At 35.8% G+C, this 72089-nt stretch overlaps 1 long non-coding RNA gene across 1 annotated transcript in view; it reads left to right on the top strand.

The window, feature by feature from the left end:
• The window catches only part of LOC120883273, a 3797-nt gene extending 3144 nt beyond the window's left edge, over nucleotides 1-653 (top strand). Inside the window, exons 2-3 of the long non-coding RNA XR_005725722.1 lie at nucleotides 314-318; nucleotides 642-653. This is a non-coding gene — a long non-coding RNA (uncharacterized LOC120883273). The remainder of the gene's footprint in view (nucleotides 1-313; nucleotides 319-641) is intronic.
• The last annotated feature ends 71436 nt before the right edge of the window (nucleotides 654-72089 follow it).

Here is a 72089-nt window from a genome sequence, read left to right on the forward strand (position 1 = left end):
GTGTATTTAATTGAATCCTTTAAAATTATGTGAATTAAATACTTACCTGGAGCTTCAGGAAATTTAACCATTTTAAAATACCATGTTTTCAAGAAATAAGCTATTGTTTTCTCAAAATATTTATCATCAGTGAATCAGTGAATCAGACTAAATCAAATACCTCACTTATGGGGTAGGTGGCTTCAGCAATAAGATTTGTTGTAGCATTAATATTTGAAAATTCGGCTCTTATACGAGTTGATCAGTAATTTCTATGAAGATGATTCATTTGCAACTTTGTGCAGATATTACTCAAAAAAGTAACAAATCTCAGGTAATGTAAACTCAGACTCATACAACTAATGAACCACGAAGATGATTCATAGCAAACATTTATCAGAAAGTCAAGGATGATAAGAAAAGGACAATTACAGTACAGACCTCGTCTTTCATGTCAATCTATGCCAAAACCAATACAGAATTGTAAAGTAAAAATTAAAAATAAATAAATAAATAAATTAAAAAAATAAAAAATAACATATCTAATAAACAATATGAATATATTTCTAATAAACAATATGAAGAAACACTACCATATATAAAACAGACAAACAACAAGGACCTACCATATAGCATAGGAATTATAGTCAATATCTTGTAAGAACCTATAATGGAAAAGAATCTTAAAAACATATATGCATATATATGCAATGGTAACCCACTCCAGTACTCTTGCCTGGAGAATCCCATGGATGGAGGAGCCTGGTAGGCTGCAGTTCATGGGGTCACTAGGAGTCGGACATGACTGAGCGACTTCACTTTCACTTTTCACTTTGATGCATTGGAGAAGGAAATGGCAACACACTCCAGTGTTCTTGCCTGGAGAATCCCAGGGATGGGGGAGCCTGGTGGGTTGCTGTCTCTGGGGTCACACAGAGTTGGACACGATTGAAGCTACTTAGCAGCAGCAGCATATATGCATGTGTATAACAGTCATATTGTTGTACATCTAACACCACCTTGCAAATCAACTATACTTTAATTTTAAAGATGCAAAAGAGAACCCAACAGAGAAAATATTTCAGAAGTAAGACATTCTGACCTCTGATATCTCCAGTGTGCATGTGGAAATAAAAGAATGCCATTTCATAACTTCCTCACTTGGGATCTCAGAAATATACTGGCTTTATCCCAGAGTGTCACTTGACAGACAGCTGGGCAGTCATCTGTCAAGGGACTGTCAATTCTGGCTTTCTGTGTTTTCTTTTTTGGCTTTTCAAGTTAGAGAATTGGCAACCAAGGCCAACAGCGGTTTGGACTTCAGTTATACACACTGACTGATGTGCAGTCGCCTCTTGGAATTTACTGCAAAAGGTCAACAGACCAGAAGCCAAGAAGCAATTCAAGCTTGAGATCAAATATATCAGTCAGACAATTGCCAGGTGATGAACTCATGGGAAGACTTCATGCATCTGTGAGCTGTCAGATCTCCCATGACTGGCACCAGGACTGAGTCCAAGCTGTCAAGAGAGATGGTAGGTATACTCAAGGGTCAAGGTGCCAGCATGCCAGAGGTGACATTATCAAGTCTGATCAAGTTACTGTCAAGTAATTTAGAGCCATCTGACACCCTTTGGAAGACCTAGCAGGGAAAAAAAATCCCTAGGTCACCTGGAAATAATTCTGCAAAGTCATGTGATGGCTAGAATGGACATAAAATTTTAGATAACATATAATAAAAAGAGTTCCTTGGACTGCAAAGAGATCAAACCTGTTAATCTTAAAGGGAATCAATCCTGAACATTCACTGGAAGGACTGATACTGAAGCCAAAACTCCAATACTTTGGCCACCTAATGCGAAGAGCTGACACACTGGAGAAGACTGATGATGGGAAAGATTGAGAGTAAGAGAAGGGAATGACGGAGAAAGAGATGATTGGATGGTATCTCTGACTCAATGGGCATGAGCTTGAGCAAGCTCCAGGAGATACTGAAGGACAGGGAAGGCTGGCATGCTGCAGTTCATGGGGTTGCAAAGAGTCAGACAGGACTGAGGGACTGACCAACAATACAGAAAGATGTTATTAAGCTTTAAAAATGCCAGCATTAAGCTGAATCAATTGAGAAAACAGTGCTGGAATATCTTTAGAAATTTTATAAATTTAAAATAAATGAAATTTCTATACTTTGGAAGATCCAGCTCACAGCCAGACTCCTTCATTCAGACAAACTTATAAATGTTGGGAGGCCTTCATAGAACAGAGAACCAAAGTCTACAGTGAGTAAGCTGTCACCTTTCACACTGACATCTTGAAAAATATAAAGGAAATTTTAAAGTCCCAGAAGAATGATTTAAATATTAAACTTAAAAAATTAGATTATAATACCACCACATAGTACCTGTTTGCATTTTTGATTTTATTTTTAGTAATATGAATCTAAGAGGATGTGATCATAAAGTAACTTGGACATTCCTTGTAGTTTTATTTTTCTACAATCAAATATGGATCAAAGATGACTAAATTCTTCCTGGTTTTAATGTCAAATGTGACTAAATTCATCCTGGTTTTAATGGCCATTTATTTTTCCAAAGGAGACAGGCTCCTCAATATTCAAGTTCACAAACAACAAAACTGAACAAAGACCAGATATTCATTGTATTTCAATTGTTCCTGGCATTCCAGGAATGGGCTTCTGAGGTGGTGCTTGTGATAAAGAACCTGTCTGCCAAAGCATGAGATGGAGGAGACACTGGTCCTATCCCTGGGTTGGGAAGATTCCCTGGAGGAGAGCACAGCAACCCACTCCAATAATTTTGCCTGGAGAATCCCATGGGCAGAGGAGCCTGGTGGGCTATAGTCCACAGTTCTGCAAAAAGTTGGACACACCTGAAGCGACTTAGCATGCATGCATACATTACAGGGACAGCAAAGTAACTCTTCACATATCAGACTCCCCCATATTTCTTCTATGCCGCTGCTGCTGCTGCTGCTGCGTCACTTCAGTCGTGTCCGACTCTGTATGACCCCATAGATGGCAGCCCACCAGGCTCCCCCGTCCCTGGGATTCTCCAGGCAAGAACAGTGGAGTGGGTTGCCATTTCGCTAGTATTGCTTAAAAAGCAAATGGAAATATAATAGGAAAAACAATGAAATCTGATCAACACAATCTAAGATTATCATCATTCCTAAGCAATTAATTATTTGATTCAATTGCCATTCCTCTGAAAACATTATAATCTAATTGACTTATCCAACAGTATATTGACAAAACAATTAAAAATTCTTAAAAAAAATCTTACATGCTGTATTAAAAAGAGCTCATGTGCTCTTCTTGGTCACATTTATGGGGATAGATCCATAAAGACGATTAGCAATGAAATTGTTCCTCTTCCTTAGTCTTGAATTTTCATTTACTTGTTCTTCAATTTAACAAATATTATTTGAATAACTTATTTCAGGGGACAGAGTAGTGAATAAAACAGACTAAACCACCATGGCCTTTATAACGTTTACATTCTACTGGGAAGGAGACAGACAACAGTAACTATTATACCATAAGCTGAAGTAAAATACAGCAGCTAAGATGGTGATCAGTGCTTAGGGAAAGGTAAAGAAGGTAGAGGAGAATCAAGAATACTAAGGGTGGGGCTTGCAGTCTGAAATAAAACTTCAGAGACTGTGCTGTTTTGAGCCTACAGAAGGTAAGGTATATTAGAAAAGGACAATCTAGACAAAAGCAACAAGCCTACAGGCAAGATGGCAACAGGTGAATTTAAGAAAGAGTAAACTAGTCAGGGTGGAAAGGCAACAGAAGGAAAGGAAGCAAGAGTAAAAGAAGATGACGGCAGATTAGTGGAAGAGGAAGTGAAGTGTGCCCGGTACACTTTGACTCTGTTCTGAGTGATGCTGAAAGTCATTTGAACTCTTTAACTGTAGACAGTCTGATTTCATTTAGCTTCTTAGAAGTTAAATTTAAGAGATTATTGCCTATATCTTTTATATGGATACATGGGTAGATAAATATTAGATATTCCTTAATATCTGAATAATGTTATATGATATGCATAATACATATAATTTAGTACATATTGATATATATTTTAATATGATATTCATATGTAAGAGACTAATTCTATTTTAGTTTCTAAAAAGTTATCTTCATAACAATGCTCTTACACACACACACACACAAAGTTTCCTTAGACCTATCCCTCTTAAAAAGTAACATAATTTTCACTCAAATTTTTTGTAAAAATATAATAATTTTATAATAATTTTAACAGTTTATATAATATTCATCTGTACAATCATATTAGAATAATACACTAAAAATTAAAGTTGTATAATGTATTTATCTAACTAGCCTTTACAAAATGAAGCTATTTCATGTATATATGAAATAGACTTGAAGAGAAGCTACACAATAATTTTTCTTGAACTACATTTATCTTAGAAATAAAACATTGTGACTGATTTTAAAGCTCTTTTCAGCCATCTTTATAGTGAGTGCTGAATTTCCCGGATGCTTTTCTTTGCAAAGGCTATAATATATAAATATTTCCATAATGACCTGTGATCACGTCTCGTTTTCTCAGAAAATAAATGCTGTTATTGATAATATAGCTTAAACTTATATATGCTTGAGCATGTAAACTATTAAATACATCATCTGCTTTTTACTTAGGAAAAATGTATATAAGAAGTGCATTTTTAAAAATAATTGTGTGCTTTACTGGATGTGAAATTTAACATTGATACGTTACAACGAGTTTGTGTTTAAAATATAAGCAGTAAATATAAAGTAAATATAAGCTTAAAATCTGTCTAGATTTCATTCATTAAAGGATTTCAGTTTGAAATGAAAATGAGATGACAAATATTTATAACATATCAAAACTATAAAGGCTATGGGCTAGTAATATTAAAAAAATTATGACTAGTCTTTTCTTGTTTTAAGACATGAAAGTTTATAGAAATATAAGATAGTATCAGAGTTGTCTAGAGTCCCCTTTCAAAGATTATGAGGTACAATGTTATCAGATACATGTGGCTATCTGGCTACCTGTACATAATGGGAAAATCATTAAGGTCCAGGTTTATATACCTCAGTGTGGAAATATTCTTATGCAAAAGGAGTGCCAGTATATTTCTTCCATCTGTCAAGGGGGCATAATAGTGTTTTCAGTCTTTTCAAGAATGCCAGATGCTTCTACCCAACTTTACTGCATCCTAAGATAGCAAAGAGGTGCTCCAACAAAACAAGAACTACATTCATCTGTCTTGAGGAGCTGAGAGCTGAGGAAGGGAATATGTGACTTTTCATGGCAGGTAAGCCAACTTATTGAACTATGCTGGAGAAGACTCTTCAGAGTCCCTTGGACAGCAAGGAGATGAAACCAGTTTATCCTAAAGAAATTCAACCCTGAATATTGATTAGAAGGACTGATGCTGAAGTTCTAATACTTTGGCCACCTGATGCAAAGAGTTGACTTATTGGAAAAGACCCTGAGGCTGGGGAAAATTAAAGGCAAGAGAACGGGGCACCAACAGAGGATGAGATGGTTGGATGGCATCACTGACTCAATGGAAAAGAATTTGAGCAAACTCAGGGAGATAGTGATGGACAGAGAAGCCTGGCATGCTGCAATCCATGGGATCACAAAGAGTCAGACACGACTTAGCAACTGAACAACAAGCCAATCTTTGGGGACTAACTATCACTATGAATCAGGGAAGAGTTGTCAATAAAATTCTGAGTGTAAGTTATCTTTATCTCTAAAAAAATTCTTCTGTTTCTGTTTTTCTTTCAATCAGTTAAAATTTGTTAATATTTTATTTTCATCATCTATCTTTAGAGGTGAATTTTCCTTATTACAAATACCAAACTTAAGAGGCATAAAGTTAAAAGTCAAATCAGTTTTTAAAAATTTAAGTTCAAAGTAACTCAGTCATCAGGTCTATAATGGTTAAGCTGCAAAGAATATGCCTGCAGTGCAGGAGACATGAGTTCAATCCCTGGGTCTAGAAGATCCCCTGGAGAAAGAAATGGCAACTCACTATAGTAAACTTGCCTGAGAAATCCCATGGACAGAGGAGCACACACTAATATACTCATAATAAGTGACATATATATCACAATCAATTCAGTTCAGTCACTCAGTCATGTCCAACTCTTTGCGACCCCATGGACTGCAGCCCGCCAGGCTTCCCTGTCCATCACCAACTCCTGGAGCCTCCGCAAACTCATATCCATTAAGTCGGTAATGCCATCCAACCATCTCATCCTCTGTTGTCCCCTTCTCTTCCCGCCTCCAATCTTTCCAGCATCAGAGTCTTTTCCAATGGGTTGGTTCTTCGCATCAGGTGGCCAAAGTATTGAAGTTTCAGCTTCAGCATTAGTCCTTCCAATTAATATTCAGGACTGATTTCATTTAGAATGGACTGGTTGGATCTCCTTGCAGTCCAAGGGACTCTCAAGAGTCTTCTCTAACACCACAGTTCAAAGGCATCATTTCTTTGGTACTCAGCTTTCTTTATAGTCCAATTCTCACATCCATACATGACTATTGGAAAAACCAGAGTTTTGACTAGATAGACCTTTGTTGGTAAAGTAATGTCTCTGCTTTTTAATATGCTGTCTAGGTTGGTAATAGCTTTTCTTCCAAAAATATGTCATAATATATTAATATAAATATTAAATAATATATGTATGACATAATATATGACAATCATACATATGCTAATAGTCTCATTATTTTAGTGCTATTGCTTTTTGTCTAAAAGCATTCTAAAAGACTACTTACAAGTGAGAAAAGTGAACAACTGATTCCAGGATTGAGGAAACCTTTTACATATATATTTATGTCTCCCTTTATTATTGGTTCCAATATGACTTCAGAAGAACTATTAAAGCATTTGATAGGGGGAAAAAAAGGAAAAGCAAAAAATCCTCTTCTAATTTTTATCCCCTGTGATTAATTAGGTGTGACCGACATTCACTCTTTATCCACTACTGAGTTATCCTGATAATAACTCAGGCCAACACAATAGCATGTGGAAAGGCAGTTCCTGTCTAAATTTCTCTTTAATCTCTGGAACTATAATCTCTGTTACTGCCTACCCAATTCTACCCACAAACTGCACTTATTCAGCAACAACTAGTCATATTAATGTACTTTCCTATATTTGAAAGTTACCATCGCTGTGGAGTAATACTGAAGGTTTTGCCTGATTTAACACTAAATATTATAAAGGTTGCTAATTCACTTGAAGAAAGAGATAACACCAGGCATTAACAAAAAAATCACGTTTTCCTAATATAACAACATGAGAATTTGTATATAGGATCCAAATAGGAGAGAGGAAACTAGAGAAAACATGCAATTAATCAACTTGTTGATTTCACAATTAAGTTTTTATTGTAGCCAGCATGAGGGCCTTTCAAGCACAAATTGAAAACCTGGCTTAAATAACTATATAAGATCAAATAAATTTTGATTGTAGGTTAGCTGTTCAAGAAGGACAGTAAGTTTTATTAAATCAAAATATTTGTATCTTAATTGCTCAGGAAAAGTGTACTGAAATCAGTGTAAGCAAAATCATACATAGTTTAAATTCTGAATGTTAAATAAAGCTGTCAATTCCAAGCCTGGGTCATAGACTTATATACTGATATCAGAACAACAAAGGAGTTAACAATGTTTCTTGTGTTGATCTATGTTATGCTTGCTGATTTTAATTGTAAAGTGTCACCCTACGATATAAGTGCTCCCAGGGACAGTAAAATAAACCTGAACAAAGCAAGATGCTCTTCAGATATAATGTAAATTAGAGAATGTTAAGAGGGTACTGTTTACACCATGAATATCCAGATGAAAATTAAAAAGTCATTGACTTTTAGTACTTAAGCCTTGGGGTAGTGACTAATGGTCAAAATAAAGTGCTATCTGACATTTGCAGTAGGAAAATATGATTCTCAATACTTTCAGTAAAGGATTTGATGTGAGAGGTAAAGGAAAGAAAAAAAACGTGAATGATAATTTTCTAGATTCTAATGTAAGAGAATAAATGTATTTTCTACCAAATGAGACAGAAAGTATGAGAATATAAGCCATTAAGGAGCAAGGAATATGAATTCCCCTTTAGAGATAATGAGTTTCAGGTGCCTTTGATAATACAAGCACAGGTGTCCAGAACACATTAGGTATTTGATTCTTAAACCAAATGGAGAATTCTCAGCTGGAAGTTTATTTCTAGGAGTCCCCCATATATGGGTGGAAGTTAAAACTGGAAGTATATTACGTCATTTTAATATAGTGGAGAGAGTAAGACCAAAGTAGAAGACAGAATCTTGAGGTAAATTGACCTCTCATGGGTTAGACAAAGGATGAAAAAGAGCTTTTGCTTCCCAAATTAACCAGATGATATCAACTTGCAATGTCTAAATATTAACAATGTTAATTATAATATTAACAATGCATGATTATATTAACAACAACAATTAATAGTGATAATTGTATGTGGAACAGGGCTCTCTAAGAAGATTTTTAAAAGTGAGGCCTGATCTGCTCCCCTGGGGGTGTTCATAAAACCAGGGGGTCAGAGCCCACAGAAGTGTTTCATTCTCTGAAAATAGGATGATTTTACAGAAAATCTCAAAGCAAAAAGAGAAGGCTCAAATTCCTAAAATGATTTATAATGTTAACACACATTTTTATGTACTTAACATAAACATACTTAGTTTAACGGAACAAAAATTACATTATTTTTTTCCATTGTACTGTCTCTTTTGGGCAATTTTATTAGAGTATAGTTGATTTACAATGTGTTAGTTTTAGGTATACAGCAAAGTGATATAATTGTATGTATACATATATTCTTTTTTTTAAGATTATTTTCTCATGTAGTAGTTTCTATGATTTTTTCTGTCTCCAAAATTATATTAGTTAATATTGCATAAAGTTATTAGGCAATATTAAAAAATGGGTAAAAAAAGAAAGCTTCCAAAAATATGCACCATGTCATTTAATGTTCAGAATCACCTATTATCAATCTCCTTTTAAAACTGAGGAAACACTTACACAGAAGGAACTTCTTTGAGACATGGAGCTAGTCAGCAACAGACTAGCACCACAGTTTCATCACCACTGGTGGGTGGTAGACCCAGTTTTTTTAGACATGAGCCTGAGCTGGTAGAGACTTTGATCAGCTTCAGGAAAAAAGCCAGAAGATTCTAACTGCACTGCGGTAAATTTTTTCCCACATATCCCCAGGGAAATATGAATGAGAAAATATTAATTGTATATTTTGGAGTAACATAGGCATATAAAGAGGAATTATTTAAATAAAAGTTTGTTGTTATTGTTCACTCGCTAAGTCATGTCTATTTGCAACCTCACGGACCACAGCATACAAGGCTCCTCTGTCCACCGTCTCCCGAAGTTTGCTCAAATTCATGTCCACTGGGTCGGTGATGCTGCCTAACCATTTCATTCTCTGTTGCTCCCCTTTCTTTTTGCCTTCAATCTTTCTCAACATTGGGGTCTTTTTCCAATGAGTCAGCTCTTCCCATCATGTGGCCAAAGTACTGCAGCTTCAGCTTCAGCATCAGGCCTTACAGTGAAATATTCAGGACTGATTTCCTTTAGAATGGACTGGCTGGATCTCCTTGCAGTCCAAGGGACTCTCAAGAGTCTTCTCCAGTACTGCAATTCAAAAACATCAATTCTTTGTGGCTCAGCCTTCTTTATGGTCCAATTCTCATATCCGTAGATGACTACTGGAAAAACCACAGCTTTGACTAGAGAGACCTTTTTTGGCAAAATGATATCTCTGCTTTTTAATATGCTGTCAAGGTTTGTCATATTAACATATAAACCATGTATCTATTCTACTTATGATCATCTATGGAAATTAAATAAAAGAGGCATGGTTGAAGGTATCTTTTCATTTTTACTTAATATATAAGAATAAAAAAATATATTTGAAATAATGATTTTAGAAAATATCTTGGAAATGAATAAAAGAAGAGTCTGGAGCAGCAATTGTATCTGGTGAATGGAATGTGTGTGTATGATGTGTATGTGTGTATGTGTGTTTGTGTAAACTATAGCAGTTTTGAATATAAATCTCCTCAGGTTTCCTGTGTTGCTTTAAATGCCGTGCACACACTGTATAGGTGTTTTTTTTTTTTTTTTTTTTTTTGCAAAAATACGGATGCACATCACAGCAAGTGAACTGCTCTTTCAATGTGGTGATTATGAACCTTTTTTTTGATGTTGGTAATGATCCAGAACCGCTTATGATTTTGATAGATCTAGCATTTGTCAGCAGTCAGCAATTTTGTACCAAATTGAAGTTGAAGATTTTTCTCTTGTCTTCCAAAGGTCCTCTTATTTGATTGAGGAGACTATAAAAGTCATACGGTGTAACTGCATTGTTTCCACTGTCAATTTCTTTAGTTAAACTGCCAGCTCTCTGCATGATTGGAGACTGTAAAATGGTCAGAGGTTAGTATTTTCAGTTTGCTCAGTATGTCTACTGAAATGAGTATTATTACCATATCACTTTTTAGAAATCACAGTTCAAATAGAGAGAAGGCTCAATTGAATTTCACTTAAAATATTAACTGATGAGTGATGCTTGGTTAAATTCCCTGGACAGAATTCCAGTTCCAAGAACTTAGACTGTGAAAAAGCAGATATGTTTATTCTAACATCAAATGATGCTACCTCTTGTCACATTTTAATTTGCACTTGCAGTGAGCTTGCTTTTTTATTAATAGCTTAAAAATTATATGCATTTATTATATATTTCACTACTACAGTCTATCTCTGAAACTTCAGCATATCTCCAAGTACCAAGTAAAAAAGCCTTGGCAGTAACAACTCACATTTCAAAGATCAATCCATTGTGAGCAAGTGTGCTAGTCACAATAATGCTTATATGTAAAAGCCTACCAGATCTGTAGCCACTTTGCATTCCTCATTTATCTGAATCAATAAGCAAAGAAAAGAGCTACAGTGTTGGCTTGAGTAATCGGTTCTAAATACTGAGGGGAAACCGGACCAGTATCTCACAGTCGAGGTAAGGAAGAGTATTTCTGGAATACAGAAGATACCCAGTGTGTCTTTTAGTAACATCGCCATGTTTGTGTGATTAAGGTCAATGGAAACTACAATAACTCAATCCAAACAGGACTAGTAATGGCCAAGATCTATTTACAGGATGGCAATGGAGATGCAGACATAGTGAACAGACTTGTGGGCACAGGCCGGGAAGGAGAGGGTAGGACAAACTGAGAGTAGCAATAGCCAGTGGAAATTTCCTGTATGACACAGGGAGCTCAAATCCAGTGCTCTCCGATAACCTAGAGGGGTGAGATGGGGTGCGGGGAGAGGTTCAAGAGGGAGGGGACTTATGCACACCTATGGCTGATTCAAGTTCATATAGAGCAGAAACCAATGCAATATTATAAAGCAATTATCCTTCAATTAAAACTATTTCTTTAAAGGTTTGGGTCACCTCTGAAGATAAAGAGGCATGACCAGTTAGGGCACCTCCTGATGGCAAAGGGAATACAGGATGGGTAGTAATACAAGAAAGTAGTTGTAAATACCAGCTATGACTCTGTGACCAGTAACAGAAACATGGACAAAATTTGTCATAGTTTCTTCTTATTTTTGTATGAATAGCTGTGTGTGGTAATATCTCCCATTATTCATTTACCATGTAAGATTACTAATTTTATATCAGTATTTGAGTATTGTGACTTTTACACCATAACTTTTAAGTTATAGAGTATCAAAGAGAAAGTCAACATTGCTCCAAGAAATATCAAGAGACTGATGGTAGATTTGTGAGTATTAAGACGGGGAAGTCAGTATGAGGAGCAGGGTTTGGGGAGGTAAATTGTGAGTTTGATTTGGAATATCTATAGTCTGAAATAGTAACTAGGTATTTTGGTGGGGATATTATGTTGTCAGATTGCTTTAGCATGGAATTCATGGAAAAAGTAATATATCACTTGGAGTCATCAGTATATGGATGTTTTTAAGCAATGTGATGGGAAAGGTCACTTATTCATAAAAGCGTGCATGTAGACGAGAAGTCTAACGTCAGGTTACATTGTGGAGTAAGAAATTATTCAAGCATAACTGATAAGCTTTTAACCTTCAGAGATTCAGAATTTAATGTCAATGATATACTTCTGAGAGTTTTTTGAGGGTCATGGTGAAGAGACGGGCTTCCCAGGTGGCTCTAGTGGTAAAGAAGACGCCTGCCAATGCAGGAGATGTAAGAAAGTCAGGTTCAGTCCCTGGGTTGGGAAGATCCCCTGGAGGAGGGCATGGCAACCCACTCCAGTATTCTTGCCTAGAGAACTCTATGGACAGAGGAGCCTGGCTGGCTACAGTCCATGGGTCACAAAGGGTCGGACACAACTGAAGTGACTGCATGCACCCACATGTAGAGACACTGTGTTCAACAACAGGTTTATAAAACTTATGGCAATGTCCAATAAAGGAAGTAATTTCAGTGATGTGTTCGTAATAGGGAAGAACAAATCTGACTCCATAGTGGATCCATTTCTTTGACTTCAACTTTTGTGTTCTATTGCTTTTCCTACAAGTTAGTATCTAAAGGAGTATTTCCCATAGTTTAAAGTATACATAATGGTCTATCTCCAGGAACCTTGACTCTTATGCCTGCCTGTGTGTTGAGCTAAAGCTCACAGGAAATATCCTGACCAGGTCCACATGTGAATGACCGCAGGAAAGAAGAAATTTACACATCTCCTCCAAAATCTGGTGGGAACCAGGTAATATTTACAACAATTATCACTGTTTTCACTTCATGTTTTGATTTCCCTTTCTTCATTCTATGAAAGAAACCAGTATCCAAACTCAGTCAATATAGTTCTTTGGGACACTAGTCCACATTTTTCCATATGCTGGTTTTCTGAATAAAGTCATTAAAATATATTTCTATATTAGTTTTCAAGTTGAGCATAGGTGTAAAAGAGATGAGGAACATGAAATCATTTATTTTTTTATTTCTTTTTAAGATTTGCTTTTTTTTTTTTAAATTGTTTGTATTTATTTATTTTTTATTTTACTTTACAATTCTGTATTGGTTTTGCCATACATTGACATGAATGCACCACGGGTGTACATGTGTTCCCAAACATGAACCCCCCCTCTTTAGTTTTATTATTGTTGCTGTTATTGTAACTGTGCTAAATGTTTCTTCACAACACTATTAACTTTTCTGAAAATTGATAGCAAAACTTAATTTAGTTTTTATTTCCCATTCTTCTGTTTTGTTATTTAGTATATTATTTCAGGGGTTCCTGAAATAATATTTCAGGGGTTCCCTGGTGGCTGAGACAGTAAAGAATCTATCTGCAGTACAGGAGACACAGGTCCAATCCCTGGGTCGGGAAGATCCCCTGCAGGAGGAAATGGCAACCCTCTCCAATATTCTTGTCTGGAAAAGCCCATGGACAGAGGAGCATGGCGGCCTATAGTCCACGGGGTTACAAAAGAGTTGGATATGACTTAGCAGCAAAATAACAACAATATTATTTCTAAAGGTAATTTAATGGTAAAATCACATATACCACTTTCCTGGAAAAGCCTTTGATCTTATGTTTCCCACCTGACTTTCACCCCCAACTAATTAAGTACAGCATTTGATAGGAATATGTCCTTCAGATGTTTCTCAAAAGTAAATACAGTTTAAAAATACCAACTTTATTTACTCAACTTAAGCACTAATTTCATATATTTAAGAGTATGTCTTATTATCCATAACAAAGGCAGCAATATATATATATAAATATATGCCTATATATTTTAAGGAAATTATCAGGACTATTTTCCTGGACTTTAAATAAATTGTGAGACATGAAGGACCTACCCCAGGGTACTTAGCAGTAGGCTGCTGTGCTAAATTATGCGTAAGATTAAGAGTAGTTCTTCCATGATGTCAAGTTTCCTTGGTAAATTAATGCTCCTGCAGTGTTCATTATGTTTTCTAATGTGATTCAGTGACTAGTTGTGCAGAGCTTAGACCATGGAATAAAGACCAATGGAGAAGAACTGGGTAATGTAATTCACTATCGTAAGACACAATCAAACAATTCTTAGAATAATTCAACTTATTTCATTACTGTTTCAACTTTTAGAAATTGAGAGCATTCTGTTGCTACAGATATATAAGATCCACATGCTATTACCTGAGCCTAAGAACCAATGCAAAAGGAGTCATCTCTATTTTCCCTTAGATCACTTGATTTCTTTTCCAACAGCTAGTATTATTCCAGTGCAGAAGACATAAGGGACGTGGGTTCAATCACTGGATGGGGAACATCCCCTAGAGGAGGAAAAGGTGACCCACTCCAGTATTCTTGCACAGAGAATCTCATGGACAGAGGAGACTGGCGGGCTATAGTCCATGGGGTCACAAAGGGTCAGACACTATTGGAGAGACTTAGCATGCACACGCATGTATACACATACATTTTTAAAGGAGATATATACATACACACACACCCCTAATTTTTAAGGAAAAGAAATAAGAAGCTGTCTTTATCAAAGAGATACTTTAAATATAGAAAATTATTTTTTTAAAATCTTTAAAAAAGTAAATTGATATTAGAAGTATAAAATTCCATTTCGAAAGGGTAAAAATGACAACACTCAATTTTAGACTGGCTTTAGTCATGTCCCTCCACAAAGACCATGATGTCCCTGGAATCATTCTGTATATGCAGAGAGAATCTGCATGTTCTGTTTTTAAATGTAAATCTATAATCATATTTAGTCTATGTATAGAAAAAAGTACAACTTTTCAGATTTGAAGCCACATGTTGACTGTATGTTATTATCATCAGTTCAGTTCAGTCGCTCAGTCGTGTCTGACTCTTTGCAACCCCATGAGTTGCAGCACGCCAGGCCTCCCTGTTCATCACCAACTCCTGGAGTTCACCCAAACTCATGTCCACCGAGGCAGTGATGCCATCCAGCCATCTCATCCTCTGTTGTCCCTTTCTCCTCCTGCCCTCAATCCCTCCCAGCATCAGAGTCTTTTCCAATGAGTCAACTCTTCTCATGAGATGTCCAAGGTTCTGGAGTTTCAGCCTTAGCATCAGTCCCTCCAATGAACACCCAGGGCTAATCTCCTTCAGAATGGACTGGTTAGATCTCCTTGAAGTCCAAGGGACTCTCAAGAATCTTTTCCAACACCACAGTTCAAAAGCATCAATTCTTCGGCACTCAGCTTTCTTCACAGTCCAACTCTCACATCCATACATGACCACTGGAAAAACCATAGCCTTGACTAGATGGACCTTTGTTGGCAAAGTAATGTCTCTGCTTTTGATACGCTATCTAGGTTGGTCATAACTTTTCTTCCAAGGAGTAAGCGTCTTTTAATTTCATGGCTGCAATCACCATCTGCAGTGATTTTGGAGCCCCCAAAAATAAAGTCTGACACTCTTTCCACTGTTTCCCCATCTATTTCCCATGAAGTGATGGGGCCAGATGCCATGATCTTCGTTTTCTGAATGTTGAGCTTTAAGCCAACTTTTTCCCTCTCCTCTTTCACTTTCATCAAGAGGCTTTTTAGCTCCTCTTCACTTTCTGCCATAAGGGTGGTGTAATCTGCATACCTGAGGTTATTGATATTTCTCCCGGCAATCTTGATTCCATCTTGTGCTTCTTCCAGCCCAGCATTTCTCATGATGTACTCTGCATAGAAGTTAAATAAGCAGGGTGACAATATACACCCTTGATGTACTCCTTTTCCTATTTAAAACCAGTCTGTTGTTCCATGTCCAGTTCTAACTGTTGCTTCCTGACTTGCATACAGGTTTCTCAAGAGGCAGGTCAGGTGATCTGGTATTCCCATCTCTTGAAGAATTTTCCACAGTTTATTCCACAGTCAAAGGCTTTGGCATAGTCAATAAAGCAGAAATAGATATTTTTCTGGAACTCTCTTGCTTTTTCGATGATCTAGAGGATGTTGGCAATTTGATCTCTGGTTCCTCTGCCTTTTCTAAAACCAGCTGGAACATCTGGAAGTTCACGGTAATAAAAATGGCAAGTAGGAAGAAAGGCTCAACATTTTTATTTTACTTTATTGAGTTATAATTTAAATGAAGTAATAATCACATGTTTTAAGGGTACTAGTCACTGACTTTTTTACAAGTTTATTACAATACAATGGACAGCCTGCCCATAAAGAACAAAATTTAATATGCTTCTCTATATATGATACATGGAATATAGAATAATGTGATAGGTACATTAATTATGTGGCTATGGTTTAATATATATTAACACATCCATCATGTCCTAGTTTCCTTGTGCCTGTTTGTAATCTAAACTTTTGTGTATTATGTAATATGAATTTTTGTGGATTTTCATAATAAAAAAACAATATTTCAAACACATACATGAATTATTTATATACATGAATTATTTACTTTACCTCTGCTTTCTTCCTTTTTTTTTCAAAGGATGCTATAAAGCATTTTGCTATAGCAAAATGGCTTATTCATGAAAAAACTATTTCTGGGCTTCCCTGGTGGCTCAGTGGTAAAGAATCTGCCTGCCAGTGCAAGAGACTTGTGTTTGATCCCTGGTCCTGGAAGATCCCCTATGCCATGGAGTGACTAAACCTGTGTACCACAACTACTGAGGCCAAGCGCTGCAAATACTGAAGCCCATGTACTCTACAGACTATGCTGTGAAACATAAGAAGCCACCACAGTGAGAAGCAGGTACATCACTACTAGAGAGTAGCCCCCCTCACCAAAACTAAAGAAAATCCCATGCAGCAATGGAGAACCAGAGCAGCCAAAAGTAAACAAAATTTAAAAAAATTCCCCAGTATTTTTCAAAATTCAATTGTAAGATTCAAAAATTTGGGTAATAATGTTTAAAGAATTAAAGGTAAAGTACTGTCTTCAGCAAAGTTATGGGGAACCAATTCTTCACAAGGCATTTTCAGAGGCACTAGGAGAACACAAACACACAATGATAAAGGAAAAATATAAGAAATGTTCATAAAACCTGAATGACATATCACTGCACTTAATGTAATCTAAGGAGCATTTTTTAATTTAATTAATTTATTTTAATTGGAGAATAATTTCTTTAAAATATTGTGGTAGTTTTTGTCATACATCCACATGAATCACCCATGGGTGCACATGTGCCTCCCCATCCTGAAACCCCCTCTTACTTCCCTCCCTAACCCATCCTTCTGGGTTGTCCCAGAGCACTCACTGTGAGTCCCCTGACCGATGCATCAAACTAGCACTGGTCCTCTGTTTTACATGTGGTAATATACAAGTTTCAATGCTATTCTCTCAAATGATCCCACCCTCCCCTTTTCCCACATAGTCCAAAAGTCTGTTCTTTACATCTTTGTCTCTTTTGCTGCCTCGCATACAGGATCATTGTTGCTGTCTTTGTAAATTCCATATATATGCATTCATATACTGTATTGGTGTTTCTCCTTATGAATTACTCCACTCTGTATAATAGGATCCTGTTTCATCCACCTCATTAGAACTGACTCAAATACATTCTTTGTTACAGTTGAGTAATATTCCATGAGTAATACTACAGTTAAGTAATATTCAATTTATTGACTATGCCAAAGCCTTTGACTGTGTGGATTATAATAAACTGTGGAAAATTCTGAGAGAGATGGGAATACTAGACCACCTGAACTGCCTCTTGAGAAACCTATATGCAGGTTAGGAAGCAACAGTTAGAACTGGTCATGGAACAACAGACTGGTTCCAAATAGGAAAAGGAGTATGTCAAGGCTGTACATTGTCACCTAGCTTATTTAATTTATATGCAGAGCACATCATGAGAAACGCTGGGCTGGAAGAAGCCCAAGCTGGAATCAGGATTGCTGGGAGAAATATCAATCACCTCAGGTATGCAGATGACACCACCCTTATGGCAGAAAGTGAAGAAGAACTAAAGAACCTCTTGATGAAAGTGAAAGAGGAGAGTGAAAAAGTTGGCTTAAAACTCAACATTCAGAAAACAAAGATCATGGCATCTGGTCCCATCACTTCATGGCAAATAGCTGGAGAAACAGTGGAAACAGTGGCAGACTTTATTTTGGGGGACTCCAAAATCACTGCAGATGGTGACTGAAGCTATGAAATAAAAAGACAATTACTCCTTGGGGGAAAAAAAGTTATAACCATCCTAGACAATATATTCAAAAGCAGAGACATTACGTTACCCACAAAGGTCAGTCTAGTTAAGGCTATGGTTTTTCCAGTAGTCAGGTATGGATATGAGAGCTGAACTATAAAGAAAGCTGAGCACCGAAGAATTGATGCTTTTGAACTGTGGCGTTGGGGAAGACTCTTGAGAGTCCCTTGGACTGCAAGGAGATCCAACCAGTCCATCCTAAAGGAGATCAGTCCTGGGTGGTTCATTGGAGGGACTGATGTTGAAGCTGAACCTCCAATACTTTGGCCACCTCATGTGAAGAGTTGACTTGTTGGAAAAGACCCTGATGCTGGGAGGGATTGAGGGAAGGAGTAGAAGGGGATGACAGAGGATGAGATGGCTGGATGGCATCACCAACTCAATGGACATGAGTTTGAGTAAAGCCTGGGAGTTGGTGATGAACAGGGAGGTCTGGCATGCTGCGGTCCATGGGCTCACAAAGAGTCGGACACGACTGAACAACTGAACTGAACTGAATATTCCATGGTTTATATGTACCACAACTCTCTTATCCATTAAACTGCTGAAGGACATCTATGCCTTAACTATTTTAAGTGCTGCAGTGAACACTGGGGTACATGTATCTCTTTCAGTTCTGGTGTCCTCAGTGTGTATGCCCAGCAGTGGGATTGCTGGATCATATGGCAGTTCTATTACAAGTTTTTTAAGGAATTTCCACACTGTTCTCCATAGTGGCTGTACCAGCTTGCATTCCATCAGCAGTGTAAGAGGGTTCCCTTTTCTCCACACACTCTCTAGCATTTTTAAATGTAGAGATGTCTAGAACTTTTTAAATATGGATAAATGAATTTGAAATTTAAAATGATAAATTATTTCTACTAAGAATTAATTTATAAAATTTCTGAAAATTTTACTATATAGTAGAAAGAACACTGTGAAAAGTTCATTCTATTGTTATTATCAGATGTTATTATCATATATAATTTTATTTATCCCCATGGCTAATTCAATGGTCTGGGACTGGTAAAAAGAAATTTATAGTTTATATTGCCATAGAAATAAATGTAGCTTTGGATATATGATACCTAGTGATATCTGCGGAGAAGGCAATGGCACCCCACTCCAGTACTCTTGCCTGGCGAATCCCATGGACGGAGGACCCTGGTAGGCTGCAGTCCATAGGGTTGCTAAGAGTCTGACACGACTGAGCGACTTCCCTTTCACTTTTCACTTTCATGCATTGGAGAAGGAAATGGCAACCCACTCCAGTGTTCTTGCCTGGGGAATCCTGGGGATGGCAGAGCCTGGTGGGCTGCGGTCTATGGGGTCACACAGAGTCGGACACGACTGAAATGACTTAGCAGCAGCAGCAGCAGCAACAGTGATATCTGTGTGTCTTCCATCTGCATTCCTGACTAAGCTATCTAGGACTCAGGGGAGACCTTATTTAGAAAAATAAGCATACCAGTGTAGTTTGTTAAATAGTGTTGTAGTATACTAAATTCTACTTCAATGATCAAAAAGCTCGGAACTCCGTTATAGTCATTTCAAATATTGCTCAAGAATAATATAACTATACTAAGCAACAGTTTTATTTATGTCTGCTGAACAAAGAATGGCTTGGTTAGGAATAAGGGAATAAGCACATTAAGTGAGTGAATAGATGCATATGTGAATGAATAAATGAATAGCAGAGTGCCTCAAGGAGGGAACACATTAGCAGTGTTTCCTTTTCAGAGCTGTGTCTTCTCATCCTACATGCTCAGAAAAACTGGACTAATATATAATTTACCTCACTGGATTTCAATAATCTGAAATTTATATTATTATTAATGATAGAATAATATCAACAAAACTTCAGTAAAGATATTTTCTGCTTTGGGACTTCAATTACTTTGCTTATGATCATAATCTCATGTGCCTTTATTAACTATGCTATATGGATAAAGAAACTGGATTAGCTCACTGTCATAACACTTGAAGTGACTAGAGCATTTATAATTTCTAAAATTTCTATTGCTATATGTATGTATACATATATATATGTAATTTTAAAACATTTTATGTCTAAAATCAAATGTCTTCTCATTTATATTTTACCTTTTAATTACAGTTTATATTTTCTTTTTAACATGTTTTTCTTTCTACCATTTCTCAACATTTTAAATCATATGTATATACACCTCATTTATAAATGTATCAATTTTGCCACAATTAATTCCTTCACTCAAAAAATTTACTTTTCACTTATGAGTAAATATTATTGTTATGATTATAGTTTTAAACTAGTAGTACTGTTTTTATAATGAATATCAAATATAAATGCATTTCAATTATGTAGCATTAAATTATGGCATACTCGTTAAGCATCTACTTTATCTTTGGTTTACTCTATTTCACCTTCTAATTCAATAATTGCTTTGGTGCCACCTGTCATCAAAGCTCTGTATAAGTACAGGATAAAATGTAGCCTAAAATTAGGTTAGCTGTCAAGTAAGGTAGCTTAGAAACGAATATTCTGACAACGATGGAATTCTCTAATAGAGGAAAACGACACTAGAAGTATCATTGGACCATACCCTGTTCCAATTGCCAGAGCAACTTTATAGTCCTGTGTATTAGATGGAGGATTCTTTGTCATAATTTGCATCTGAATTGGTTTAACGTTTGAATCAGAATCTCTGTCGATTCATCCTGATTGTCTGAAGACTTGGAAGTAAACTAAATCCTGAGTTTTCAAACTATTTGGGCTTTTACAGGTTAGTAATCAAAGAAGGCAAAAGAGGCTTTTATAAAATACAATTTAAGCCTTCAATGTCATTGTGTCATGTAGAAGTTCCTAAGGAATTTCCATTACAAACACAATTTTTGAAGGCTTTAGACCTTGGTAGCTGAAATTTGAAACAAAGGTCTTCAGTCTCAAATAGCTATTGTTTCTTTAAACAAGAAAGCAAGAAGTCTGTACCATTTTTTCAGTGGCAACAACAGAAATATATGCTGTAAAGAAATGAGATTTTGAATAGAGAGCACAGAAGTCTAAAACACATTATTAAGTATGAATGCTGAAAAACACAAAATGACTGGCATTACAGTATCCGGTGAAAGCAAGTATAATACAGAATTCTCACTATCATCATTCATCTTTCTGTTTTTAGCATCTTTTATTTAATCTCTGGAGATCTCTCTGTTTATTAAAATTCCAAAATTCACTATAGTGATCATAATATGCCATGGCTTTATTTGTAATAATGTGTCTAAACCACATTAAAATCTAAGGGGATTATCTGAGATTTGAAGTCTTATGGGATCTAAATATTTTATTACAAGGCCGATTTCTATATTCATGTAGCAGTCTGATGGTCTGGAGTGAATAGATGAATAAATGATGTTTGAGCAGTATTTATGGGAGAGTTGAAATTAGACAATGATCTATAAAGCTGTGGAAAACAAACAATTTAGCAGAAAATACATGCTCCCTAGCTCCATATCTCCTCATTGGGCATCAATTTCCTGTAAATAGTGACTTCCAAAATTCCCCAGGTACTCCAAATCCTGACAAAATCCAGCTTTGCCCATGGCATCTACCAGTACCAGTTTAAAATGGGATATTCCTCTGCCCATCATCATTCTTTAAAGATGACAGACAAAAAATGGAACATATTTAGAAACACTAATATAGTTGGTGAGAGAGCTTAACAGCAGGCAAATTGTTAAAATCATTGACATGTCATGATTTTACTTTTCAAAAATTTTATAAATGGTTTTGCTTTTTCTTTACTTTTTTAAAATCAGTTTTTATTGAATTATAGTTTTACATTGTTGTGTTAGTTTCTGATATACAACAAAATGAATAGTTACATATGTGTGTGTATATTTTTATATGCATATATGTATGTGTGTGTTTATATAAACACACATATACATACAAAGAGAGTTAGAGAGAGAAGAGAGATTTCCACTCTTAGATTTCCTTCTAATTTAGATTACCACAGAGCACTGAGTAGTTTCCTCTGCTGTACAGTAGGTTCTCATTAATTATTTTATATGTAGTAGTATGTGTCAATCCCAATCTCCCAACTCATTCCACCTCCTATTTCCCCTTTTGGTAACCATAAGCTTGTTTTCTACATTTGTGATGCTATTTCTTCTTTGCAAATAAGTTCATCAGTACCATTTTTCTAGATTCCACATAGAAGTGATATTACACGATATTGGTCTTTCTCTTTCTGACTTACTTCACTCTGTATGACAGACTCTAGGTCCACTTACATCTCTACAAATGACCAATTTTGTTCCTTTTTATGGTTGAGTAATGTTCCATTGGGTATGAGTGTGTGTGTGTGTGTGTGTGTGTGTGTGTGTGTGTATCACATCTTCTTATCCATTCATCTGGTGTTGGATATTTAGATTGCTTCCATGTCTTGACTATTCTAAACAGTGCTACAGTGAACACTGGGGTACATGTGTCTTTTAGCATTATGGTCTTCTCAGGGTATATGCCCAACAGTGGGACTGCTGAGTCATATGACAGTTCTATTTTTAGTTTTTTAAGGACCCTCCATACTGTTCTCCATAGTGGCTGTATCAACTTACATTCCCATGAATAGTACACAGGGTTTCTTTATTCACACCCTCTCTAGCATTTATTGTTTGTAGATATTTTTATGATGGTCCCTTCTGACCAGTGTGAGGTGATAGGTGATTGAACAGAAATGGAGGAATCAGGCTCCCTGGCTTAAGACTATACTACAAAGCTACAGTAATCAAAACAGTATGATACTTGCACAAAAATTGAAACATACATCAATGGAACAGGATGGAAAGTTGAGAGATAAACCCCACACCTATGGTCACCTAATCTATGACAAAGGAGGCAAGAATCTATGATGGATAAAAGACAATCTCTTCAATAATTGGTGCTGGGAAAACTGGACAGCTACCTGTAAAAGGATGGAATTAAAGTGAAAGTGAAAGTCATTCAGTAGTGTCTGACTCTTTGCGACCCCTTGGACTACACAGTACATGGAATTCTCCAGGCCTGAATACTGGAGTGGATAGCCTTTCCCTTCTTCATGGGAACTTTCCAACCCAGGGCTCAAACCCAAGTCTCTTGCATTGTCTCTTTATCAGCTGAGCCACAAGGGAAGCCCAAATGGAATTAAAACACCCCATAATACCATGAAGTGAAAGTGAAAATTTTCTCAGTTGTGTCCGACTCTCTGCAACCCCGTGGACTATATAGTCCATGGAATTCTCCAGGCCAGAATACTGGAGTGGGTAGCTATTCCCTTCTCCACGGGATCTTCTCAACCCAGGGATTGAACCCAGGTCTCCCCCATTGCAGGCGATGCTTTACCAGCTGAGCCAAAAGGGAAGCCTACAAAAATAAACTCAAAATGAATCAAAAGCCTAAATGTAAGTCTGGATACTACAAAACACTTAGAGGAAAATTAGGTAGAACACTCTGTGACATATATCACAGCAAGATTTTTTTGATCCATCACCTAGAGTAATGAAAATAAAAACAAAAACAAAGGAAATTATAACTAAAAAAAAAATGAAGCAACAACCTTCAGAATGGGAGGTAATATCTGCAAATGAAGCAACTGACAAAGGACTAATCTCCAAAATATACAAACAGATCATGCATCTCAATAAAAACAATAAAAAAAATCAAAAAATGGACAGAAGACCTAAAGAAACATTTCTTCAAAGAAGACATACAGATGGAAAAAAAAATGAGAAGATGCTCAATATCACTAACAATTAGAGAAATGCAAATCAAAGGATTTTACTTTTTAAGTCTTTTCTTCTTAGTGGATTTATCTTTTCTTTTTCAATAAAGCCTTTTTCAGAGACAGCCTAAGAGATTTCTCCATTTCATATTGGTTACATTTAGATAGCTAGTGTTGTTACTAATGTAAAATAATTTTAGTAGCTAAGAAAGAAGGTTATTATTTCTTATTCACTTATATGAATATAATTTTTCAGAATCTAATTGTCTATTTCAGATACTAAACATAGAGAAATAAAGCATAGTACTTTCCTCTAAGTAGATTATAAATTCTATACTCTAGTAAGGAAGATAGGCTCATAGACAACAGTTATAGCATACAGTATTTAGTGCCTTGATACAGTTATAAAGAATGTTACAGATTCAAGAATTCAGGAAATATCTCAGGTGAAATTGATGCCTACCCTGGATCTTATAGGAATCAATAGACCCTTGACAAGTGAATGATGAGATGAAAGGGAGAATTCTAGGTGAGAATTATATATGAACTGAATTAAGCATTAGAGACATTGTAGCTAATCCAATATAGATGGTAGCCCAGTATGTTGTGAGTCAGCCAGATATGAGATGGGAGGTGTAGGTTTACTTTATGAAGGGCTTTTGATTCCATCTTTTACCTTGCATATAATGAGAATTCAGGACCACCACCCCAGGAGCTGAGCTTTTATGTGTAATAGGTTGCAAGTGATAAAGTTGGTTAACCAAGCACAATTGAATTATTTACTCTTTGAGTAAGAAATTAGATCCTGAGTTAGAAAACTAACAACATGCATCCAATCCACAGATTGGATGTCATCAAGAGTGAACCCTGGTATATACTATGGACTTGGTTATAATGATGTGTCAATTTAAGTTCATCAGTTGTAACAAACAGACTATGCTGGCCATAGAGGTCCATAGTAGTGGAGCTGTGGGGTGGGAAACAGGAGAGATATTGGAATCCTCTATACAATTTTGGGAAAATTAAGTCATTTTTGTGTTTGCATTAATTTTTTATTGAAGTTTCACTGATTACAATGTTGTGTTAATTGCAGGTGTAAAGGAAAGTGGTTCAGTTATATATATTCTTTGACAGATCCTTTTCCATTGTAGTTTATTAAGAGATATTGAATACAGTCCCCTCCCTCTGTACTTTTCACTTGATCTTTGTATGAATCTAAAACTGCTCAAAAAAGTATTTTCAAAAAAAATCCCACAGATTATCTACTATGTTTATAAATTTTTTATAAATTATATATTGACTTTTGAGCATTTATTTTTATCTATTGAAAGTTTGCTTATCCATTATTTTTTCTATCATACTCTAGGGCAGTCACAAAATGAAACGTGTGAAAGTGCTTTGACAACTGTTACATAAATATACTGTCTTTACTTTGAGATGAGTTATAGAAATTGAGTAAATATGGAAAAAAAACTCAGTGTATGCAGAGGATAATACTGAACAGAGTTACAGAATTACAGAATTGTGACATTAAATAAGCCATTTATACATTTCTACTTTTCATGTTCCATTTATCATTTCTTGATTTTGGAATTCCTGTTGAAGAAGGCATCATTTGAATCCTCGCACCTCTTATCATTACTATTATTATTATTATTAATGCCTCATGGAATTATCTTCAGAAAACATTTTTTTTACTGTGCAACTCACTAAATAATACCTTGATTCCACATTTCTTAATAAATTACAGGGAGATGCTTTCTCCTATATTGAAGACTTTCTATAAATCCTGATCTGAGGTAGGAGCCACAAAAGGGACAGTGTCTATCTTTCACCTCTTGTGCTTCCTAGGAAGCCTGTGAATTCAGTGGTAATTCTTTGGAACTTATCCCTACCATTTCCCTCTTCCCGCAAGGAGGCCTAAAAATATGCTGGCCACATACAGATCATTACTTAATGGAAAGAGGTTTTCTTCTGGAATTAATTAGATGTTGGACCCAGCAAAGAAAATTTATGTAGCAGCAACAGTTCCACTTCTTTATAACAAAGAGAAATAATTCAGAATATTAGGGTGAAAAATGAATCCTTGATACTAAAAATTTGGAAGCAGAGAACACAAAAAGAACCAATTACTTTTTAAAAGAAACTCCTGAATGGAAAATTGTCCTAACAAACGGGTGTTCAGTCTTCACTTTATCATTGCCCCAGATCAACACACAGGACACAGGCTATTTAAAAACATGGGTTTGCTCAAAGTACAACCATGTGTTGTCAAGTACTTTTTAACGCAAGATAAAAGGTGCAGCTGTGAGCAGCCTGTTAATTTCAACAGAAAATATCTTTGTCTTAGCAAGGTCAAATAAAAAATTTAAAATGCTATAGCAAGTGGTAATTTACGAATAATAGCATCAGCTATCATACATGTGATAAGAGTTGATAACAAGGGTTTGTTGGCTATATTCTTTGGTTGAATAGCTGGGGTTAAATTTATTTTTGAAAAGTGCAGAACAATACAATTCTCATCAGCCACACAGCATGATGTTCTGGGACATTTTTGTGTGATTTATGCAATTTATAGTGGGCAAAGCTCTTACAGCATCAAGCCCCTAGCGACTAGAGTATAAAACTAAATGATTGTTTCAGTGGAGAAAAGGGATAATATTTTAACATTCACTATTGCTATAGTCCAAATGCTTGTCATGGCATGCCATGTTCTACTTATTCCAATTAAGAATGCTGCTATTAAATTAACATTTAATTATTATCACATCATGACCATTTGCAGCAGACAGGTACACTTTGAATTCATTTATAACGTGCAAAGCACATAGGTCATTTTCTCAAACTAGTCATTGTTATGTTTTTGCTGACAGGAATAGGAATTGCTAGTCATAAATATGAATATTGCTCTCAATAGTAAAACAATCTTTAGTTTTCATCATTTTTATTTTGAAAATAACATAACTGAATTATTTCTCATTGTCATGCCATGATAAGATGGAAAAATAGGAACAAACATTTTTAAATTGATGCTAGTGACTAACTTTAGCAAAAACAATTCACTGTAGAGCTCTACTCAAATGTGTAGTGTACTTGTTTATCATGGAGGCATAGATTCTTAAGAGCTCAGGCAGCCCCCAAACAGTTTCAGATATGCCCAGTAGTTAAGTCATGCCAACTCTTTGTGACCCCATGGACTGAAGCTCATCAGTCTCCTCTGTCCATGGAATTTTACCAGAATAATGGAGTGGTTTGCCATGCCCTCCTCTAGGGGATTTTCCCAACCCAGGGATTGAACCCACGGTTCTTACGTCTCCTGCACTGGCAGGTGGATTCTTTACCACAAGTGCAACATGGAAAGGCCTAAAATTGGTGTAACAAAGCTAAAATTCAGGTGTCTGCAGAACTGAATTCCTTTTGTCTTCCTTTCTTTCTAGGAGAGATTCTAGAGGCTGAACAAATTCCTTAAGTGTGCCCTTTCCAGCAATAGCATCAGTCTAATACCAAAAATATCACAAATAATGTGATCTATATATACATTACTAAAGAATGATGTTCTATAAGCTAACTGCTGTAGAATCATTTTTTTATGCTTGCATTTTCTGACTGTTAGGAGGACACAGTGTCATTAAGCAAATGATAATATACTAGAGATTTAGAAAATCTTTCCAGAGAAGCAATGCTACGCAACATTTTGAGAGTTGGCCTGCCTGCACTAATTGAATATCTTGGCTAGCTCAGGAGAATTATTTCCAATGTGAATAATGTCTCTTAAGTGATAGCACCAATATCATGTGGTCTAAGATACATATCTTTCTAATACTATCATAAAGTTTTAAATTAATACTGACATTTAAATATAATTGGGTCAATTTTTCCAATTACTTTTTTGCGAATTGTTCTGATATATTTCTGCACTCATTGATTTAGTGGCTTCTACTTAATTAAAAATAAATCAGATATATTGGAAGCAAACAATCAATCCGTGCATTAAATTTAGCATAATTACTGCTATGTGCAAATATACTAGATTCGAATATGACGAAAATAGACAAAAATGTTTAGAAATGTGATCTTAATGAAACTATCATAAATATAGACAAAAATTTGCAAGAGTATTCATTATTCTGTTATTTCAATACTGTCATATTGGAAATTATGTTTATGTCCAGTAATAGGAAACTGGTTAAATAAATGTTGGTCCATTCATTAACAAAAAAGAAAAAAAGAAATGTTCACTTGTGAACTTTAGCTGAGTAATGGCTTTTCTGTTTGTATCCCAGGTAGATCTCCACTCACTCTTCAATCTCAACTCAGTGTCATATTCTCCCACACTTCTTCCTATAACCTCCCTCCACTTTTTAAGATGTAAAATTGATGTTACTTCCCATATCCACTGATGCACACTTATTCATTTCTACTAGATAAATACTCTGCATTTATAAAATTATATATATATATATATATATATATATATAATATAGTATGAGTTTTTAGAGATGGAGATTTTTACTTGTTCAGTTTTGTTTCACCAGTGCCTTCTCTTAAGGTTAATATATACATGGAGGATACTCTGTCATGGTTCCCAAGAGACTGATGGGATCAATAATAAACAAATGAATGAGAGTAAAATTTGTCATTCAATGGTATTTTCAATGATCTCATATAGTACTCTGTTGGCTAAAATGGTGCCCAGCAACATGATGCCACCATGTCCAAACCCCCTTGCAACTGTGAAGCTGCAAACCTTTATTTGGAAAATGGGTATTTGCAGATTTAATTAAATATCTTGGAATAAGACCATCCTAGACCCAATAGTCATTAAATTCAATGACAAACTCTCTTATAAGGGACAGAGGAGTAGATGAAACATCCAGAGGAAAAGGTGACATTAAGGTAAGGCAAAGGTTGGAATGATGTGAACGAACCCAGCAAATCAAGAAAGGTTGATAGCCCCTGAAACTGGGAAAGGAAAGGGAGTAATCTCCACTGGAGCTTCCAGGCATAGTGCTGCCTTGCTGACATCATGATTTTAAACTCACATTGAGAACTGTGGGAAAATAAAATTCTGTTGATTTCAACCACTAACGTTGTGATAATGTATTATGGAAACTCTAGTAAACTTATACAGATTCTATAGGAAAACTATGAAATGAATAGAAACCAGCTTCCTTACCTTCAATATTTAAGATCAGCCATCTGGCTCTTCCCAAAGACATTCACACCAACAAAAGGAACTAACCTTGTCAAAAGTTGAAAATGAATACATATAGTTCATGTTCAATAAGCACAGAGTCAGTTTCAAAATTTCATCTGTATTCATACCTAGAAATTTAACTTAGAATGTACATGAAATATTTTTAGCAATAAGTACAGGTTAATTCATATATTATTATCATCATATCTATTCACACCAACTGGTTTTCTTAGTTGATTATCAATATCAGCAGGTTTCCAAGGTGGCACTAGTGGTAAAGAATCTGCCTGCCCAATGCAGGTGACATAAAAGATGCAGGTTCGATCCCCAGGTCAGGAAGATACCCTGGAGGAAGGCATGGCAACCCAGTCCAGTAGTCTTGCCTGGAGAATCCCATGGACAGAGGAACCTAATGGGCTACAGTTCATGGGGTTGCAAAGAATCAAACACAACTGAGGCAACTTAGCACAGCACAGCATGTAATATCAGCACTTCACAATTTAGAATAAAAAACACTTGGACAAAGTCAGAGTAGGTGGTGACTGATGAAATGTAAACAAAGTACAGAAATAGATTATTTCCAAACTTTGGGGTTGCTGGCAGAATTTTGAGTACCTGCTATGAAAGAAACAGCTCAACTGGAATTCCATCACCTCAACCAGCTTTGTTCGTGATGATGCTTTCTAAGGCCCACTTGACTTCACATTCCAGGATGTCTGGCTCTAGGTGAGTGATCACACCATTGTGATTATCTTGGTCGTGAAGATCTTTTTTTGTATAGTTCATCTGTGTATTCTTGCCACCTGTTCTTATTATCTTCTGCTTCTGTTAGGTCCATACCATTTCTGTCCTTTATCGAGCCCTTCTTTGCATGAAATGTTCCCTTGGTGTCTAATTTTCTTGAAGAGATCTCTAGTCTTTCCCATTCTGTTGTTTTCCTCTATTTCTTTGCATTGATCCCTGAGGAAGGCTTTCTTATCTCTTCTTGCTATTCTTTGGAACTCTGCATTCAGATGCTTATATCTTTCCTTTTCTCCTTTGCTTTTCGCTTCTCTTCTTTTCACAGCTATTTGTAAGGACTCCTCAGACAGCCATTTTGCTTTTTTGCATTTCTTTTCCATGGGTATGGTCTTGTTCCCTGTCTCCTGTATAATGTCATGAATCTCCGTCCATAGTTGGAGAAGACTCTTGACAGCCCCTTGGACAGCAAGGAGATCCAACCAGTCCATTCTAAAGGAGATCAGCCCTTGGATTTCTTTGGAGGGAGTGATGCTAAAGCTGAAACTCCAGTACTTGGCCACCTCATGAGAAGAGTTGACTCATTGGAAAAGACTCTGATGCTGGGAGGGATTGGGGGCAGGAGGAGAAGGGGACAACAGAGGATGAGATGGCTGGATGGCATCAATGACTCGATGGATGTGAGTCTGAGTGAACTCCAGGAGTTGGTGATGGACAGGGAGGCCTGCCGTGCTGCGATCATTGGAGTCTCAAAGAGTTGGACATGACTGAGCGACTGAACTGAACTATGAAAGAAAGGTATTTACCACATTGGATTCAGAAAACAGAAGTCAGGACTCATAACCCCAAATAACTAATCATTTGTATCAAACATGAAGGCATGGCAACAGCAAGGGATCTGGGTGTATGGCAACGGAGGAGGAGGAGGTTTAGTTGCTAAGTCGTGTCTGACTCTTGCGACCCCACGGACTGTAGCCTTCCTGGCTCCTCTGCCTATGGGACTCTCTAGGCAAGAATACTGGAGTGGGTTGCCACTTCCTTCTCCAGGGGATGGCAATGGAAGCTTTGGTTTTTAATAGCAGTAGTGGAAGAAGTTCAGAGAGACTGCTAACGGCAGCGCCGCTGTCAGGAGGCTGAGGCAGAGGGGAGCTTTCAGGGGCTTTCAGGGTGCATTTTTCAGCATTGTTCTTTGAAGTGTGATGTCCAAGTCTCCGAGTTTCCTTTCCATACTTTTATTTTCTGCTTAAAACTGTTAAAATGAGTTTTCTCTTCTACAGACTGGCTAGCTCAAATTGTAAATTACAAGAGAATGAAAAGAGGAGGAATTGAGGGAAGCTGAGAAGTAAAACAATTTCAGGTTTGACAAGGGAAGATTACAAATAACTGAGTGATGATTTGGCATTTTTATATGAAACTATATTTGAGACTACAAATTTCTTCTCACATATCCATATTCCCATATCCACTAGATTACTGAAGTATATTACTACTTCTTTTTAATATGTCTGCACCCTTTCTTCTTTCCTTTCTTCCTCTAACTCACTCTGGCAATAGTCTCCTCATTGATTTCTTGGCATTCAATTGTGTTGAAACTTTTTACATGAAAATAATCTTTCTAAATAACCACTCTTCATGTCTTTCATGTTGTTGAATAAATTTCTCTAGTTCAAATGAACACATTAATGAAATGATGAATAAATATGTTATATAGTCATTGCAATGGATCTTAATGGGTTCAATATATTCTGGTAACAAAACAAAGCACTAATTTGGATAGACATAAAAAACAAGATTTTGCTTTCTGTCAATCACATTGTTCTCTAAATGGTATGACATATCACCTATTATTAAACTAAATGAATATGCAGCATTTTTGGCTTTGATACAGTAGAAAATAACAGATTAATTCTATTGAGCAACATTGTCTTTATTGTGTATTAATGTAAATAATTTATCCTTTAAAAACATATAATACTACATTATGTTTGCATTTATAGCTATTTTGCAGTAAAATGTACAAAACTATCATTGTTTCTTTCTACTAAAGGAATTATTATTTTTATTTTAATGCATTAGAATGCCAAAGCAATAAAAAAGTCCTTGTCATTAATAATGCAAATGGTATGCCTTTAAATGAATCTAAATGATAAACAGAATTACAGAATGCTTGAAAATAGAACTGTTCTTAGATGATAAAAAGCTTTTTGTTTCAACCATAACAGAATTCCTGTTTTAGTGTAGTATGTAAAGCAGGCATACACAAAAGCTAAGAAAGAAGTAACTAAAAATGAAAAGTTCAATCACCTAACACAACATTTCAAAACATACTATTCTAGATCTATATAATTATGTTTATTTCACTTTCTCCCTACCATGACTCTATGCATCTGCTAAAAAGTTTTCATAGACTATTTCTGAAAGTATCTTTCAGGAATTCCCTGGAGATCCAGTAGTTAGGACTCTGCGCTTTCACTGACAAGGGACCAGGTTCAATTCCTGGTAGGTAGGAGAACTAAGATTTTGCAAGGTGTGTGGCACAGCCAAGAAAAAGAAAAGAAGAAGAAACCATGTTTTTAATTCTAAAAGTTATGCGTTAAGTTCCTTTAGTCTACTATAAGAGCAGAGAGAATACAATCTATTAAGCTTTGTTTGAATATCTCAGCTACACAAGTATGCCGACAACATTCACTAACCCAACTGCTAACTTTGAGTATAATACAAAAACTATTATAACATTAGTCAATATATTTTAAAAGTCATATTTCTCAAAAATATATATGATAAACTTCAGGAAAACCAACACTGTCTAAAATTTTTTTGATATTCACACAATAAAATTTATTACTGATCAAAGTAAATAAGTAGGTACTAGTCAGAACAATATTTTTGTTATATTTATTTTCTTACTTAACCTAAAAATAAGTTTATGGACTCAATATCCCTACAGTTATCAAAATTAATGACCATCACTTTTAGGATATTTTTCTAAAGTCATAGAACAAGCAGAGTTAAGATTCAAACTCTAAACTTATGCTTCTTTTAAACTTTATAGTCCCATGATTAAAAAGTCTATTTGATTCAGAATGGCAGGCTTCCTGATGGCTCAGACAGTAAAGAATCCTCCTGTAATGAGGGAAACCTGGGTTCAGTTCTTGTGTTGAGAAGATCCCCTGGGGAAGGGAATGGCAACCCATTCCAGTATTCTTGCTTGGAGAATCCCACGGATAGAGGAGCCTGGTGGGCTATAGTTCATGGGGTCGAAAAGAGCCTGAGACTAAGCAACTTTCACTTTTCTTTCTTGTTTAATAATCACGATCTCAAGCTCCAAAGCTTCCTGGTGCTGAGTTAAGAAATCTTAAGGACTGAGGTCCATGTATCTAGTAACTGATTTTCTTATCTAGAAGTCTCTGTTTGGGAGACTTAATTTGCTGCATCATCCTAAGAATTTAAATTTTTTCACTCTAGGGAATAAAGCAAAAGCCCCACAACCTAAAATATGTTTTTAATTTAACTGATATGGGGAAATAACAATAGTTTTCATCGTATTTTAATAAGAATAAAAAATTTGCAATTTATTACTTTAAAAATTTGTTGTTGTCCAGTCACTCAGTCATGTCTGACTCATAGGGACCCCATGGACTGCAACAAATCAGGCATTCCTGTCCTTCACTATCTCCCAGAATCTGCTCAAATTCTTGTCCATTTAGTGGATGATGCCATCCAACCATCTCATTCTCTGTTGCCCCTTCTCTTCCTGCACTCAATCCTTCCCAGCATCAGGGTCTTCTCTATTGAGTCGGCTCTTCGCATCAGATAGCCAAAGTACTGGCGCTTCAGCTTTAGCATTAGTCCTTTCAGTGATCATTCAGGATTGATTTCCTTTAGGATTGACTGCTTTGATCTCATTACTGTCCAATTGTTTAAATTATGTGCTCAATAAATATTTGTTGTACTTTGATTGAACAAATTCTTCATTTCTAGTATTCTTATATGCTTATTTCCATACATGCTCAGTAAAGACCAAATATTATTTGTTGCCATAATAGTTGTTAGAGAATTTTTAGTCTTTTTATTTATAACAGATACAAATGCTCTATCTTAGGACATTTGGATCTGTAGTTTACAAAATATATGACATTAGCTGGTTGGAGAATTAAAATTTTCATGTCTAACACTGGGGGAAATTTTAAATAATAACAAAATCAAACTGACTGTCTTTTGCTGTTGTTTAGTCACTCGATCATGACCAACTGTTTGTGACCCCATTGACTGCAGCACACCAGGCTTCCCTGTTCTTCATTATCTCTCAGAGTTTCCTCAAACTTATGTCCATCGAGTCAGTGATCCTATCCAACCATCTCATCCTCTGTCACCCCCTTCTCCTCTTGCTTTCAATCTTTCCCAGCATCAGGATCTTTTCAAATGAGTCAGCTCTTTGCTGACTCAGTAATGACGACTATAGTAGCTTAGCAGTTACTGAGGTTGTACCATGTGCCAGGAACTATTCTAAGCAAATGTATGTATTTACTCATTTAATACTTACTAAAAATCTTGTGAAGTGGGTGTCATTTCAATTAAGATCAAAGAAGGATTTAAAACAAACTATTTAGATTTGTCATTTACTGGTTGCACAAACTTGTGTAAGTTATCAAAACGTTCATACCTCAGTTTCTTCCTGTGTGTCTCCGCTAAGTTGTTATGAGGCAGAAATAAATTAGCATGTGAAAAATGCCTTGAATGAGGAGTGGTATTTGGAAGCACTATGAAAATACTAACTTATCATCATAATCATCATTATCATCCCCAGTCTGTGGATGAGGAGATGAAATCACAGAGTACCAACAGGTAAGCTGCTGGCACCAGTTTACACAATTAGAAAATAGAGTACAATGAATTTCATGTTTAAATTTTGGAGGAAAAAGTGCATAGACAGAAACAAGAAGTCATATACTGTTTCTAAAATGAACCATCTGTGATTGAGAAGGGCATGGGATGGAGATAGGGATTAGAGAGTAAAAGACAAAGCAAACAAAAAGATACAGCACTTTTCGGTACCTGACGGCAACAGTGCTTTGAGGACCTAGACCAGAAGCATGAGGAATGAAAAAAGAGTGATCTTAAATAGAATGCCCAGAGAAGGCAATGGCAACCCACTCCAGTGTTCTTGCCTGGAGAATCCCAGGGATGGGGGAGCCTGGTGGGCTGCTGTCTATGGGGTTGCACAGAGTCGGACACGACTGAAGTGACTTAGCAGCAGCAGCAGCAGTAAATAGAATGTCTGGGATAGCTTTCCTCCTCTTAATCTACATACAGCCTTTAATTGTTGGATCACACCTCACACTTGTACAAAAACTGCACAATCTTGCCTCAAAATGACTACTCCAAATTTCTCCACTTCTCCTACCCTTGAGCAACATTGATTTAGGCCATGTACTGTAATCCAGGCTGCAACAAAAGTCAGTGACATTTCCTTTGTATTTTAAACAAAGCAATATAATTGTGAGTCAAATCAAGTTTAACAATAAATCCTAAACAGAATGACCCATAACCTTTCAGTTTGTTTATATACGCTTATGAAAGAGGGTTGATTTTGGTTCATACATTACCTCCATAATTGCAGGCAAAAATATCCGGAATATCTTTGTCAGAAGATGTTAATAATCATGCAAACTTTGTTTTTGTAGTAACATGAATATTTATATGTTTCTGAATGTTAACATCTGATTATCTGATGCTGATTGAGTTATGATAGATTAAGTGGTTTTATAAAGGAAGCAAATTTATTTGTAGTGTCATTATGTTAGAATTTAATCTAGTATAGATATCAAAATTATTATATTAGATATAACAAAATAGACTATAAATTTGAAATATAAAGTATAATAAAATATATATTATACAAATATATTTATGTAAATGTATTTTTATACATTTATGCATAAACATGATAAAATATAAGTATTGGATGTAATACAAATTTAAAAATTCCAAATTTTAGCAATCAAATGAGCAATGGCCTCCTTGACATTTACTGAAAGTTATTTTACTGACAATTATTCTAATGAAAGGAAGGGGCTTCCTTTGTGGCTCAGACGGTAAACAATCTGCCTGCAATGAGGGAGACCCAGGTTCGATCCCTGGGTTGGGAAGATTCGCAGGAGAAGGAAACAACAACCCTCTCCAGTATTCTTACCTGGAAAATTCCATGGATAGAGGAGCCTGGCAGGCTGCAGTCCATGGGGTCACAAAGAGGCCGATGTGACTGAGCGATTTCACTTTCACTTCCACTTTCATTCTAATAACAGTGATTCCAAATGCAGCATATAAACTGTAATATTCTGTCACATTGGGAAGATTTCAGAATATACTGACAAGGAAGCATTTGAAAAGCCTACAAAGCTCCTATCGTGGCTGTCAAGTTGTAAAGGGTGCCTTCTTCAACTATTTGTATTAGTGAAGATATTTTTATTCTAATATCATCTTTAGTTGTTTCCAGATATGTATTGCAGTTTGTTTCTCTTTACAATCCCGTATTCCTGAAGAGAAATATAGATACTTTCTAAATCTAGAAGAGATTCTTATTTTTCTTTTGACAAATCTTAGCAGTTGCAGCTAACTAATTGTCATCATATGAGCTATAATCGAGTATTGTGAGACAACAGTGTATACAAATATAAGGTGACAGTGATACTAAAAATAAAAAATAAATATTGCTTCCTTCTAGTAAGTTAAACAAGATTTCGAGAACGTGGACATTTAATCTCGGGTATTTCCTCAGAGATTTAGTTCAAATTAAATTTAGCATCTTCTGCCAGCAACATACAGCGTTGCAGGTCACAATGTCCCCTTGTTCCTTTGGTACAGGATGACTTATGGAGTTTCATTTGTGTTTCTGCAGCTTTAAATGGCAATGTGAGCTGTGAAAACATTTGCTACTGAAGGAGTGTAGAGCAATTAGCCTTCACACTTCAAAAGCAAAGAGAAATGGAACATATTGCATTTAATACTTGATAGGACAGAATGTGTTTTTGCCAGACAACCATTTCTAAATCTCCATTTTATTATCTTTACTGATCAAAAAAAGGTAAGTTTGACAACAAGGTGATGCAAATTAACTATTAGAATCTTCTCACTTAAAGTCTCATTAATTGGTAAATTTTATGTGAATTAAAAAAGCGTCTATATGAGATTCTCTACCTAGCTAAGCTTTTCCCCCCTTTATTCTGTCTTTATTGATGCATAATCAACAAAAACAAATTGCATACATTTAAGACATACAACTTACATTTTGATATATGTATGCATTGCTTGGCTTACCAGGTGGTGCAGTAAAGAATCCACCTGCCAATGTAGGAGAATCAGGTTCTATCCCTGCAGGAGGAAATGACAACCTACTCCAGTATTCTAGCCTGGAAAATCCCTTGGACAGAGGAGTCTGGAAGGCTATACAGTCCATAGAGTTGCAAAGAGTCAGATACGACTGAGCACACACGGAATACATTGCTTTGCTAAATGACCACCACGATCAATATAATTAACATATCCATGACCTCACATAGTTACCATTTTCTTCCTTTCTTCCTTTTTTTAACCACTCTTTTGAGGTATAGTTAATTTATTATGCTATGCTAGTTTAAGGTATACAAGAAAGTGATTCAGTTATATGTTTACACACACACACATATATATATGTGTGTGTGAGTGTGTGTGTGTATATTCTTAAGCTTTAATTCCACAGTATTACAGTATTTTTTCCTAGTTGGTAGTTAGGCCATTAGCAGTACTTTATGTTAATTTTTGATGCCTGAATATTCTTTACTATTGGATTTCCGTCTATAAGATCATTTATGCATGCCCTCTAACTCCATCCCTGTGTATAAAGATGAAGATCGTCCTTCCCTTGCTCTGTAATATATAAGATTTATGTTTTCATAAGGGCCTATGGCCTACCTAATTTATAGAATAAACCATGTTTCCAGCCCTATCTCAGATCTTTCGCAAAGTATTCCTACTATTGGGTTGCTCCAAAAGTTTGTTTAGATTTTTAAAAATCTGAACAAACTTTTGGGCCCACCCAATATATTCTATAAAGACAGTCTCTTACGTAGCTAAACAAATGCTGCTAGTCTCTAATTTAGAAAAATCAGGCATCTCGTGATCTTCAAGTTGACTGAATTATGGATGCACTAGTTCCTGATAGCTCAGTTGGTAAAGCATCTGCCTGTAACACAAGAGACACAGGTTTGATCCCTGGGTCAAAAAGATCCCCTGCAGAAGGGAATGGCAACCTACTCCATTATTATTGCCTGAAGAATCCCATGGATAGAGGCACCTGAAGGGCCACAGTCCATAGGGTTGCAAAGACTCAGACACGACTGAATCAATTTAGGACACATGCACACACAGAAATCTGCTATGAGAAATTCATCTTTATTTATACTACTAGATTTATCACAGTCTCTATGTAATAAGTTTTACTTATTTCTCAAATGCATATATATTTGAAAATACCAGATATACATATTTCCATTCATGTATAATTCATTCATATTAGTTCGCTATTATTAGATTAAGGTTCTTAATTAAAAGATTTTCTAATTTAGCTTTTTTATTACTCAGTGCTCCAGATTTTTGGTCAACATATAAAATTAAGTTAAAAGATGATGGGAAAAGGTAGCAGACATTTGATGATACAGTCAACTCTTTTCCAAATTGTGTGAGGTTAAATTAAGATATCTTATTATCATAATCTATATGACATATATCATTTACTAAAACTTTACTTGGCACTTTTAATTCTTCCCTTACATTTTGTTTATAAAGATAGGCCTACCCTTTATGAAGGACCCCTATAAGATTTTTTGCCTTTGAGATTAAAATAATTAATTCGATGATTCCATGAATCAGTTTTGGGTACCTGAATGCCCCAAATGAAATTGCCCAGGAAATAATGAATTATGATGTTCTGGGAAAGCCAGGAGATCCCCAAAATAGCAACCCCCCATTCTCAGTCAAACTGAGTCATTATAAAGCTTGAGCATCTATCCTTTGGGAAAGAGTCAATACTTTCTAAGATTCTTCAGGGCTGTGTGCAGTGAGAAGATTCACTGGCAGTTTGGTCAGTTTACAGTCTCCAGTGTCTGTCTCTAGAAAGTCATTGTTATATGTGTTTATTTAACAAATTCTTTTCCCATGCTTATTTACCCTACGCTAAGGGTGTTTTTCCAGCCAAAATGTTTGAAGCCATTCAAACATTCACCCCACTTCAGTTAATCTGATTTCTAATTATTGACATTTGCCTTTCTATTGACTGATATTTACTTATTTATTCTCACATTTTTCTAAATTCCAGTTTTAGAATAACAGGAATTTTAGCAGACAACAAATGAAATTGATGAAAGAATTGAGGCACATTTGGATGATAAATGCTTTCAAAGATCACTTTCACACTTTTAAAGTGAACCTGAATTGAAGGAAGCTGTACACTTCTGGTAGAGAGAAGATGGTTTGTAAAGATGTGAATTCAGAAAGAACATCACTTGAGTCTTAACATCTATTTGCTTGTGAGTGCTCAGTTGTGTCCAACTCTTTGCGACCCCATGGAATGCAGCCCAGTAGGCTCCTCTGTCTATGGAATTTTTCAGGCAAGAATACTGGAGCGGGTTGCCATTTTCTCCTCCAGGGGATCTTCTCGACCCAGGGATTGAACCCACATCTTCTACATTGGCAAGCAGTTTCTTTACCACTGAGCCACTTATTTCCTATTTGGAGAAGTAGCAAAAATTTGTGTATAACCTGAGTGCAATATTTAAGAGAGACAATGGGAGATGACACCAATCAGATAAACAAAGGCCACATTTGAAGGAAAAAAAAAATCTGTTTCCCAGTGTGAGGACACATATCTCCTTCTGAACAAGAGATTCTAATATGGATTACTATAGCTAAATCACTCTAGAAATAGGGCTGAAGAGAAATTAAGAGCATTGATGAACTATTTAGTTTGTAATATAGCCTTACAGCCTTACATATGATATTTAAACAGATGGAACAGAAACTTTTTAATAGAGGCCAGGTATTCACAAATCTTTAAATGTTCCAGTCAGCAACACTACTTGCTCACTATTATTGAGAATATAGAATTCAAACAGGTTTTTCAGCCTGTAGCTAAGACCTGTTTTCATCCCAATCTTGCCATTTTAATAAAGATAATAGCCAACATTTGCAAAGTATTCCAGATGTGGCAGACACTGTCCCAAGAAATTAACATTACCAAATTTAATCTGGCAATATGATATAGAAACATTAAGTTTCCTGACCAAGGTTATACTTCTATTAAACAGTGAATCCTAAATACTAACTCAAGAATTATGGTTCCACAATTCAAACATTTAGCTGCTGTTTCTGATTTATTCTCCTATGATCATACCTACATCCTCTTTTATATTACTGGTAGAAAATTATTTAATTTAAAGAAAATATTTTCTCAAGTCTCTTCCGATAGTGGTGTTTTTGTAAATATACAATGCAATTCAGTTTAATGTGAGGGTTTCTGTTCACTAGATTCATAGAATCCAGGCTAAATATAGGATGCTGAAACATACTATTTCTACAGTGATAAAGAAACAACTAAGTTCCTAAACAAGAAATATATTAGCAGTTTAAGTATTTTTTGCCAACCTCAGTATCACTTTCAGTTTCTGCACAATACTCACAGGAAGTGACCCTAGATTCACTCTCTAGACTATTTGATTATCCCTACTGAAGTCCCACCCTTATGGCAGAAAGTGAAGAGGAACTAAAAAGCCTCTTGATGAAAGTGAAAGAGGAGAGTGAAAAAGTTGGCTTAAAGCTCAACATTCAGAAAAGGAAGATCATGGCATCTGGTCCCATCACTTCATGGCAAATGTATGGGGAAACAGTGGAAACAGTGTCAGACTTTATATTGAGGGGCTCCAAAATCACTGCAGATGGTGACTGCAGCCATGAAATTAAAAGACGCTTACTCCTTGGAAGGAAAGTTATGACCAACCTAGACAGAATATTCAAAAGCAGAGACATTACTTTGCCGACTAAGGTCCATCTAATCAAGGCTATGGTTTTTCCAGTGGTCATGTATGGACGTGAGAGTTGGACTGTGAAGAAAGCTGAGCACTGAAGAATTGATGCTTTTGAACTGTGGTGTTGGAAAACACTCTTGAGAGTCCCTTGGACTACAAGGAGATCCAACCAGTCCATTCTAAAGGAAATCAGTCCTGGGTGTTCTTTGGAAAGAATGATGCTAAAGCTGAAACTCCAGTACTTTGGCCACCTCATGCGAAGAATTGACTCATTGGAAAAGACTCTGATGCTGGGAGGGATTGGGGGCAGGAGGAGAAGGGGACAACAAAGGATGAGATGGCTGGATGGCATCACCAACTCAAGGGACATGAGTTTGAGTGAACTCCGGGAGTTGGTGATGGACAGGGAGGCCTAGCATACTGCAATTCATGGGGTCACAAAGAGTCAGACAATACTAACCGACTGAAATGAAGTCCTATGAATCACACTCCCTCAAAAATGACATTTCCATAAAGACCAATATACAATGAATATTTCTCAGTTCCTCAAGTAAATCTTATATTTCAGTATAAATAGTATGTTTGTGTTTTGAAATATTATATCGATATCATTTGAAGATGAGTATAACCAGCTGATACATGAGACAAACATCTGAGGAGTTTTTTTAAATAATAGAGTGATTTTATTCTTGATGAAAATATTAACATATAGAGATATCCATATTTATTTCCAATTATTTTTCTAAAAATAAGAGATTCCACGTTTTTGTTTACTTGGCAAATTTAACCATCTCTAATTACTAAACCTGTGAAAACACCACAATTTAAAGAGTAAAGGAAGACATCTGAGGAAGCTAGAAGTTGAAAACATACCAGGAGTGTACTTTACTGAAGGAAGTAAAGCAGAGCATTTCTAGGAGGCTGACCTACAAAGGTCCGTCTAGTCAACGCTATGGTTTTTCCAGTAGTCACGTATGGATGTGAGAGTTGGACTATAAAGAAAGCTGAGCGCCAAAGAATTGATGCTTTTGAACTGCGGTGTTGGAGAAGATTCTTGAGAGTCCCTTGGACTCCAGTTCACCCTAAAGGAAATCAGTCCTGAATATTCTTTGGAAGGCCTGATGCTGAAGCTGAAACTTCAATACTTTGGCCACCTGATGTGAAGAACTGACTCATTTGAAAAAACCCTAATGCTGGGAAAGATTGAAGGTGGGAGGAGAAGGGGATATCAGAGAATGAGGTGGCTGGATGGCATCACTGACTCAATGGACATGAGTTTGAGTAGACTCTGGGAGTTGGCAATGGACAAGGAGGCCTGGCCTGCTGCAGTCCATGGGGTCACAAAGAGTCATACATGTCTGAGTGACTGAACTTAATGGAATGAGCTTGACCATTTAGGCCTGAAAAAGGTGTATGTTTAATTCATATAACCACTCAGTGTATATTTTTGGGAAACTCTTTATCTTCTCAAATCTGAGTTTCAGTTTAGTTCAGTTCAGTTGCTCAATCATGTCTGACTCTTTGCGACCCCATAAACCGCAGCATGCCAGGCCTCCCTGTCCATCACCAACTCCTGGAGTTCACTCATTGCTCATTCATGTCCACCGAGTCAGTGAGGCCATCCAGCCATCTTATCCTCTGTTGTCCCCTTCTCCTCCTGCCTCCAATCCCTCCCAGCATCAGAGTCTTTTCCAATGAGTCAACTCTTCACATGAGGTGGCCAAAGTACTGGAGTTTCAGCTTTAGCATCATTCCTTCCAAAGAAATCCCAGTTTGCTTATCTATGAAAAGGTAAAGTACTAACAATGCAGGGTTGAATTATTAAATAAAGTATCCATTGCAAAATAATGCCTGAACAGTAAGAACTCAGTCTTTCTCAATTCTTTGGGAACAGAATATCCAAATCACATATCTTTCTATCTGATTTTAGAAATGGACAGAAGAAAAAAAGTACACAGGATTCTTGAATTCTTATCTAGTGCTTTTCTCACCATGGCTCATCATCTTTGTGGAACTTTTGTTAAGTACCTTAATCTGTTTTCCTTACTTTTCCAAAATGTTGGAAAAATAATAGTATTGATCTCAAACTGTTGTTGAAAAGACTAGTTAATGCAGTTTGAGTTTGAAATAGACAATACCATGTAATTAGATGTTGCTACTACTGATGATAAAAAAACAATTAAAATAATATAATGTTGGCATGAAGATTAAGTATATTTTTGACTGAAAAATGGGTATTTGTTTTCATTTTCTGTCAAACAAGCTTCCTTAGTTTAGTGAATAATCTTAAACAAATGCAAAAAGGCAGAATGAGAAATTCAGAGAATTTCACAGCTTTTTCATTATAATAAAAATTAATATTTATATTACTCTAAAGTCTTCCTTTAATTTTCCCATTGACCTTTAGTTGGAGCTTTCTGTAAACATATATACTTTTGTAGTCTCAATTTAATCAATTGTGACCTTAACAGTTAGTTAAGTAAAGAAAGAAATTAAATTATTTCAGAAATTGGATTTATAATACTCACATGCATATCATCAGAAAGGAAGGAGGTTAGAAGACAGAGAGGGATTTGATTTTAATATGAGCAGAAACAACAATTTATATTTGACCTATCATTCTGACCTCAAGATTATACTGAATGACTGTTAATCATATCATAGATAAGCAGCACTTTGGGCTTAGAATTTCCAGAGTTTAATTTCAATAATGTAGACTAATTGAAAGAAATACTTGAATTAAATTTCAACTCAACATTTTACTACTTTTTATTTCATTTTTAAGATGCACATACATATGCAGTTAATGATCATTCTTACCTCTTTCCTGTACTAGTTACCATTGCTAAAGAAATGTCAAAGTTGTTCTAAGCCACCCACCAGTACTCATAAACAAGATGTATGTGGTTTCCCTGTAGTCATATAATAGAAATGGGTCTCAGTTTTCAATGGAGAAGTTCGCTGCCCCTAAGTGTTTGTTTCCCTTTTAAGATTTTCACTTCTATAGCTTGAGCAGAATCCAAGTGAACTACAAGAACAATATTTCAGATCATTACGGCTTCCTTTCAAATTGAAATGGTATTCTCCTTTCCTTCTGATCAGATCACTACTAGTTTATGTATCCACTTAAATGCTGAACACCAACTATGGGAAATATACTGCATACTCCTTCCATGTCTTCACCCTTGCAAGAGACCTATAATTTGCACAAGAAGTCAGACTATAAATCTTAACATCTAATCTCATTGAGTAGTTGAATGGATCAAATGAAAATTGATTGCAACTATTTTCCAAGGGAATTCAATCTCAATATTGAGGACCATTTCTGGTAAGACAGACAATTGCAATATTTTTAGTCTCTCAAGTTCATGGAACATAAAGAAGTTTTTGATGTATGATTTTATCCTTTATTTTTTTCCTACTAAAATAACATGCTTTCATTTATAAAACATATACCAATTATTGAAAATGTGGAGCTTTGGCTTTAAATGTAATCATTCATTAATATTCACTCTAAGATATTTGATATTGAATATTGGTATATTTTTTCTCAACATTCTTAAAAAAAAATAAGTGATTTCTTTCAAATCATTAGATCAGAATTTCCTACATCTTAAATGAAATGGTTTCAAATTACTTTTAGCTTTATTATGTTAACAGTATGGCATTTAAAAAATATAATTATTCTCTTACAAAATAAATATGAAATGAATATCATGATTAAAGATATACTATAAATGTAATGATTCTGAAAATATTCTTAATGGATCTGCAACACATATAAAAAACATCAAAATTCTAAAGTCAGTAAGAGGCTGGGACACAAAATACCTTCCTTAACAATACTGTCAAAGAGAAATTAGGAATATTTTAAAATCAGACCTCCTAATCTTTTTAAGATGTATAAATTTGATTCTCTGTATATATCAATAGTATCTTTACTTACTTTCTTACTTAGGAGATAAACTCCCAAAGTACCATGACTTCTATGTTGTTTGGACCAATTTTTATTTCTTTTATTTTTACTAAAATACTATCCATAAAAAATAAAACTAACATTTACAAAGTGCTCAAGATGTGGCAAAAATTGTTCCAATAGACTTAAAAAAATCTTTTAAAATAAAACAGACAATCTCTTTAACAAGTGGTGCTGGGAAAACTGGTCAACTACTTATAAAAGAATGAAACTAGATCACTTTCTAACACCATACACAAAAATAAACTCAAAATGGATTAAAGATCTAAACGTAAGACCAGAAACTATAAAACTCCTAGAGGAGAACAGAGGCAAAACACTCTCTGACATAAATCACAGCAGGATCCTCTATGACCACCTCCCAGAATACTGGAAACAAAAGCAAAAATAAACAAATGGGACCTAATTAAAATTAAAAGCTTCTGCACAACAAAGGAAACTATAAGCAATGTGAAAAGACAGCCTTCTGAATGGGAGAAAATAATAGCAAATGAAGTAACTGACAAACAACTAATCTCAAAAATATACAAGCAACTCCTGCAGCTCAATTCCAGAAAAATAAATGACCCAATCAAAACATGGGCCAAAGAACTAAATAGACATTTCTCCATAGAAGACATACAGATGGCTAACAAACTTATGAAAAGATGCTCAACATCACTCATTATCAGAGAAATGCAAATCAAAATCACAATGAGGTACCGTTTCACACCAGTCAGAATTGCTGCGATCCAAAAGTCTACAAGCAATAAATGCTTGAGAGGGTGTGGAGAAAAGCGAACCCTCCTACACTGTTGGTGGGAATGCAAACTAGTACAGCCACTATGGAGAACAGTGTGGAGATTCCTTAAAAAACTGGAAATAGAACTGCCTATGACCCAGCAATCCCACTGCTGGGCATACACACTGAGGAAACCAGAATTGAAAGAGACACATGTACCCCAATGTTCATCGCAGCACTGTTTATAATAGCCAGGACATGGAAGCAACCTAGATGTCCATCAGCAGATGAATGGATAAGCAAGCTGTGGTACATATACACAATGGAGTATTACTCAGCCATGAAAAAGAATACATTTGAATCAGTTCTAATGAGATGGATGAAACTGGAGCTGATTATACAGAGTGAAGTAAGCCAGAAAGAAAAACACCAATACAGTATACTAACACATATATATGGAATTTAGAAAGATGGTAACGATAACCCTATATGCGAGACAGCAAAAGAGACACAGATGTATAGAATAGTCTTTTGGACTCTGTGGGAGAGAGAGAGGGTGGGATGATTTGGGAGAATAGCACTGAAACATGTATACTATCACGTAAGAAATGAATCGCCAGTCTATGTTCAATGCAGGATACAGGATGCTTGGGGCTGGTGCACTGGGATGACCCAGAGGGATGGTATGGGGAGGGGGGAGGTGGGAGGGAAGTTCGGGATTGGGAACACGTGTACACCTGTGGTGGATTCATGTTGATGTGAGGCAAAACCAATACAATATTGTAAAGTAAAAAAAAAAATAGCAATAATAAATAAATAAAAATAATTAAAAAAAGAAAACAGACTATTTATCACAATTTAGGATAGGCCTAAAAGACAAATGATATCAAATGTTAGTGAGGATGTACAGCAAGTAGAATTCTCATTTTCTGCCACTGGCACTTACGACTGGAGAACAGTTTTTTATGCTACATCAATTGGTGCTGGATATACTACTATTCACTAGTCCAGTAATTCCACTCCTAAATTTATTCCTACCAAAAAGGGAAACATATTTCCTTAAGGAAATGCACATATATGTGTATACCAATGTTATTTGCAATAACCAAAAACTAAAAATTAATCTATTTATCAACAATAGAAGGGATAAATAAATTCTGGCATGATCATCCAATGGAATACTAGTCAACAATGACAAGGAATAAAAGGACCACTACAGGCAAAATTGTGGATGAATCTCACAAATATAACAAGTAAAATAAACTAGGTGTAAAATAGTATATACTGTATAATATCACTTTTATAAAGTTTAAATACAAAACAAAATAAATATATGACATTAGAAGACAAAATTCTAGTAATCTCTAGGAGAAAAAGTGACTAGAAATACATATCTAGGCCAATTCTGAGATGCTATTGATTCTCTTAATTTTATTTTCCTCTTTTTTCCCCAGTTTTTAAAGTAATAGGCAAAATAAAATTAAATATATAATATAGTTTATGCATTACACTGGGGCTTCCCTGGTGGCTCCGTCTGTAAAGAATCCACCTGCAATGCAAGAGAGCTGGGTTTGATCCCTGGGTTGGGAAGATCCCCTGGAGGAGGGCATAGCAACCCACTCTAGTATTCTGGCTTGGAGAATCGCCATGGACAGAGGAGCCTAGCGGGCTACAGTCCACGGGGTCGCAAAGAGCTGGACATGACTGAAGCGACTCACCACAGCTGAGCACAGCACATGCATTACACTGGAGTTAAAAAAAATCTGTCTAGTCAATTTTGTGAAGATTTCATCTGGTAAGATTTAAAAAATTTTTTTGATGTGGACCATTTTATATTGCTTCTGTTTTATGATTTGGTTTTCCACCGTGAAAGTGAAAGTGAAGTCGTTCAGTCGTTTCCAACTCTTTGCCACCCCATGGACTGTAGCCCACCAGGCTCCTCCGTCCATGGGATTCTCCAGGCAAGAATACTGGAGTGGGTTGCCATTTCCTTCTCCAGGGGATCTTCCCGACCCAGGGATCGACCCAGGTCTCCCGCATTGCAGGCAGATGCTTTAACCTCTCAATCACCAGGGAAGCCTGAATTTGTTACACTATTGCTTCTGTTTTATGATTTGGTTTTTCACCATGAGGCACATGTAATCTTAGCTTGATGACCAGGGATCATACCATCATTCTCTGCATTGGAAGGTGAAATCTTAACCACTAGACCACCAGAGATATCCCATATTTGGTAAGATTTTAGTAATTTTGGAGAAGGAAATGGCAACCCACTCCAGTATTCTTGCCTGAAGAATCCCAGGGACAGAGGAGACTGGTGGGCTGCCGTCCATAGGGTTGCACAGAGTTGGACATGACTGAAGCCACAATAGTAAATAATTTTAGTCACAGACATAATTGATGCATACAATATGGTGTAACATAAAATAATATTTCTTCCATGGCTCTAATCACATTATTTGTTTTTAACATGTTCAGATTTTTGGAGAAGTCACCTTATACATGCAAGGAGATCAAACTAGTCAATCCTAAAGGAAATCAACTCTGAATATTCATCAGAAGGACTGATGCTGAAGCTCCAATACTTTGACCATCTGCTGCAAAGAACTGACTCATTAGAAAAGACCCTGACACTGGGAAAAATTGAAGGCAGGAGGAGAAGGGGATGACAGAGGGTGAGATGGTTGGATGGTATCACTGATTCTATGGATATGAGTTTGAGCAAGCTCTGGGAGCTGGTGATGGACAGGGAGGCTTGGCGAGCTGCAGTCCATAGCGTTCCAAAGAGTCAGACATGACTGAGCAACTGAACTGAACTGACCTTATACATGAAGACTAGACTATCCTCATGATTTCTGCTTCCAATTTTCTACAATTTTAAATACTTTTGATAAAGAAAAGTATTAGTAGTAGGAAAGCCTAACATCCTCTAGATCTATGTTCTCATTTCTTAATACCACTACAGAAATAAAACTGAATGTTTTTCTGTTTTAGTTTTAAGATTGCTTTTTACCCTTTGAATTGTCAGATTTAATTCAGTTCCATTTAAATGAATATTCTATCTAGGGACAACAATCTTTGCTTTATTTGTCTAATTTATAAATTAAGGGGTAATCTTTAAACTATTGGAAGTTTCTCATCTAGGTGGCAGAGATATGGCCATGAAGTCCTCAGCTGACAGACATCATCTTGAGTTAACAGAGACCAGAGAATCCTCATAAGACCATGCGATGGTTCTTTAGCAAAATTCTTTGATACTTGAGATAGTTTCATCTCTTAAAAGATTTTCTGCCACTGAAACTTTCCTTCTCAAGTTCGCAAGTTCATCGCTCAGTCGTGTCTGACTCTTTGCAAATCCATGGACTGTAACCTGCCAGGCTTCTCTGTGCATGAGATTCTCCAGGCAAGAATACTGGAGTAGGTAGCCGTTCCCTTCTCCAGGGGATCTTCCTGACCCAGGGCTCGAACCCTGGTGTCCTGTTTTGTGGGCGGATTCTTTACCATCTGAGTCACCAGGGAATTTTCCTTATCTGGGATTAATTACTGAAATACATTCTATGTCACTCTCTGAAACTCAAGCCCATTAATGCATTTCCAAAACTGCTATATTTCGATCTGTAGAAGGTATGTTGTTTTACTTTTTTATATTGAAGTATAATTGTTTAACAATTCTTTATTAATTTCAGGAGTGCAGCAATGTGATTGAGTTATACAAGTATCTGTTCTTTTCCAAATTCCTTTTGGAAAAGATTATTAGCATTCAGTAGAATTATCTGTGCTACACAGTAGGTACTTGTTGGTTATCTATATATTATTATCATTATCTATTTTAAATATTGCAGTATGTACATGTCAATCCCCAAATTTTAATCTATCCTCCCACCAACCCTTCCCCCCAGTAACATAAGTTTATTCTTTAAGTCTATGAGTGTGTTTGCTTTTTAATATGTTTATTTTTAACTTTTTAAAAACATTCTTCATATAAGTGATATCCCATTATTCTTGACTAGAAAAAAAGTAAAGTAAAAAAAAAAAGACTATATCCAAAATAATCATTTTATGTTATTTTTTATAACAGCTGAAAATGATCACTTCTAAGGCTTTATATTGAAGGTTGATATAAATACATAATAAAAACTAATATTGAAGTTGTGTAGGAAAGGAAACTAAGGCAATTTGTTGAGAAAACTTTAATGACTCTTCTTAGAATAGTGATACTATCTTGTGCTGTAAGAATGGAAATTGCAATGTCCTGTGCATTGGCGAATTTTTCTCTAGCAGAGAAATGGTCTTTTTGAAAAGATTCCCATGATGACAGAATACATGCATGTCTGTTGGGAGAACTCAAAATATACTCTGCAAATCAAGGGATAAAAAACTAAATTAAACTAGAACAAAATGAATGAGGTACTTTATTAATAAGAAATCATAATCAAAAAAGTTTAAAATATGAGTTGATGTTGAGGGTCAGAAATACATATGCATTAACCCAGAACTCCATGTGGGCATCCACTCATTATTTAGTTTTTGAGTTAATGCAAATAATTCACTTAATGTAATTGACCTGTATTAAGCTCAATTCTAGATTGATGGATGATTCTTTGATATTGCACTCATATATTTTAAATGAAATTCAAAGGGAAATATTAGCTCATTAATATAGTAAAAAAGTGCACTGTTCACCCAACCAGAGTCAAGCAGTTCACTAGTTGATACAGACTTTGTTAAGATCTGCTTCTATAAAATCTTGTGGTCTAATACGCTTCATTTTTATCTGACACATCAAAAATTGACCTCTTTACATTTTATTTCAACTAGGAATCTTTATCTCAGAGTATGTTGAGAGTCCATGTGTTCTTAACATTAATTTTCCCTGTCAGTATTGAATTCTAACAATTTATGTTTGAAACATATCTATTCATATTCACATGTTAAAACTCCAATTCCATTTCCAATATTTTCAATTATAATACTAATATAATTTCTCAGAAATTTAGTAATTGCTTCATTAACATTAATACCAATATATTTACTAAATCTATATGTCTAACATAGATTAGTCGCTCGCTTAGAGTCATGTTTGACTCTTTGTGACTCCATGGATTATACAGTCCTTGGAATTCTCCAGGCCAGAATACTGGAGTGGGTAGCCTTTCCCTTCTCCAGGGGATCTTGCCAACCCAGGGATCTAACCCAGGTCTCTCACATTGCAGGTGGATTCTTTATCAGCTGAGCCACAAGGGAAATCCAAGAATACTGGAATGGGAATCCTATCCCTTCTCCAGCAGATCTTCCTGACCCAGCAATCAAACTGAGGTCTCCTGTATTGCGGGCAGATTCTTTACCAACTGAGCTATGAGGGAAGCCTATATGACTAATACATATATCTATTACAATTGTTACTAACAGAATGACAATTTAAAATCATGTATATGCAAGTCCATAGTATCAAGCCTATTTATTCTGGGGAATAACATGATAACCTATCAGTATGGAATTTCAGAGTGCTGCTTCTGGTGATTATGTAAATTAATTGCAATCAGGATTTAACTCACACCTTGGGGCACTGTATAAACTGAAAGATGAAAGGGACCTTAAACTAGCTGAATTTTCTACCAAGTAGAATAAATGATTGTTATATCTCCTCTGACTGACGTCCAACCACATTTTACATTGGATACTGGCAGTCCTGCATGAATCATTAGAAATTCCAATATATATTGAGATAAAACATCTGGCTTTCAATATCTTTTGTATATGAATCAAAGTTTTCTTTTCCCCTGTGCAGCATAACCTTTTTAAATGCTAGCTTTGCAATATTAAATAAGAAAAAAAAATCATACTATTGTTTGACAAAAATCAAACTTGAAATTCAATAAGTCTTTTCACATATAAGCTATAGACTTTTATATCTATACTTTTCCAATTCAATCTTACATAATATAAATGAAGGAAAATTTTTACCTCTGTTGATTCTCACCCTTTTGATTCAGTTATTGCTTATTGGTAATTCTTTTAATCTTTACTTATAATAGATACAATCTTCACTGATAAGGCTGTATTATGACAAATATGTGTTGATATTTATTTTTAAAAAACTATAAGCTAAGTGCCTGATTCAAGTTACATGAATTTGTTTGCATGATAAACAATAGCTGTCTGCTGCTTAATAATTGTTCTATAGGTTAAAATATTTACTTTGCAGTAAAATTAATAGTATTTTTATTCACTGGCATATTTCATGAACAGTCAGGTATTTTAATAGTTTCATACAATTTTAAACAATGAAAGGTTCTTAGGACTGTAGCAAAAGTTTAAAAAACAAGAAGCTAAATTTGCTTTTGATTGTTTTTATTTTTTTTAAGTGATGTTTGGATATGATTTATTTAGAAAGAGCCAAATAGAACACTGGAATGAAATAGCAGCCAAACAACAGTAATAAGGCACGTCTATACATGGTAAAATATCTTGTGATTATTTTGCATTTCAGTAAATGGAAGTACGGATGCTAAATTATAAGAATTTCACCTGGACCAATGAAGACTATGTCTGTGTCAAGTAACAACAACAAAAAAAAAAGGATGATCTAGAAAGCTGAGAGGAAAAAAAAATGTGTTGACTCCAAAATCTGGAAAAAACACATATATAAAATAAGGGTACCTGGATATCGAAGATAAAATTTATCACAAGGATTGAGATTTTCTGGCCTTGCTCTCCAAAGTGTTTGCTTTTTTCTAATGCAGCTAATGGATTTGATGACCTGGGCTCCTCTCTGCTTGTGTCTATTAAACCCTCTAAGTTTCAAGTCTTGCTTCTCTTCTGGCATTCTCAGCAAACATCTAATATCTCAATGGTTTTAAATATGGCTGAAATAATTGCTGTGACAAGGAGGATGGAAAATACTTCTGGATTATGTTGGGTGTATATTATTCAAATAAGGATGCTTGCTTATTTAGCTTATTTAACAAAACCCTGCTTATTTAACTTATGTGCAGAGTACATCATGTGAAATGCCAGCCTGGATGAAGCACAAGCTGGAATCAAATTACTGGGAGATATATCAGCAACCTCAGATATGCAGATGACACCACACTTATGACAGAAAGCAAAGAGGAACTAAAGAGCCTTTTAATGAAGGTGAAAGTGAAAAAGTTGGCTTAAAATTCAACATTCAAAAAATTATTATGGCATCTGGTCCCATCACATCATGGCAAAAAAATGGGGGAAAATAGAAATAATTTACTTTATTTTCTTGGGCTCCAAAATCACTGTGGATGGTGGCTGCAGCCATTAAATTAAAAGACACTTGCTCCTTGAAAGAAAGACTATCACAAACCTAGGCAGCATATTAAAAAGCAAAGACATTACTTTGCTGACACAGGTCTGTCTAGTCAAAGCTATGGTTTTTTTTTTCAGTAGTCACGTACAGATGTGAGAGTTGGACCAGAATGAAGGCTGAAAGCCAAAGAATTGATGCTTTCAAACTGTGGTGCTAGAGAATATTCTTGAGAGTCCCTTGGGCAGCAAGGAGATGACACCAGTCAATCCTAAAGGAAATCAACCCTGAATATTCATTGGATTGATTGATGCTGAAGCTGAAGCTCCTATATTTTGGTTACCTGATGCAAAGCACTAACTCATTGGAAAAGACCATGAAGCTAAGAAAGATTGAGGACAGGAGGAGAAGGAGGGACAGAGGATGAGATGGTTGGATGGCATCACCAACTCAATGGACATGAGCTTGAGCAAACTCAGAGAAGGCTGGCATGCTATGGTCTATGAGATCACAGAGTTGGACATGACTGAGTGACTGAACAAGAACAAAGGATGCCTTAGAGTGCAATAGAACTAAGAATAATTCAACAAGTATGATAGGTGTGAAACAGAACTGTCTCTGGTTAAATGAACCAAATGGGCACCTTATTCTAAGCCATTATTCTCTTACAGGATATCTGTTTTCAAGAGGAAACCCACATAAAGCAGATAGAGTCAAAAGCCAGGAGAGGAAGAGATTTCCAGAAGAAAATCAGGAATTGGTGCCAAAAGAAGGATTAAGAAGGAACAGGAGTCAATTGAAGAATGTGCAACTTGCTAAGGTAAATCTGGTGTAGGCATTAGTCAGAGATCAATGGTTAAGAGGTAGGTTTAAAACACAGAGTTTTAGAAACAAAACACAGCATGTACAATGGTGGAGATTGCAAGCAGATACAACACTGATTTGGGAAACAGAAAACTAGAAAATGTAGACACGGACTCATCACCAGCGCCCTCCATTTCTCTGATTTCTAATCTTACTGAGATAATCTTTGTTTTTAACATTCAAAATGATATTTGCAATGTACATTGAGAAGAGTGCCAGTTCTGGAAAAAACAAATCTTCACGAGCTTACTTTGGGATTGCAGTGATTTGTGTATGTGTTCTCGAGAATTTTCTTAATGTATTCATAGGTGCTGCATTTCAATGACCATACAACTGCCAAGTTCTTATTAGGCTTTTAATAAATTTATTCTCACCAACTTTCAGAATCTCATAAACACAGATGTCTCAAATCATAATCTCTGTGAAGATTTGAAGTTTCATTTGATAACCATTGGATTTAGCAATCTACCCTACCACTTAGATACTAATTAGATGTTCTCTACCTTGGCTTCTACCTTTGAGTGATTTAAAATGTGAAATTAGGCTAAGCAAACTCTGAAAATATGCATCAATGTAAAAGAGTTTCTGAAACATAAATAAATGTTTTACTTAGATGGGAAGTGCATGGTAAAACATTTAGGAATTTTGGACTCAAGTACCTTGATTTATTACTATGCTCCACTGTGTAGGCTATGTACTCTCTTCTTCCATTAACACCTCAACTACTAACAGGGGAAGAAAAGTCAGCTTAGTTACAAATGCAAGCTGCCAGATGGCAGGAATTAGTTCATTGGCAGCCATTTTCTTTCACGACTTCTTAGCCAACCTCTCAGGTTTGGAATTGCACTTTGAGAGCTGTATAGCGGATTCTCTCTGGGATGGTGCAGTAAGCCCTCTTGTCCACAGTATCAGTCCCTTCGCTTGGTGATGGAGGGTGATACTTACTGAGGCCCACACACAATGGCAAGGAGGATCTTTATTATTTAAACAACTATGTAACTTCGGCAAGAGTTCTTAAGAGGCAGGTGTGAAGATATTTGTCCCCTTACACTCTCTGAATTAAACATTTGGCTACTCCTGGAATCCGAGGTTATAACACAATATCTCTAAGTGTCTGAGAACATGAAAATCCCTGGTGACAGCAGCAACAGTGAAGAAGGCCACTATCCCCACCTGAGCAATATGGATGAGACCAGAATGGGATTTCTTTAACCTGGAGGAGCCCAACCAACGGCTTCCTCTGCAAAGGGGAGGCCTGAAACACAGACACACCAGTGTTCTACTCAGAATAACGAAATAACACTGCTGAAGAAGTGACAACCCCTGACATAAGCCTTTAGCAAGTGCAGGCTGTAACAGGAAGCACACAGGAAAGTCCCACCCAGGAAATGGCTCAAGTGACCCATCGCTTCTATTGCACCAAAACCCCCCTTGAGCTAGCAACTAGCCCTTGGGGTGTAGCCAATTAGCACTGTTTGTTTTGAATATTTCCACACTTAGAAAATTCGGGTAGAGAGAAAAGCGGTAGCCACTGGCAGACATAGTAGCGAGCCAGTCTCAAGTCACTCTTGTGGTGGTTTGGAACTAATTAATAAGCCCACAAAGCTATCCAAGAATTGACTATTCTGCTCACAGTGCTAACTGTTTTATAAGATTTAGAGATTATTTAGATGGTAAACTACAACCCACACACTTGGATCAAGAAAAGGTATAACTTTGTTACTTTCAGCTCCAAATGGGATAAGGTGGCCAGGCAGGACCGAGACAGTGACATGACTGGAACTGCAGCAATGGGACCCCAAGAGAATGGAGTCAGCTAGGTTTGCCAGGCTCCAGCAAGCGTACTGCATGCTAAATTGCTTCAGTTGCATCTGACTCTGAGACCCTATGGACGGTAGCTTGCCAGGCTCCTCTACCCATGGGATTCTCCCGGTAAGAATACTGGAGTGGGTTGCTATTTCCTCCCCAGGGGATCTTCCCGACAGCAGGGATTGAATCTGCATCTCTTATGTCTCTTGCCTTTACCACTAGCACAACCTAGAGGTTTTGAATTTTGAATTTAGAAATTTGAATGATTTCAAGCTCCAGGGCAGAGGGAGCTTCTCCATCATCTGGTACCTTCTCTGGAGAGATCCAGAGCCTGAAAGAAGTGGTTGAGGTGTATATGTAATCCACTCTTCAAGAAGTAGAATTTACCAGTATTTAGCCAGTGCCTTAAAACTGGGTCAAGAGAGCATTTTGAAAAAAAATCTCTATAGCAAGATAGTTTAGTTTTAATTCCTGAAGAGAAGTTAAAGAGCTGTTACTGATCAATATCCCAGATTAAGCATAAACTAAAAATAAAATAATAGTGGGCATCAATTATGGGATTGTGGGCTACCAATGAAATTGCCCCCAAAGCATGCTCTAATTTAAGAAAAAGAAGAACCCAGAAGGAAACTTATTTGTAAAACTGAAATTTGAGCAAGAAGGCTTTTGTAAATCTATTTGACTTTATCAGCTGTCCTCTTTATTATAGTTAAATGTTCTATTTTCACTAAGACTTCTTTGATTCCTCTACTAAAAAGACATCTTTCCTTCTCTTTCATCCCATTCTACTGCATCTCTCTCCATTAGCAATCAAAGTTTTCGTTGTTTTGTTTTATTGGTATCCTTAAAGTTTAGAATAGTTCCTGGCATGTTTGTTGAATAAAAAAGAAAATGAATGAATCTCACCACATGTCTTTTTTTAACTGACTCTATGGTATTTTGCTTTTAAAATACTTCAGTATAAATAGTATGGTATATGCAAAATATATATGTATATGCAAATTATCTTTAATTTACCCACTAGCAGAGATTAGTTAACATTTGAAATACTCTAATCAGGAATCAACGTTCCAATGAAAGTTACTTTACATTTTCAACAGTCAGTGAAATATGCTAAGAATGAGTGTATGAATATGGATTTAAGTATGAATGTGGTTTTTAAAATATATATATCCATGTGTATACATGTGTATACATACACACACACACACACACATTATCCTACTCTCATTGCATCAAACTGTATAACAAATAGATCAGACTAATAATTTCAGTATAGATTTGAGATTTATTGTTCTGTTGGCCCCCTGTTTTCAGGGGAAAATCTATTTCCTGTCTACTAGCCAAGAAGTATGACTGGTCCTGCCAACAAAATATTTTATCATTTGCCTTAGTATTAACCTTTCCTGCAGCTTGCTTGAAGAAGGCAATGGCAACCCACTCCAGTACTCTTGCCAGGAAAATCTCATGGACGAAGGAGCCTGGTAGGCTGCAGTCCATGGGGTAGCTAACAGTTGGACACGACTGAGTGACTTCCCTTTCACTTTTCACTTTCATGCATTGGAGAAGGAAATGGCACCCACTCCAGTGTTCTTGCCTGGAGAATCCCAGGGGCGGGGGAGCCTGATGAGCTGCCGTCTATGGCGTGGCACAGAGTCAGACACGACTGAAGCGACTTGCAGCAGCAGCAGCAGCAGCAGCAGCAGCAGCAGCAGCACCAGCTTGCTAGCTGTAGTGTCTAAGGGCAGAGTGATACTTACCCGAGCTGTAGAAAAAAATCTGTTGACCTAACACAAGAAGACTGCCAGATATTTCTCCAGCACACATGGGTTTATTTGGGTCAACAGAGAACTGCAATTCTGGGTCTGCCACCGTGGTGCTGCCGACCCCATAGACGGCAGCCCACCAGGCTCTGCCGGGAATTCTCCAGGTAAGAACATTGGAATGGGTTGCCATTTCCTTCTCCAGTGCCACCATGGTGAGTCACATGCAAATCCCTGTGCTGCAAGGGAATAACATTTTTATAGAGGGGGAAAAAGAGGGTTGGGTGAGGGGGCTACAGTAAAAAACAAAGAACAAATCCACAGCTTTTCACTGGTTGTGTCCCTGTCAAGGGCTTCCCTGATAGCTCAGTTGGTAAAGAATCTGCCTGCCATGTGCCATGCAGGAGACCTTGATTTGATTCCTGGGTAGGGAATATCCACTGGAGAAGGGATAGGCTACCTACTCCAATATTCTTGGGCTTCTCTTGAGGCTCAGCTGGTAAATAATCTGCCTGCAATGCAGGAGACCTGTGTTTTCCCTGGATTGAGAAGATCCTCTGGAGAAGGGAAAGGCTATCCACACCAGCATTCTGGTCTGCAGAATTCCATGGACTATATAGTCCATGGCTCCCTGTCAGGAAAGAAGAGCCTCTCTTATTCCTGTTTGGCTCTGCTTTGATTGTAGGGAGCTCTTTTGTCTGGTCTCCTGACCCTATTTGATATATCTATTGATTAATTTTACAAATATATTTTGCTGTTTTTCTTTTTATATTTTTTTAGTGCCTGGTTACTAGTAAATGTGTGTGTCCTTAGTATTATTGTCAAGTTTGCCTTCACTGCAGGAGGTAAATTATGTATAACTACCAGGGGATTTCCCAATATGAATTAAAAAGAAAAACTTTTCACTTGTTGAAGAAATTGTATTAGAACACTTTGAAATATTTTACAGTTTTGTGGTAGGGTGAATCCGTTTCATGGGGTATTTCTTCTGGGTTTCCTTTGGCCAATCATTTTGAGTTGCCTGGTTCACAGTCCATACTTAGTATATCTCAGGATCCTTCAATGTAGACACATGTATCTCTTAGCCAAGATGGATCCTACCAAAGAGGTCTCTGGGTAGAACATCCCTTAACATTGCTCCATCTTTGGGCTGCAAAGTGCCTTTTCTGTGCATGTGTGGTCAGGGAGGTCTGCTGACTGTGAGAAAAGAAATATGTGGTCTGGGCAGCACCCAGCGTCCTCCCTTAGTTGTCCTGCTATTCTTGTCTTGGAGTTTGGGTCAATCGAGACTGCATCTTCAATTGCTTTATCCTGGGGGGCAGGGGACATCTACCTCCTGTCTCAGTTTTAGTCCTTTTCAGGGTAGTCCAGACTATAGGAGAGTTTTACTCCATGTAGCACCTTGTGGTAGGTCTAAGTCATGCTTTTTCAGTTTCAGTACCAAAGTGAAACAACCAGAAGCACCTGATGAGGATATCCTCTTGTTTATAGAAAACAGGAAGGAAGCCTGTTGATCATCAAGCAGAGTTTGAATGATCTTAAACTTGTATTTAAGCTCCAATATTCCATGAGTATTTTATCATGCACAAATTTTCAACAGAAATTCTAAGAACTGCAATTTTCTCTCCTGGTATATGTGACAGGCAGAGTTTTTTTGTGTTTTTAAAAAAGCTTTAACCAATTTTTAAAGCATTTTTGGGAAAAACTGAATTTTAAAAGTTGTCCTGGTATTTCCTTCAATTACCTAAATTTGTATAATGTGCTATACTACAAGTATTAAAGCAACAAACAAGGAAATAAAACAGTTCAGCATGTGCACTTGGAGAGTGAATGTGACTTTTTTTTCAAGGACATCCACTATTTTAACATAATAGTTCATGTGACTCACTTACATGAAGTGACAGGGCTAATTCTGGATGAACGTTTCACTCATAAAAATTGTGTTATGACAAGTTTGACATTAAATTGTTCATATTTTATTTGGCACTAGTAATAAAGGAAGCAACATTCACTACAAACAAAAATATTCTAATAATATTCTTCATCACACCTCCTTCTTTAGATTTTTAGTATAAAAAAGGATTTCCTCTCCTTTAAGAAAATTTCTACCAACTTTCTTCCTATCATAGATGCAGGAAATCATGTATAATACACTGTATCTTACATTTTATACTTATTCTGATCAAAATTTTATATAGCTCTGAATTAAATAGTAATTTTGCTAGCTAAATATTCTCATAAACTGTGATCCACATAACAATTTCACATATTCAGAATCACACAAAATTTTCAAAGAAAAGTGGTACAGATAGAATATCCAGAGGAGTCATGAGTCACAGCAATAAAGTACTCTAGAAAATGAACCTTACGCTATAAAAAGAAATACAATTAAAACCAACATATTTGATAAGCTCCTTAACACCTACGTAGAAAACACAGATACCAAAGGGTTGTTCTATATGTCTTATTTAGTCATACTGAAACACATATCTTATATAAAGCAAATAAATGCAACTAATATTTTCTGCTAAAATAATGATCATATTCTTAGGGCAAATTCATTGAAACAAATTTAATATTCAAAATAATCATACCTGGGGTAAGGTTTTCAATGAAACATAAGTCAAAGTTATATTAGAAACTAACCAACTTATCTAAAATAATAATTTATGAATAGCTTTACTCTTCTAAATTTATTTTACTGTGGTTCACTGATTTTTTTCTAAAGGTAAATCTTCCTGGTCAATTACCAAGACAAATGGTCTTCTGGGAACTATATCAGAAAGCAAGATATACCTTGCCCTCATATTAGCAATGGAAAAAAGAGGTAAAAAGCTGTCAGGTCTTTAAGAGTACGAACATCCCTGTTATGTTTTGTCAATCAGAATTTATTTTAAAAAAAAGAAATATGTTTTCTACTGTGCATATAAATGATTTATCTGTTGCAAACTCTTTGCATTTTAATATAAATAATCCTTAGAAATTCCAAAATGTGCCTATTTATCATACACAAGAAAATACTTTATTCTATGTGTATATATTGGCTCTAAGTCCCTGAATTCACTGCAGGAGGAGTCTGAGGAAAAGGTAACAAATACCCTACTGCTTACTGAATCATTAACTTGTGAAAATCTTTTCTGTTTTGGTTGCTTGTAAAAAATAAATGAAAAAGATATTTCCTAGAGTATTGACAATGATTATTACTTAATTTATTATTTAATGAATCATAAGTAAAACAATGTATTAAATTTCTAAAAATGTAAAATTTTAAGAAAGCAAAATGGTAACAATATGTAATCCTTTTCTTTCACCGAAAGATATTGAAACAAAAACTAAAATTAAATATGGTTTGTCTTTGTGAATATCAAATAAGTCATATTTTTGGTCTTCCCTTTGATACCTCACATTTCTCCAAGAAGTATTTTTCTTAAAGCCATTGCTTCATTAAACCTAGGAGGGACTTATACCTGGCAGCTGTTGGTAACATATTGTGGCATTTCACTGAAATGTAATTTATAAATCTCTTGATGAACTCAGCTCTTGGCCTTCAAAATATCTAGGAAGGCCTTGACCCTGCTATCTATTCATTCATGCACTCCTCAACTACATGATTGCTTTACTTTGACTTGGAAATTCACTGATTTTTCTCATGGTTGCCTACTTTCTACATATAGTCACCTAACCTCCATTCCTTATTTATTCATAAAGATCTTTAGTTTGCTTATATTGCCTTGAAAAGTCCTGGATAAATCCTAATCCATTTTAATTAAGTATTAGTCTTTGTAGTTTGCATAAACTTGTTTCAGAATCTATAGTTTCCATTTTCCCATTCAGTTCATATCCATATATATACAGGTGATAGATACTCAGTATTTCTCTCAACCATTTGAGAACCACCAAGGGACTTTTCCTGCTCAAATCAACTGCCTTTTAGAACAGACAAGTCTCTGTCCCCAAACATTACTCCACAACCAGTGCTTCTCATCAAACAAATCAGGGGATTAGAAACAGCCAGAAGAGTAATTAGCCTCATGATTACAAGTCTCTAGTGTGCCATGATGATTTGTATCAGTCACATTAACTCTCTGCCTTCCCAAATCTACCTGACTAGCTTATTTATTTATTTTTACTTTCTAAGATTTCCTGTGCAACAGGATCACATAGGAAACTACTTTGTGACTTTTGACTGATTTTTTAAAAACATCACCTTTACATCTATTTATTTCACTTGATCACAGGTAAAAATATAAGTTCTTAAAATAAGATTTATTAACCTTTTCAGAATATAACTTTAGTTTGTTACGAGAAATAAAGTACTAAATTGAAATGATATATTTAAGCTATTTTAAAAGATTCTTTCCTTCTATTTTTCTGTCATGTTTAACCTGACAGCAAAAAGTCATCTGTGTTGTCTGACCTTTCAAGTATTAATTGGAAATCCATTTCAAACTTTCTCTATAAAGGTTTGGCTAAGATAATTTTTTTAACTTTAGCTTTTACTAACATTAGGAAATTTATGAATATGACCTTTCATAATATTGAATCAAGGTATTCTACCAAACATGACAAATTCTATTTCAAAGCAGCATGAAATGTATACCAAATCAAATAGTAAGCAAACATTTTGATTTAAAATGCATTAATGCAAGTTTTAAAGTCTAAATATTATTTCTGTTATTCAGCAGAAGAAATACAGACTCCTTAGTCTTGGAAAATAAGTCTCCCCTAATTTATAAGTTGAACCATAATATTAAAGTCCTAGGTGAATTTTAGTCACATGCAGTTAGATGCTGTATGAAGAAATAGGAACTGGAAGAGAGGGAGCATTACTGGACTGAAGGTTGCTTAAAACAGCAGTCTCTGGACTCAAAAGTGAAATACCGGTTCTTCCATTACATTGGGTGCTCAAGTCTTCAAACAAATCACTATGTCATAAAGCTTTTGTAAGGATTAAAGGAATTGAAACACACAGAGAATAGTGTCTCATATGCAGGAAGCAGTTAGTCTTAGGATTGTTATAAGAAGCACTCCCTGACATTAAATACCTTCCCCTATTATGACACTTGAAAGATAGTGGCTTAGATCAAATTGACATTATGTATGACAAACTAATGAGGCTCCTTGTCTGTCTCTTGAAGCAAATTAAATCTGATTGAATATTCCTTTTTAAATAAATCTTAATGATGTATTTCAGAGAAGAAAAGATTATGCTGTTTTATTATTGCCAAGAAATTTTAGCATCAACTAAGCTATTCTTCTGACTTAGTCTAGGTAGGAATGTTAATTTTTATAATGGTAGAAATTATGAGACTTTCAATGTTTTAAGATCATGGTATCTGGTGCCATCACTTCATGGGAAATAGATGGGGAAACAGTGGAAACAGTGTCAGACTTTATTTTGGGGGCTCCAAAATCACTGCAGAAGGTAATTGCAGCCATGAAATTAAAGAACACTTACTCCTTGGAAGGAAAGCTATGACCAACCTAGATAGCATATTCAAAAGCAGAGACATTACTTTCCCAACAAGGGTTGTCTAGTCAAGGCTATGGTTTTTCCAGTGGTCATGTATGGATGTGAGAATTGGACTGTGAAAAAGGCTGAGTGCTGAAGAATTGATGCTTTTGAACTGTGGTGTTGGAGAAGACTCTTGAGAGTCCCTTGGACTGCAAGGAGATCCAACCAGTCCATTCTGAAGGAGATCAGCCCTGGGTGTTCTTTAGAAGGAATGATGGTAAAGCTGAAACTCCAATACTCTGGCCACCTCATGCAAAGAATTGACTCATTGGAAAAGACCCTGATGCTGGGAGGGATTGGGGGCAGGAGGAGAAGGGGACGACAGAGGATGAGATGGCTGGATGGCATCACCGACTCAATGGACAAGAGTTTGGGTGAACTCCAGGAGTTGGTGATGTACAAGGAAGCCTGGCGTGCTGCATTTCATGGGGTCTCAAAGAATCAGACACGACTGAGAAACTGAAATGAACTGAACTGACTGAAAGGTTTATAAAATATTAATTGTAACACTTCCACTTTGTGTGTCAAGTATTTCTGAAGTTTTCACATAAGTATTTTGCATTAAAACATAGAAATGTATGCATAAGCCTTAGATACATATGTATATGAATAATAGATATATAGCTTGGATCTCATCATTAATATATCTTGGTAGCTTAAACTCATTTAAGATTTTTACCTCTTTTTATTAAACATGTTTAATCATGCTTTGCCATTTCACCTGAAGTCATTGTGAATATTCTTTACACTTAATCTTTCTCAAAAAATCTCCAGCAACTGTATAATACACCTGGTTTTCCAGCCACTTGTGAAACCTTATATTCATTAGTGATAATCAGTACCCAGCCTGTACCAAGCCTAGAAATTCTTTATGTGTGAGCATATATTAAATCCAAGTGCTACTTCATGAAGGAAAATTTACTGCGTCATGGTTCAAAATTACATGAGTGTATTCCCTTTTTACTAAGAAAGATATAAACAAAGTTAGTAAGAAACAAGTTCTACCTCTGCTTAAGTCAAAAGCATGGGTAAATAGGGACCGTTGGTGTTCAGACCTCAACATGTTAGCAAATCTCCAACTTTATAAAGTCTAGGCTTGTCTAAGAAATCTAGTTTGAGATATGAATTCTAGTTTAGTGGTTGAAGATTTATTCCCTGGACATGAACATTGTCTTTGATATTTGTTATCTCTTTATGACAGGAAATATGTGGAAGCTCCCTAGCCTTAAATACACTGTAATTTATTCTTATATATTTCCATTTCCCCCAAATACAAAAATAACCATAGGTAAATTTCTCTAAACTGGTATTTTAAGCTTCTCAGATTTATTAAAATGATTATTGATATATTTGATAAGTATCTTTATAATTCTTTTGCATCATTACTGTCTTTTTTTCCTTTATTCTTGCCTTCTGTTTTAATTGAGCATTTTATATTATTCCATTTTATCTTCTCTCTTAGAATGTCAACTACACATCTTTAAAAGAAATATCTGTGGTTATCCACCAGTTTAAAATGAGCATTTAAAGTAAATTTATCGTCAAAAAAATTTTTTTCCCATCATACATAGTACATATGTTAGAAGGTACCTTCTAATGGAGTCCTCTCACTTTCTCCCTCCCTTTCTTTGAGCCACTGCTTCTTAAATCATATAATTCACTGTCAATTTGTTATTGTTGTTTAGTCATTAAGTCACATCCAGCTCTTCTGCAACTGTATGGACTGTAGCCTGCCAGACTCTTCTAACCACGAGATTTTCCAGACAAGAATACTGGAGGGAGTTGCCATTTCCTTCTCTGTGTGATCTTCAGGACCCATGGATTGAACCTATGTCTCCTGAATTGGCAGGCAGATTCTTTACCACTGAGCCACTTGTTGTCAATACTATTGCTTAAAACAATCTCTTATTTTCAGGTCAATGATGAATATAAAATATAAAAGATGAGTCTTACCTTCAATATTCCTTTTCCAATGCTCTTCCTTTCATTGTAGATCCAAGATTCTGATCTACTTCAATTCTATTCTGCCTGAATATTTTCTACTAACATTTAATGATGAATGTTCTAGTAACGAATTCTCTCAGTTTTGTTTTAAAGGATACTATCTGTTGATATAGAATTCCAGATTGGGGTCTCCCACAACTCCTACTAACCTCTTAGCTATTTCATTCTTCTCATTTTACTTGCATGTTTCTGATGAAAATTTTGCTGTAGTTCTTATCCCTGGTTTCTCTATAAGGCATTTTTAAATTCTCTAACTTCCTTCAAGATTTTCTCTTTGAAGTTTTCTACTGCCTGAATATTCTCTTTTACAGACTTACTGGTATTTGTTTATATTTGGTGCACCCAAAGCTTCTGGGATACTTAGTTCAGTATCTGGTATTAACTATGCAAAACTGTCTAATACTATTTCTTTACATATTTCTACTTCATTCTCTTTATCTTATTCTTTTGGTGGTTACACTCTTTGATATTGTCCCACAGTCCTTTATCTTCTATTCTACGTTGCTGTTCTTTTCATTATTCATTCTCTTTCCAATCTAGTTTGTGACTTTACTGATTTGTTTTCAGGTTTGGTGATATTTTTTTGACCGTGTTGAGTTTACCACTTAATCTTTAAAGGCATTCTTAATTTCTGTTACATTTTTTGTTTAATTTCTGACACTTTATTTTACTTCTTAGAGTTTCTAACTTTGCTTGCATTATGTTTCCCTGGTGGCTCAGAGGGTAAAGCATCTGCCCACAATGCAGGAGACCTGGGTTTGATTCCTGGGTCGGGAAGATCCCCTGGAGAAGCAAAAGGCAACCCACTCCAGTACTCTTGCCTGGAAAATCCCATAGACTGAGAAGCCTTGAAGGCTACAGTCCATAGGGTCACAAAGAGTCGGACACAACTGAGCGACTTCACTTTCACTTTCTTGCATTATCCACAATTTTTGATTGTTTTCTAGTCTTTCTATTAGAGCTCAAAACATATTAATCATGCTATTCTTGACTGATTATTCCAACATCACTATCATATCTGAGTCTTGTTTTCAAGATAGCTGTGTTTCTTTGCATGGTGCTTTTTTTTTTTTTGGTGTTTATTTTGTAAATTGATGGACTTTTCTATAAACTAATGTTGAGGTGGAATTTGTATCTTACAGCTCTTTTAGCTGAAATGCACTGTTACACTGGAGCTACCTTGACATGGTGATGTAGTATGTGAGGGTGTCTATACTCTTTCAAGTAGACTCCCCCAGTCTTGCTCAGAACTTACTGGTTTCATGTCTTAGACCTGTGGTTCTTATAAAGATCTGCCCCTTCCCTTGCTCACATACATTTTATTCCCTTCTGTCTCAGACTCCCTATCCTGTCTATATATTTCCCAGTACATTTCCTTGAGGCCATGCTCCCTTTTGACTATTTGTTTTTTCTTTTTCTTTTAGGTTAGACAGGAAGGCTGGATAGGGTTTGAGTGGGATAAATTTCCTACATCCCAGGCTTTTCTTAGTTTTCAGAATTGTGCTCTGGCACAATCTGTTCTGTCCCTGTAGTGAAGATCCTTGCTATAGAGACATTTATGGGTATGTTTCACAATGGTTACTCTTTCCCTCTCAGGTCCAAAGTCATGCAGGATCTTTCTTGGGAGTGAGGATCCCAAGAACCTGGTGAATCCCTGGAGGAAAAGCCTATGAGACTACGCAATGGCCCCTAGCAGTTTCTCACTGCTACTCTAACCCATACTTAACCTCCAGAAATTCATTCATGTAAGCAGTTGTTGTCTCTCTAAATATACTTTTCTTCTATATTTTGGGGTGAAGGTTTTCCCTGGAATGTAAGTTTCTCTTATAAACCCCCTAAAAAGGTGCGTTTTCCAATTTGTCCAGCCTTTTCTTGATGTAGGGATAGAAATAATAATGTCTAAATTCTTTACATATCTTAGCTGATACCAGAAGCACCTTCTCAGTATTTAAACTTTAATTTGATGTACGGTTTACTCTTTGTACTTCTCATAATTATCCACATACACTTCCTGCATTATCCCATCTATGCCATCATTATAAATGCTATCCACATTCAGGATCTTCCCAAATGCGTAATATATCTCATGAGATGCAAACTCATAATCTACTGCCAAATAATTTTTATACTAATGTGTCACTTAGGCAACCTCAAATTCAACATGTGTAAAGCAGTATTTGAGTTAACATCTGACATATATTTTCCCCCAACCTTCTTCATTTCAGAAATGTCACAGGAACCTATAAAATAGAATAAGTGAAACACAAATCATCCCCCATTCCTTCTCTCTTTCATTATCTCTGACTTCCACATTATTCATCACAATCTGAGTCTGAGGACAGACTCTGAGACAGGACTTAGAATCAAGGATGCTTATAAGGCAGTCACTGTGATCAACATCTGTGGAGAACTGAGTGAAGAGAGGCGTGCCAGAGCAATGCAGGCCTGACATTCTCAAGCAAACTCATAGGAATACAAGACATTATACTTACTTAACCTGTCACTGAATATAGACTGCCCCTTAAAAGTGTGAGCTGGGAGGAGGTGGCTCTTTGCAACTGAGACAACCCATGAGGAGGATGATTTGAAGACTATCTGCTGACAGCACTCTCTGCAGCTGGTGCGATGAGTTTTTCTTTAAGGAAGGTACAGAGAGGCTGTGAGGCCCATCTCTGTGTCCACCACAATCTCCAAAAGCAGCCATTATTTCAGTCACAAGACTGACACAGATTACATGCTGAATAAACTATTATAAGAATTCAAAAGTAGATTTCTCTCAGACCAATGTATATCCCCTTCTACCCTAGCCCAAGCCATCCTTCACAGAAGAAGCTAAAACGCTCCTCTGAACTGTCTTCATTCATTTCTGCCTCTCCTATAACCCATTTCCACACTGCAGCCCAAGGATATTTCTTAAAATATAAATCCAGTCATGTCACACTGTGTGTTAGTCCCCTAGCAACTTCTTTTTGCACCAAGAATAAAGTCTCAACTACAAGATCTTCTATGCATGCTAACTCACTTCAGTTGTGTCTGATTCTTTGCACCCCTATGAACTATAGCCTGCCAGACTCCTCTGTTCATGGGATTCTCCAGGCAAGAATACTGGAGTGGGTTGCTATTTCCTTCTCCAGAGGATCTCCTGACCCAGGGATTCAACCCACATCTCTTATATCTCCTGCATTGGGAGGCAGGTTCTTCACTACGAGCAGCACCTACTTTTCCAAAATTTCTTCTTAATCAGTGTGCCCCACAACATCCTTCTTACACTGTTCAAACACAGTAGGTTCTTTCCTAACTCAGCACATTAGCTGTAAGCTTGGCTTCCTGAAAGTCTCTTCTTCCTTTTAACCCTGCAGCCTCCATTTCCTTCCGTTCTCACCTCGAATGTTACTGTCTCAGAGAGGCCATCTGCAATCATTATTAATGTAATTCTATCTCCCCAATCCCTCCTCACTAGTAAATGTCACATCACGCACGTATTATTCTTGTAAAGCTTGCCACCATTGCATTTATGTTGTTTCTCTATTTGTTTACCTCTTTATTGCTTTGGTCAGCTCTATTAGAATTTAAGACCTAAGAACAAGCTATTGAATTAGTTAATATATGAAAAAATAAAATTATTCAAGATCAGGATGAGAAATGACCTTGCTAGACCCTATACTTTATAGGTTAAAAATCGGAGGCTTAAGTTTATTGGATTTTATTAGAGTCAAAGAACAAATCTGTTTTAGAGCCAAAACGGCAAAGAAGGTCTCCTACTACTAAATTCGTTTTATCAGCATTCCTCCAATATTTTAATGCCTTCATATCATTGTAGCTCTAACATATTGTACTCAAGTATGACTTTTTAATATAATAGCTTCAGACTAAATAGATACTTCTCATCACTATATGAGATCCTTTCAATAATTTTTAGGATTTATATTATATTTTTATATTTCAATACATTGGATTTTCCTGTATACCTTCACAGTACCTTGCTCACATATTTTAAAAAGTGGTGTGCTTTTTTTTTGTATATTCTTTTCTTTTATTTTAAATAAGCTGAAATCTGTGCTTTCTACCTTGGTGTTGTTGACTACCTTATACCCATCACACAAACCTGGTCTTTTATATTTTTCTGGCTTTCCTCAAAACTGTCATTAACTTGTCCATATGTCTCATAATAATTTGTATGAGTAAGGAGGAGCAGTCATTAGCTAATCTTCTGTACCTCAGAAATTGAGATTACTTGTATACACATTTCATGACATGATTTCAATGCTCACTGACTACTGGGTGATTTTGTATTCCTTACACATAAAGAGGAATGATGACTATAAAGCCATCATATGTCAATTGAAAGAGTCATGCTCTTATTTCACTGAAGCTCTCTGCATTATCTAAGAGCAAGTTTTCAGATAATGGATGACAGAAGCTCTTACAAGTCTTTGGCATCTTACAGAAAGCATTAGTCAAGCATATTTTGAGCTTGCTAACTTTATCAATAACAAAGTGAAGTGAAAGTTGCTCAGTTATGTCTGACTCTTTGAGACTCCATGGACTATACAGTCCATGGAATTCTCCAGGCCAGAGTACTGGAGTGGGTAGCCTTTCCCTTCTCCAGGGGATCTTCCCAACCCAGGGATAGAACCCAGATCTCCTACATTGCAGATTCTTTACCAGCTGAGCCACAAAGGAAGCCCATCAATAACAAAATTACCCCCTTAATAACAAACGTCCTACTTCTTGGATCTTTTAGTTTCTTTGTTTCTTTAGCCAGTCATGTTTCATTGGATGGTCAATAGAAAGACATTGTGCTTAATTCTTTTCTCTGCAATATTTTTAAATATAAATAAGAGCAGAGTTGCTTTTATTATAATGAAATAAATCACAAAACTGAGCCTTGGATTAGTTGACTAACATGTCCAAAGTCACAGAAGTAGTATATGGCATAACCAGATTGGAAAACAGGCCAATTTAAGCCAAGTTTCACTTGCATACATATTATGATAAACTGCAGCTATGACAATAAGAAAAACATTTGAGTGTCTTTTTATATTTTATACTTAATAGGCACGAGAGAAAGGATTTCAATATGTTTTTACTATATACTGAATGATTGTGCTGGTCTGCATGTGGCATGAATTATTCAGTTTTCATGAAATTTATAAGTTTAAGTAATATCTCAAGAAAAATAAAGAATATGACTAAATGTCTACTCTGTTAGTTCACATGTAATACACAGAATAAAATATTACAAGTTACCTTAAGGGTGGAGTTGTACTTTTGCATTGATAGTGAATATTTTTCAGTCTTTCACCATTTAAACATCCTTTACATATTTACATTTTGCAAACTGTGAGTCTCACTTCATGCCAGGAGGCCACACATTTGCTTTCCCAGAATACGGTGCACTTATGGCACAGCATATGACCTGTGTCAGCCAATCAGAGGCCTACCCTAGAGATTACAGTTTGAAGGGGAGTGGCATGAAAAAGGAGCTATTATCTCCATCATAAATTGAGGGAGGGAGTTATAGTGAGATCAACTTGCAGAAGAAGAAGAGGGAGATGCTTCATACACAGCCATGATAAAACTGGTTCTGTAACAGAAGGCAGCTATGGTACTATCTGTACATAGTTTCCTGCAATGCATTCTATAACCCTAATTTCCTGTACTTCCAAAGTTTCTCCACTTGACCTCAGATCCATTAATACATATACCTTCAGCTCAACTAGGCTAGAATAATTTCTGTTGCTGTTCAGTATGAACTTTGTTACAATAGTAAAGATTAAAAAAATTTTTTTGCATAATAATTGAAGAAAAAGTGGAGCTATAACTGAAGAGAATTTTTCACTAAAGGAAAAATGTCATTTCATTCAGTAGGTCTTCATTACATACATAAAAATTTAATACTGATTTTCTATTAATCCAACATTTACATTAATATAGTATGTCAACTGCTAATTCTGTCATTAATGTAGTTACATAAATTAGAAACTAATAGTACACAAAGGTAGAGAGTAACACATAATTTTCTGTATGATAGAATGGGGAAATAGTGGCAAACTATTAAGGTGACATAGTCAAGTGAAATGTTTTATTATAAATATATAAAATCTATATCTTTTCTCATAGGGTTGACAAAAGACTATTTTCTTTTTCACTTTTAATCTTTTATAATCAACAGGAAAGTCAGGTTGACCTTAGTTCTGTGTCCAGGATCTGTGTTTCTACTTGGTGTTCAAATAATCCATAATGAAACAGAATTGACTAACCAGCCTTCCAAATTAACATGCATATTTCACTCTATTATAGTCTATAAAAACAAAACCTAGTGTTTTAATTATTCTGTGCACATTTTCAGTGTGCATAAAATTAATATAATTCCTAGAATCTGAACTCAAATTTGAACTCTTTGGAATCATCTAATAAAGTTCTTGAAATCTTTTAAAATTAGAACTAATTTGTGGAACTTTTGCTTTCACTTTCAATTTCAGTGACAAAGTACTTTGCTTCTTTTATTTTAAAATATATTAAACTAGACACAGCTAATTAGAAGACTTTTCACCAGTAACTTTTCTCCAAATATTAGCCTAAATTTTAAGCTAATATTTAATCTTATTGAAGAATGGATAAAATAAATAACATTGCAAAAGTAATATCATAACTTAATTCTGCATGTAAATATCTCAATAGTAAATATATGCATATTTGTCTTTGACATTAATCAAACCAAATCACATTTAAAATATATCATATATTTAAAATAATAATTACATGGTTATATTTGGAAAAATTCTATATGTAAGTTACTTCCTGGAGCATCAGTATGCAATGCAATATAGTTTTCCCATTCAATTTTATAACATGCATATTAGTAAAACTTATTTTTTTGTTGCATTTGAAAGAATGATTTAATATTTTAAAAATAAAGCTATCTACTTTTATTACACCAATAACTAATACTCATTATGATTTAATTATTTAAGTAATATTTTAAGGAGAATTATGTTTAGAATTATATTTAAAAGCAAATATTTTCTAAATGATCTGAAATTGAGTAATTGGTGACATCAATTTTAAACCTGGAATATCAAATAGCTCTAGTGTGAAATGCTGTTTTCAGGTTAAGAGAAGGAGGTAAGAGCAATTTATTTTTCATAACATTTATTCTATTAGGAAATCTCCATCTAAAATCAAACATTAAAAAAAAATAAAATCAAACTTTTTTTGCAGT

Source organism: Oryx dammah, unplaced genomic scaffold, assembly GCF_014754425.2.
Source record: "Oryx dammah isolate SB20612 unplaced genomic scaffold, SCBI_Odam_1.1 HiC_scaffold_24, whole genome shotgun sequence".
NCBI lineage: Eukaryota > Metazoa > Chordata > Mammalia > Artiodactyla > Bovidae > Oryx > Oryx dammah.